General features: G+C 37.2%; 1 protein-coding gene across 1 annotated transcript; it reads right to left on the reverse strand.

Annotated features, from left to right (window-relative positions):
• Nucleotides 1-28,196: 28,196 nt before the first annotated feature.
• LOC120768839 (discoidin domain-containing receptor 2-like) lies at nt 28,197-52,740 on the reverse strand. Its single transcript, XM_040095591.1, has 4 exons — nt 52,679-52,740; nt 50,734-50,896; nt 31,033-31,182; nt 28,197-29,576 (listed from the first exon to the last, which is right to left on the reverse strand). The coding sequence occupies exons 1-4, from the start codon at nt 52,738-52,740 to the stop codon at nt 29,415-29,417; spliced, it is 537 nt and encodes a 178-aa protein (XP_039951525.1). The 3' UTR covers nt 28,197-29,414.
• Nucleotides 52,741-72,089: the final 19,349 nt, after the last annotated feature.

Raw genomic sequence — 72,089 nt, forward strand, 5'->3', positions numbered from 1 at the left:
TAATGAGCAAAAAAGTGTCATAAAAGTGTCGTAAATGAATAAAAACCAACAAAGGCAACAACTAAATAGACAACAGACACAAAGGAAATCAAAAAGTGAAGCATGTTTGCCAAACACAAAGTAAATGGGAGAAAAAAGGAGTTGCATGTCAATATAAAAATTCGTAGACAGCATTAAGGGATGCATAACACAAAAACAGTTGCAACAACAACCACAATAAACATAGACTATTATAAATAATTAGTATCCGTACTAGCAATAGCGGCAAGGAAAAAAGTACATTTATTAATTGAAGAGTTTGCTGTATTTTTATACCCTCAACAGAGTATATTAAGTTCGCCACGAAGTTTGTGGCACCAAGAAGGAAATCTCGAAGATCCTATAAAGTAAATATGTAAGTGGGTAAAGTAACTATCTGACAACACATCTAGGCCGTCAAAAAGCTTATTTTGCAATCACCGAGACCAAAGTCCTCTCACTCTATTGTCTCTTCCCTGAACCACTTCGTGATCAGCACAAAAAGTTTTATCTCTGTAACCTACCTTTACAGTCGCACAGAAGATGTTATCTTCTCTTCTTTTAAGTTCTGATAGGTTCTACAGTAGTCGTTATATGGCGTTCCTAGCCCACTTACGAGTCTGCCAATAAGACTGTGATGTGTTAACACTTCTACTTGAGTCCTTAAGTCATACCTTTTGAAATAGCCGGCAAGTGCGGCCCATACTCTATTCATGTCACTTTTGTCTGCTTGTGAGCGAGTTAGGGATTGACTCCGAGATGAGACTCAGTTATATTTGTAATGTTCTCATCGATAAGATATTTACAAGTAGTCAGAGGTGTACAAATTCCGTCTTTTACGGGCTCCAATTATAGGGCAGTGCCCGCTCTGGCTAGTTCATCTACTTAAAAGTTACCACTAACGTCACTATTTCCTGGAACACATCGCAGTGTTATCGTAAAATTAGATGTTAGATCCACTAAGAAATGAAAGCATTCTTGTACTATCTTTGACGAAACTCTATGAGACTTCAGTGATTTCAACGTCGCATGACTATCCAATATATTGTTGTGGGTACGCTCCTTGTCAGAACAAGAAGGCTTTCTTTAACTGCTGGGATCTGGGAACGTGCTTTTTGTATCTAATTTTGTTGAACGGACGATATCTCCCGTTCGGTTATCAACCTCGCACGTGTGATTTGCTCCAAAGCCTGAATCGAAGTGGGGTTGTCCACATAGATGTGTTCTCTTAATAAATCTATTGATTGATCAGATGTGTGGAAAGTGGTGCCGTCTTGTTGAAACCAAATGTTGCTAACATCACAAGCTTTAATTTCAGGCATCGTCGGTTATCATGGCGCGATAATGGTCGCCATTTACGTTCACACCAGCATCATTTCTGAAGAAATATGGACCGACGACTCCACTGGCCCAGAAGAAATGACAGCTATTGAATCCCTTCAGCTTGTTTTGCGTCTCAAATGTGGGAATTTTGCTTGTTTACCAAATGTCACCAAGAAAACGAGCTTCAATTTCAGGCATCAAATATTCGGTTGTTGTATCCTACAAAGAATGATAGGTCTCATGATGGCTCATGGTGTTGAGAATGTGGTAGCGGAAACACATTATTTACAGAAAGTGAATTTTCGCAATAAAGTTGAACGATTAGTAAAAAAGGCCATTAAAAAAGTACCTCTACCCCAGTTATATACCCGAACTACGCCCTCAGCTCTTTAAAATTTCCATTTGTAAATATTCCTCCGTTCATTTTTCACCAAAAAACTGCTAATTTCTTGGAACTGCAGATATTGGACCAATGTAATAGTTGTCATATAAAAAAAAAATGAATGAATTTTTCGAACTTTTCTGTGAATGGTATTATAGCTTCGCTGCCAGCGAAGTTAAGGTTTTTTCTTGTTTTTGATTGTATTAGACAAACATTAAGCAGCAAAAAATTAAAATACATGCAACCAAGAACAACAACAACAACAACAATTGTGGATTTAGCGTGCTAGTGTATGACAACGCGTGCCGCACGCAAGATGTCCCCGAGGAGCGGCTTTGGCGCATCGTTAAATCCTTAAACAGCTGTGTACAAAGCGCAATGAGCAGTGCGCCACTGTCCGAGTCGGTACTTATGGGTATTTAACGCTCAGTGCTACCCGTACCAACGCCATTATCATACAACCAACTATTGGGTGAATGCCACCCACTGTCGTCATTTGCGTCTGATGCGTTTTGTATGTCAATTTGTTGCTACTCTCACGTCACGCCACGCCATGTCACGCCTCATACCACGCTGGTGTTGCGCGCTTTACGCTTAATCCCAACGGAAATTCCACATTTGCTGTCACAGCCCCATAGACTGACTGTGCGTTGCCTGCCAAATGCCGCTGCCAACTACCAAGTACCAACTACCGCCGCTGTCTCCGTCTACAGCCAGCCAAGCGACCAGTCAGCTGGCTCCCCAGACAGCTCAGCAACTTTGCTCCAGCTCCAGCTCCAGCTGCTGAGGTTGTTGCTGCAGCTATCTACTTGCAAGTAAATAGTTGTACTGAGTACTTGGGCGTTGGCATTAACGAAGGCAGGCATTGTGTTGGCGTCCAACTGTGCTGGGCGCTCACATTTCTTGCGAAGATGCGTAATTATGGTGCGGTTAGTGTCATTCACTTGCTAAATGTGTTCCGAGCATTAGAATTGTGAATTGATGCTAATTGAAAAAAAGCAACAACTGCAATAACATTCAACCGGATGTTGAGTAGAAAGATGGCAACAAAAAAAAAATGGAAAAAGAGAAATGGTAGACACAAAAGAGTAGCTGTGGTAGCTGTTCTACAACAATCCGAATTGCTACAATTTACGAGCCCAACCGGATCAGTGTAACAATGTACTGTGGGATTTGTAAAAGTCACTGAAGACTGCAATTTGTGCATACCGAATTTGTTTTGTTGGCTTGAATTTTGTAATTCACCTAATTTGATAGGATTTTTATTTGCTAAGCTACACTTTGTTCCCATAGTTATTTATGTATGAAATATGGGTTATTGTGGTTAGTAAATTTGTTACAGAGTTAATGCTGCTTGTGCTGGTAGAGCACCATTTATTATTGAGTAAAACATTTAATGATATAATATTATATATTATCTATTTTGATCCAATACCTTCTGCAATCTTTCGGGCAAGATATTGATTCCTTTTTTTCTGTTTGGCGTACACACCGCTATAGCCGAGTTAACAACAGCGCGCCAGTCGTTTCTTCTTTTCGCAATGTGGCGCGAATTGGAGATTCCAAGCGAATCCAGGTCTTTTTCCACCTGGTTTTTACAACGGAGTGGAGGCCTTCCTTTTCCGCTGCTTTCGACACTGCTTCGGACGACATGATCTAACCAGCGTAGCCGCTGTCTTTTAATTCACTGAACTATGTCAATGTCGTCGTACATCTCATACTGCGCATCGTTCCATCGAATGTGATATTCGCTGTGGCCAAAGCGCAAAGGACCATAAATCTTTTGCTGCAGCTTTCTCTCGAGAATTCGCAACGTCGACTCATCAGTTGTTGTCATCGTCCATGCCTCTGCACCATATAGCACGACTTGTAGAATTTGGGTTTTATTCGTCGAGAGAGGGCTTTTCTTCTCGATTCTCTACTCAGACCGAAGTAGTACCTGTTGGCAAGAGTTATCCTGCGTTGGATTTCGAAGCTGACATTGTTATTGCTGTTAATACCGGGTCCAAGATAAACGAAATTACCTACGATATGCCTGTCAACAGTGACGTGGGAGCTTTGTCGCGAGTGCAACGACTGTTTGTTTGATGACAGGAGTTATTTCATCTTGCCCTCGTTCACTACCAAACCCATTTGTTTCGCTTCTTAATGCATTCTGGAGAAAGCAGAACTAATGGCGTGGTAGTTGAGCCCTATGATATCATTGGCGTACGCCAGCAGCTGTACACTCTTATATGTAGAAGATGGTTACTTCTCTATTTAGGTCTACAGCTCGAATTATTTTCTCCAAGAGTAGATTGAAGAAGTCGCATAAAAGGAAGTCGCCTTTCCTGAAACCTCGTTTGGTAACGAACGGCTCGGAGAGGTCCTTCCCGATTCTGTCGGAGCTTTTGGTATTGCTCAACGTCAGTTTACACTGCCGTATTAGTTTTGCGGGGTCACCAAACTCAGCTTTAGGAACTTCTTTATGGTCGGTCACTAGAATGTTTGTGAGTGATTTAGACACTACAAAAACTAAAAGAAAAAAATGTAAACAAAAAGATGAATCTTGGAGCTCCCTCTACAGACCGACGACCCAAATAATGCGCTGACCAACAAACTTATTGTTTTGTGGATGTATGGCATGTTATGCCGCTTTGTTGGAACCAATGGTCGTCCACATCAATATCCTCCAATTCAGGCTCGAGTGATTAATCATGGTTCAATAGCGTTCCCCATTAACCATGGGCGGTTTAATTTTTGCAGAAATATGAATCAATGATTCCCACTGCCCATAGACCACACTAAATTTCACGTCAAAATATTCATTAATATTTGAGATACGCGTTGTTTTGTGAGGCTCTGAATTCTTCGATTTTTACTATGTCTGAATTTATTGAACAAAAAAGTGCGATAATGCACCATCTCATACTGCATTGGGTATTCGTGATCATTTCACCGCATTCGCCTGATTTATCTTCGTGTAACTTCTGGCTATTCAGCAAATTTACATGACCACTCCGAGGACACCGTTTTGACTCAACTGAGGATATAAAAGCTGAATCGAAGAAGGCTCCGATAGCCATCATGGCGGAGGATTTTTCCAAGTGCTATGATGATGCCTCTAAAATTCGTTGGCAGAAGTGTATTGCAACGAGAGGGTATTACCATGAAAGAAATGAAATGGACAACATTCACCTTTCAATTTGATTGACGAGTAACTATTATTCATGAAGCCTTAACTTGGCAACTTCAGTCAAGAGATATGTTGGTACTTATTTTTAATGCAGCCGGTCCGGAATCGGTGCACTATACCGGTATCACTACGGCTGATTCTAATCTTAGGTTACTTTCAATCTACCGGTAAAAAGCGGTTAAGTCGAAAATGAGCTGGCAGATGACCCAGCTCGTTCAACAACAAAAGTTCAGACGAGGCCGGCGGCCACTATTATTACATCGGATTGGAAACAAGTTGGGTCTTCGTTGTCCTCTTGCGCTTTAGCGTTGGATCTCTGGACTACGTTTGAGCTTAGTAGGCACTGGTCAACAATTAGTTACTTTGCGACTGCGAGATACCTTTAGTCTAAGTGCAACGCATGAGAATCACTGAGTTACTTGTACACAATAAGGTTTAGCTTGCCGAAATCGTTTGACCTCTTAATGGTTTTTACGAAATAGTGGTGCATAAGTGAAAACTTTTTCGGACGTTAACTGTCAAAGCTGTATGGAGGAAGATGAGGTGAAAACGTCTAAATGTCTTCTTTTATATTGTCCAGTTTATGTTAAAGTGGGGTTGAAACATTTCGGCGAACCTGACGCAATAACCGAACTTGTAGCCAATATTTAGGACAATTTAGATGTAAGGTGAAAACATCTAGGCACTTTCTGCTCCATTGTCTCAATCGCCTCACCAAATTTGTGGCAGGCTCAAAACACTTTTAAGTTTTTGAGAGTCTTTTCAATCAATACTTTGGAGTGTTTAGGTATCACATTGGATCGGTGTTCTCAGCTGTTCAAGGGAGATCCTGTTTTGGATCGACCGTCTTCAACATGGAGAAAAAACATCGGAAAATCCGTTTCTTTACTTTGTAGCACTAAATAGAAAGAGCAGTGAAATCCTCGGATACCTAATCTTAGCGAATAGTTAATTGTTTTTCTGGACGCTGTCACAATAGAGCAATAAATCACAAGTCGAAGTCTTATTATTATATTCCTGAACAGAATATATTAAGTTTTCAACTAAGTTGGTGGTACCCAGAAGGAAACATCGCAGACTCCGCAGAACATGGATCCATCACAAAAATAACCTTGCGATGTTTTTTGGCTGTAATTTTTTAAAAAAATGAAAAACTTTGATTCTGCTTGTGGATTATTTTTATTTGGTCTTTTAAATTTTTTTACATCAAGTCGAGAATATGATATCATGTAAATGGCCGCCGCCACAGTTGATTGTGTTTGAGTCCTTTTTATGGTATTTTCCATCACTTTAACCAGAACTTCCGGCGATAGGTCCTCACATTCTTGACGGATATTTCCTTTGAGAGCTTCAAGAGTCTGAGGCTTGTTGACATAAACCCGCGACTTCAAAAAGCCCCACAAAAAGAAGTGTGGAGCGGTCAAATCAGGCGATCTTGCTGGCCAGTGCAAATCGCCAAAACGGGAGATTAGGCGCCCGGAAAATGCATTCTTGAGCATATCGATTGTGGCATGTCTAGTGTGTGCCGTTGCACCGTTCTGTTGGAACCATATGTGTTCCAATCCCAATTCATCAAGTTGCGGCAAAAAGAACTCGTTGATCATTGCTCTGTAGCGCCCAGCACTCACAGTAACCGTTTGGCCTGCGACGTCTTCGAAGAAAAAAGGCCCGATGACTCATCCAGCGAAAACAGCACACCATACAGTGACTTTGAGCGGGTGAAATGACTCTTCGCGGATTTTCAGTGTCCCAGAAGCGTACATTTTGCTTATTTACGTACCCGCTAAGATGGAAATGGGCCTCATCACTCATGATTATTTTTAATGAAAAATCATCTTCGTCTTGGTGGTGATTAAGGATGGTTTGAGCGTATGTTAGACGCGATTGACGGTCATTAGTTAACAACTAATGTACCGATGGATTTTGTACGGAAACATCTTCAATTCTTGTACCAAAATTCGCTGTAAACACCGTCAACAGCGCTTCCATGACATCCTCGGCAACAGTAGCAATATTCTCTGCAGAACGGCTACTGCGGGGTCTGCCACGCTTGGCAGCATCTCGTGTTGTGCCAGTCTTTTCGATCTGCGACGAAATTCACGTTGTGTCAAAGTCACCGACCGATTATTGGTCAAATAAAAAGTTACCCGTAACCTGCGTACCATTGTTTATTTACGTGTATTTCGCATGTGTTTACTACACAAATGTCAAAACAGAACTGACATTAGAGGTCAATTGCAAAATTTATAGCATCTTCTGATAGGAGGATTACTTTTGCGCCATATGCGTAATATTAAATGTATAAATAATCAGCGGGACGAGTTGAACCGATGTATTCATGTTCGTCTATATATCCGCTTGTCTGTCTGTATATACGCAAATTAGTCTATCAGTTTTTGAGATATCGCTAAGCAGGTGTGTCATTTCTCCTCAAGAAGCTGTTTATTTGTCAAAACCACCGATATTGGACTACTATGGAATATATTTGTCATACAAACTAACCGATCAAAATCAAGTCCTTGTATAAGAAACTTTTTTCTTGACGAGTTATCATCACGAAATTTGTCATGGCTTATTTTCTTAAGCAACGGTATAACCTCCGACGAAATTTTATAGTTCGTAACACTATAACATAAGCTGCCATACAAACTGCACGAAAGGTATTAAGTGCTTGTATGGAAAACTTTTTTGTATGACGAGATATCTTCACCAAATTTAGCTGGGATTTATTTTCCGAAACGACAATACAACCCTAAAAGAAATTGTTCAGATCGGACCACTATAGCAAAAAGCTGCAATACAAACTTAACGAAAGGAATGAAGTTCTTGTATGGAATTCTTTCGATGCACTCGATTCTTCTTTTTAAATAATTTTCAATTACAATATTAAAGGTATGTAGGTAGGTAGGTAGGAGTGCAGCCCTATCGGGCTCAATTAGCACTTGATGTGCCATTTTGATAAAGGTATGTAGTATTCAACAGATTTTAATTTCTGTTTCTGTTCCTGTTCCTGCTGTCAAAAGCTTTAATTTCATTTTCTCAGTCAGCCATATATGTTGGTGTTTCCGTTTTGCAATGGTTCACTTTCATTTCAATACAAATGTCTTTCCATTGCTTTAAAATTGCATGAAATAAATTGTTTTCACGCCGTGGGGGAAAACTGGGTAAATTAAATTCAATTTCTCAGAATTTTAAAACGCATCACGAGAAAGTAATCGTGAACTCGAAATGCTTGGCAACAATTCAAATATGCAACAGTTCTCAGGCAACACCCCATGCTAAAAACTTTCCAGCGAAACAGCAAACCGGAGATTACATAAGCATGTATGCGTATTGTTGCTGGCATGCAGCAGATTTTTGCTACACTTGTGTGCGTCCTTCCCTTATCAAACAGCTGGGTACGCGCTACTTAGAGAACGAAGCCATAAGGGGGAGTGCGATGTGGTGCGATGCGAAGTGGTGGCTGCGTGCGAATGGTAAATGCCAAGCAATTGGAGCTTGCGCTAACACACCAAAATGAGTATTTGATCCTTTTTATATCCGCAATGTTTGTCAAAACAGATGAGGTTCACTTTGCTGCCGGCTGCCGGCTGCCGGCTTGGTTGTGGATATGCTTGCGTTGTGCGCCTTAATGTATGCTACAAAAACGTAATGTATAATAGTCTGACACTGTCACTGTGTGGCTTGAGACTGTTGCTTTATGTGTGTGTATAAGTGTTTATACGTGTACGTAAATGTGTAAGAGTGTGAGTAAATTTATATTTGTTTGCGTAAATGTGTATGTGTGTGTAGAAATATATGTGTTTTTGTACCTCTGTAGTGGTAAAGTGCTGCTGTGGTAGCTGCTTTGTGTTTTTTCAAGCGTAATATGCTTGTGCATGCGTCTGTGTGTGTGTGTGTGCGAGATTACTCTTCTTTTTCTCGAGTGCGTCGTCTGCTGCGGAAATGCCGCCCGGCACCTGCTACTGTTGCATGTGCGAACGACAGCTTTTATTTTTACCTCTGTGCATACATTGCTCCTCCGGTGTTGTATTCTCGTTTTGCGTGCCTGCGTCGTTTTGCATTCATCTGCCATATACCATATTGTATCGTAGCGTGCGTGTATTTGTTTGTGCGAATGAGTCTCATTATTATTTCTAAATTACTTACATTTCATTTCGCTCATTTGACGTTGGTTTTATTGCGACTGCACCTACTCGCATACATAATTACATAAGTACAATTGTACTTTTACGGCAAAAACATCAACCGTAGTCTTATTGAGGAACCAACGCACCAGCTGCCACACAGTGTGACGTTTTTAAGGAAAAAGTTATATGGAGGAAAGAAAGATCTTTGTACAGGCTTACCGTAAATTACGGTACCCAGTAGGTAAATCTGGGTTCAGTCTTATGCCTAAGTAATTCATAGATTTTTGTGTCCTAAGAACGACTAAGAATAGTCGTTTGCATGCTTATTACGAGAGCTTGTTCGTCCACAGTAGCAGCTGTTTTTTCTGTAGCGAGCCATAGGGTATGTGAGTCAAGCCATATTTGCGTCCGAATCATGATCTGATTCAGCTTTCTTCGGACTTCCGCTGTAACTCTGGCTGTGATTACTGCTGCTACGTCGTCCGCGTAGCCTGACATTTGAAGTTTTAGTATTCCGTCATAGAAAATGTTACACAGGTCTGTACCTAAAATGGACCCTTTTGTAGTTCCTGATGTAACTTCTATTTGCCGTGATATCCTCTAGTCTGGTACAACAGTTTTCTGTTGCTAAGATAGCCCCTCTTCACAGCAATGAGCTAATCGGGAATTCTAAAATATTTTTCTACAGCGTCGAACATGTTCGCCCAACTCGCGTTATTGAAGGGGTCTCGAACGTCTATAGTCGCAAACGTAACTATTCACTTGTATTTGGGCATCTACGCTGTGCGACTTTTACACTTTCAATGATGCTTCGGATAGCGTCTAAAGTTGACTTTCCGGTTCTAAAACCGTGCTGTTTGGGAAAGAGTCCGCCAGCTTCATTGATAGCCGCTTCCAATCTAAATTTAAATAGTCTTTCATATATCTTTCTCGCTGTATTGAGCATGCATAGTGGGCGGTATGCTAATGGCAAGTTGGGATCCCTTTTTCCCTTGCTGCTTAGGACAAGTGGGAGTTTTCTACAAATTTCAGGAAATATTCTATCTTCGAGGCAAGCGTTGTACATGTTTAAGAGTACTGAGGATTGTTCTGCGGCGATCGTGGGATAGTATCCCTTCCGGGCCGGAAGATTTGTCAATTTCGAGCTTGCCAGCGGCCGGTTGCAGTTGCAGGATGAATTGAGGGATTTCCGAAAATATTATAGCCTGTTCTTGGTCATTGATTCTTTTCTCGTGCGTGAAAAAGAGTGCATTAAAGATATCATCCATTTTAGCAGCGTTTAAGTCAGGTGGCTTGTTTCGAGCTACGAGTTTCTTCATAACTATTTTATACCCGACCCCCAGGGATTGTTGTTAACATCCTCGTGTAGTTGCTTTCATTTTTTCTTTTTGATTGCCTCGATGGCAAGCCATTTGATCACACTGTTAACTGTTACTTTATAATCTTAATAAATGAACTTTTTCGAAAAGAGTGCCTGGAACACTTTCAAAAGAACTTGTGACAAAAAAGTACCAGGAAATTGACGCAACTTATTTAATTTTTCATCAATATTTATTTTGTTCCATTCAAAGTAATCCCTACCAGATGTAATACACTACCTCGAAACACTTTTCATGAGCACTTTTTGAGATGGCCTTCAGCTCCTTCAGCGGATTTTTTATCTCTTCGATCGACTGAAAACGGGTTCCATTCCGCTGCTAAATGATTTGTTTCGGCAGTTATAATGTTCTTCATGAATGTGAAATCGGAATTCGCACGATCAAGTATGTCCAAAGCGACCTGTTTACGGTACTATTTTTGAAAAAAATCAGCTTAATCGGGACGAATCGTGCAAGAACGTGTTCCATACCCAAAATATCCACCAAAATTATTCGAACGAACTCGAGATGTCGAGGTCTCTTGCCATATTCTTCACTTTTTTTTAATATTTTCATAAGTTAAAGAGGTCGAAGGTCGTACGAAACGAAACATGTCGTCCGATCTCTCGATGGGGTTTGAAGACTTTGTATCACTCGCAGGCTTGTGTTTTGCATAAAAATGAAGCACCTTCTTCGATATCGCAAGCATTCCGCCCACGAATGATATTTTTAACAATTGTAAAAATCACAGCGCACTACTGAGATGTATATGAGTAGCTGCTCATATAAACTGGCTTGACAGATCGCGCTCATTTTTGGCACAGTAATTAAGGATGTATGTATCAACGTAGCAATTTACTAAGCTAGGTGCATTTCCAAAAATATGGTGCGTTGCAGCAGTAAAACTAAATAAACCTGCATTGTAGGAGAAAAATGAAGGGGAACGTTTAAGTTTTTTTGTTGAAACCATCATTGTGCGGTGAAAATGGAACTGTATCGGGTCCATAAACTGCACAAATTTTATTGGCGGCTTGAGATGCATTTTTGCCTTTATCGTAGTAGTACTGTAAAATATGCCGTATTTTCTCTTTATTTTGCTCCATGTTTGTGACGCTATAACTCACGAACGACTTAAAAGACGCAAAAATCAATCAAACACATGTTAGCGCGTGAAATGAGCTTTCCAAAAAGGTATAGCATGACCCGGTGCGATGAATAAAACTAGAACTACGCGCTTTCAGCGCCAACTAGCGAAAATACCGCAAGACTTTTTTGACAACCTATTATGTAGGATCCTCTGCTACGTTGTCAATTATCTTTTTTTCTATCTTTCAAACGACCTGAAAGATAGAGTGTACGAGTGTTGCATTGACACGCCTCATAACCAAAACGATAACCAACATACTTGTATATTGAGTCGATCCCTAATAGATGTTGAGATCGTCTGCCATTTCTCTGATGCTACCATGAGATTGTATTCAAGCAGTATTTCTTTAAAATCAAACTTCAGAAGAATACAAAAAAAGGTTGTATCAATCTAGGAAAACAATATTTTGCGATTTCGTGTTAATTGAAAATGGGTGAGTCTGAGTCAAATTTGATCAGTTGGTAGAATGATTTATGTAACAAAGAGAGATTTTTTTCTTTTTCTCTCTTTTTTCAAACTGAAACTTTCAATAGCGTGTTTCTAAAATAAAAGCAAAATAAGTATAGCTTAGCTTAGAGAGTGATAGATAGAAAGAGAGAGGGAATATGCATATATACATATTAAGTGTAAATTTAGACTGTGGTAAAACTCTTCATTAATATTACGACTTCACGATATTCTGAATAACAGTTTCCAAAGAAAATATTCTTAATACTCTATTAAACATTACTTGCTATTGCATCACCGTATGCTCTTCATAAACCTCCGCCGCTGCACTTAGAACTAACCCACAAAATTTAAGAGACGCACCTGATTCCTTTGGCAGGGCGTTTGCCCTACAGTAGCACAACAATTGCAATGCTACACAGGGATCTTGCTCGAGAATTTAAGTCTGCTTTAAGCACTATGTCAGGCAGATGTGTACCTCGAGTGCGTTGCCACGGTTCTTGTAAATTATGCCATTGTTATTGCCATTACTGCTTGGTTTGTAGCGCTGATATTATTGTTGTTGCAGCAGTTCTTGGTTATGTTGTTGTTGCTACTGTTGTTGTTGTCGCAAGGCATATTTTGTGAATGCGAGGGATTTGAAAATTAATCAAATGATGCCCAGCTGCGCTTGGTGGTGGCAATGGTGGCGGAGTTGGCGTTGGAAATTGCAGCCGAGGCAACACGCCAAGATAAGTCTGCCGGCTACTGCCTGCCATCTCTCTTGTTGTTGCCAATAGGTGCGTGTGTACGCGTTGTTATGACTCTCTGCATTTTCATTCATTTGCCATTTCACGCGCTATCTGCGTTGGTCTCATCTTTTGCCTGCTTTGTGTATGACATATTTTCCCTCACCTGTGTACCGAACGTATTTTCCATTTTCCATTTTCCCTTCTTCATTTCGCCATTGTTTGCGCTCCTTTGCTTGGCTTACCAACACACACACACACAGCGCTGGTGTGTAACGAAATTAGAATTTACTAAACATAACTACCTTTGAGCGTACATACATACATACACACAAATTACCTGCAACATTGTCCCACTCACGCCACACGCCATTGTACTCATCACGCAGTCTCTCTGTGGCTCCGTTAGCCACCATAAAACTCAGCTCCTTAATTCGTATGCACTTTTTTCTCATTTATTCTCTGGTAAAATTGTGAATTTTTCATTTGTTTGTTTTTGAATTGGAAAATTTTATGATGCCGGTCGTAAGAGCGGGCTTTCCATAATGAATTATGTAATGAATTGGATATAAAATGCATATTTCATTCCGGTTTGGATTTTCTTTTATGAACTGCATAATGTAAATATGGTCAGCAGTATTGTGGATGTTGCGGTGGTGGCGGTGGCGGGAAAAGTTGAAATAAAATTAGTTTCAAAATATTTACATTTGTCAAAGTAGTTCAACGAGTCGTTTTTATGGCTATAAAAGAGGGTCAATCAGGACCACGGCCCAGCTGGTGGCTTAAATTATTACTCAATGCTGAGCTTGTACTTAAATGTGCGTAATTACATTTTAGGCATTTAATATCTCTTTGCTCAACTTAAATACAAATGGAATATTTAATGAAATAGCGGAGTTCAACGTTTTTTTGGTAAGCTTTTTTGTAAATAATTAACTTTAACTTTATTTAATTGAGCTTTTTTCTTTATATCTGAAGCACACTTCAAGACTTGACGTTGTTTATCAGGATCTGAGCATTTTTATACATTGAACAGGGGTTTTTAAGTTTGCCACAAAGTTTGTAACACCCAGAAGGAAACATCAGAGAAAAAGCAGGCCCAAGGGTAAAAAACTGAGACACTTACCTCACAGAAATATTTTTAATAAGTTATAAATTCTTTTAAATATCTTCCCACTTACTAAAGGGTGATCCATTACGAGGTTCCCTACTCTTTTAAAGAAAAATCACAGAAACTTCAAATTTAATGGGAATATTTATCATTCGGAAGAACATTCTGTCCCATTTATTTTTGAAGTTTACCTCTTTCGCCCGTTGCCCGCGGCTCAGATCCGTTGGGTCCTACAAATGGACTTGTTCGAGCTTTTCAACTGGTAACTGGCGAATGATACGCGTGATGTTTTGCTCCAAGGCCTGCATTGAAGCGGAATTGTTCGCATAGACTTTAGACTTTACATAGCCTCACAGGAAAAAGTCTACCGGTATGATATCACACGATCTTGGTAGCCGACTGGCACAAAACGTTAAGTTATCTGTTCATCGAAAATAATCTCTCAATAAATCCACTGATTGATGCGATGTGTGGAAAGTAATGCCGTCTTGTTGAAACCAAATGTCACCGAGATCACGTGTCTCAATTTCAGGCATCAAATAGTCGGTTATCGTGGGGCGATAACGGTCGCCATATACGGTTACTTTCTTAGTAGCATCATTTTTGAAAAAATTTGGACAGATGATTCCATCGGCCCACCAACCACATAAAACCGTTGTTTTTTCTGGATGAAATGTCAGCTCTTGAATATCTTCAGGTTGCTTTTCGTCTCAGCTACATATGATTGTTTACATACTAATTGAGTTAGAAAATGACCTCACCACTGAACAAAATTTGATTCGAAAACGTTTGATCTGTTTGGAAGCGATGTCATTTGGGAAGGTTGAGCGGCTTCAGTTCTTGCACATTCTGTATTTTGTACGCTTTTAAGATTTTTACGTCGCTTAAGTCGTTCCATACGTTATTTCGAGTTGCTGGGAACGACGCCGAATGGACTCTCCACACACACTTGATTTACCAAACGCAGAACAATCAAGAACGAAGTGTTAAGATATTTCAACCTGGTCTTCTTACATACAACTTCTGCACCTGGCGACTGGTAAAATTCTTAACTTTAGAGCATGTGCGCCGATAGGGCAATGACCTGTTAGAACCCCACAGCTAGGGAGAGAGGCGCATTAGAACTCGATCTTGGGCCAAAAGTATTTTGCGATAGCGCTTGTACCGATGGTAGCACATCGCTGACCAAGCTCTCGCGAAACCCAGCCATCTGGTAATAGAACCGGCGATGAGACAGGAGCACCGACCCGTAAATTGGGTAATTTATTGAAGTAGTCGTATGTAAAATATACTGCGATTTTTTTTACATTATATTATAGCTTATGCTACCTAGTAATAATGTACCCTCATAAAGCGGCAAAGCGTTTGAGTTTAAATCTCAGTTTATTAGACAAAAGAAGATAAAGTGTTTGGATGTTTCTCACCTTTCTCTACACAACTTCAACAAATTGTTTTCAATAAGATATTTAACCCTTAATGCTTATTGGATAATGCTCAGTAAAATCTCTAACGATGAATCTTGCTCGGAGTGCTAGAATTCAGAAGGACAATGGCACTCAGTTCATTCCTACTCTAATGTAAGTGGGATGAGGGTGGCGCCTTTTGCTAGGTTATGAACCTTGTAGTTTCTGGCGATTCCGCTATAACCAAGCACCCACACGAGTCTGATAATGAAGTAGCTTAACACTTTTCATAGTGAGGCTAGAAAATTTTTGACTAACTCTGAGTCCAAATTTGCGAGCTCAATGTTATTTGCAGCTCTGCTGTGCTTAATGGTACCCACCTCTACTTTAAAACGCTACAGTCCGGTTGCCTAAAACTATGCTTAACTGCGTCTTTTCTGTAGCGACTGTTCCCCGTACACATAACCCTTTCCGGCGTATCTGAGGTTGACACATATTGTAAAATATGTTATAGCAGCTTCGGAACATTGAGAGCACTGTCTGATACTTACATAAATCTGGAACTTTGGTTCCAAAGACATACATATATGATGTGAAATCGCAATTACTTGGATAATTAGTTTCAATCCATAACTATGAGCAAAAAATAGTAAGACTTTGTTCATAATTTTAAAATTCTTAATTTATTCTTCAAAATCTATATGTCATCCACCTCGAAATAGTCCGCCAATAAACTTGTGCCAACGTTGTTATAATTATCAAAACAGTTGTTAAAGACAATTTTCAGCATGAGCGTAGCGATCTCTTTTTCTTAGCGGCCTCTTTTTACGAAGAAAACTGTCAACATAACCTTGATTTTCAAACCGGTTTGTCGTGGTTTTCTTGGCTTCGGCTCAGCTTTACCACAATATATTTGACTGATCGTCTGTAATAAAACGTTTCATGACATCCTAGCAGTCGGAAAGCATGGTTTCACAGATGTTAACGCGACGCTGTTTTCTCGAAAAAATTGAGTGATTTGGGAACTACTTTTAAATGATCTTTCAAAATGGTTTTCACTCATCTTTCCGATTATTCTAACGATGTCAGTAAAGTTCGTCGTCAACGTATTCGCGACCCTCTATGAATAATTTGTACCAATCAAAAACACATGCTAGTGACAAACAATTTTCACCGAAGGCTTTTCTAACGTTCTGAGTACTTATTTTGGCACCAGATATTTGATTCCGCCGACAAAATTTCACAACTGTGATCCGTGTAGTTTGTTGCTTTGATCTTCGCTACAGCATACTCTCCATCACTCTTTGCTCATATCGTTTATCGTCGTTTTGTTAAATGCTTCACTACGTTCTTAGCCTACAGGTAAGTGAGAGAATGAAGACTTTTTGTATTCTTATGGGGAAAACGTAGTATATAATTTTTTAATGGGACTTTATAATTTCAGTTCTTATTAAATTATTAAGTCGTTAAGAGATATATTTGAAAGAGTAATTCCATTCGATTTCTAGTAAATTGGTGTAATATTATTGAAATCAGACGCACTGTCATTTAATTATTAGTTGAATTGTGTGTTTCTTTATTTAATATATATATATATAGTATATAAGTTTTACTCACAATTTTTTATATAATTTTGTTTTTCTTTTTTCATTTCTTAATGTCAATTCATAGTTTTCGTAATTCACCTGCATCTCCAAAGTGTTCTATGTACTTACTTATAGCTATGCTTTGCTCAATACAATCTAATGTGTGTCAATTTATATTATCTTTGAATTCTTTACTCATTAAATTATTTGCTTTCATTTGCATTTAGTTAATAAGTAGTGTTTACTTCTTCGTTTATAACTTGTTTATAGTATTTACTGTACTTGTTGTCGATTGAAACATGATTGTGCTCAACATTTTTGTATTTCAGTTGCCTTCACATTTTCGTTTTTCAGTTTTTTTCGTTTGTGTTTTTTCATATACTCGGGTTGTGTAGTAACGTGTTTTGTGATCTCAAGTGTGGGTTTACTTCATGCTCAATATTTGCTGCATTTTTTAGCTCTGTAGTGTATTGTAAGCTTGTTTTCTTGGCGAAAAAAATGTGGTTGATTTTTTTTTTTATTATTTTTATGGCGAAATATGACAATATATTTATGAAATGTGTTTTTTGTTGCATTGAATTGTTTATTTTAACATATTTATGCAAAAAATATTATACAAATTAATTTTTTATTTTTATTTTTATTTAATTAATTGAAATATTTCGTGAAATTAATTAATTTTTTATTTCGAAAAAAATTTTTAAATTCGATTAATTAATTAAAATCACAAAAAAATAATAATTTATTTTATGGCCACGAATTAAAATATTTTTATAAATTGTGTTTTTTATGTGTGGAATTATTTATTAAAAAGATTTACATAAAATTATTTTTTTGTAATATTAGATATAAATTAAATAATTACATTTTTTAAATTAAAAGTAAATTTAATTTTACCAAAAAAATAATATATTCTATTTTAAATAATATTAAAATTAAAAAACATAAAATTTTAATTAATTAATATTTTCTTAATTACAACGTGATCTCAGAAATTTAGTTAAAATTATTAATTTTATTTTATTTAAAAATATATTATATGTTTGTTTATTAATTTAATTATTTAATCGATTAATTTAATTTTTTTAAACTAATTTACAATCATTACATTATATGTTTAAAAAAATTTACATATGAATTGTTTAATTTAAATGTCTTTTTTTAATTAACAATTTAACACTTTACTGTACATGTTAATTCATTAATTTAATTAAGATCAATTAATTTCGTTTGAAAATTGTTTAATAATTAAAAAAATATTTAATTAAAAGACTTAAGCTAACTAATCTTTTTACTTATTAACACATATATATATTTTACTTTTTTATTTGTTAATTTAAATTGTTTTAAGTAATTTACAATTATTCAATTATTCAATGCCGTTTGATAATTGTTAAATAAGTAAATTAATAATAAAAAAATGAGATAATATTTTAATTATGTTATTTAAATATATAAAATACATAAATAATTTTTTAAATTAATTAATACTTTACGCAATGTTTATTTTGTAATTAATTAATATAATTCATTTAAATAAATTTTTAAATTAGTTAACACTTTACACAATTTTAGTATTTTAATTTATTTATACACTTTACTTTAATTATCAAACTAAATAAATTAATTTTAGTTATTTAATATCGTTTGATAATTTTTAAATTTTTTTTAAATTATTTTTTATTTTAATTCTTCAATTCCGTTTGAAAATAGTTTTAATTAAGTAACATTTATCAAACTAATTAATTAAAAAATTAATGTTAAATTTACTAAGTTTTAAATCATTTAATTTTTGAATAAAATTTACATTAAAAAAGAAATTTATCGAATAGAAAATTAGATAAATTAACTAACTTATTTAATTTTTTAATTAATAAATTAAAACTAAAATAAATTTTTATTTGTTTTTATTAATTGAAATTTTTAGTAAATCCATTTATTCTTCGTATAATAAAAAACTAATTTATTGATTAACCAATTAGATAAATAAATAAATAAATTTATTTTAATTATCCAACTAAATTCAATGCCATTCGAAAATTGTTTTAATTATGTACTAATTTTCAAATTAATTAATTAAAGAAATTAAATAAAATTTTATTTTTTTTTTTTAATTAAATTAATTAACAAACAACCATCAAGTTTTTAATCACTTAAGTTTTAAATCAAATTTGAAGTGTTTAATTAAAAACTAATTTGTTCATTAACGAATTTGATAAATAATTCACCTAATATAATTTTTTAATTAGTTAATTTTAGCAAATAAAATTTAAATTATTCATTTGAAAAAAAAAATTAATTAACTATTTTATTAAAACATAAATTAATTAAATAAATACATTTTTAATACGCATTTTATTTAATTTTTTTAAATTAATTTAATTTTTTCAGTTATTTAATAGTTACCAAGTGAAACTAATTAATTGTAATTTTTAATAAACCCATTTAATATTAATTCAACAAAAATTTAAGTTTTTTAGTTAAAAAATGAATTTATTGGTTAACCAACTATAATTAATTTTTTAATTAATCAGTTTTTAAATTAAAGATCGGAAGAGAAATTCATTTTAAATTATTTTATTAAAACATAAATTAATTAAATAATTAGCACTTTTAATACGCATTTAATTTAATTTTTTTAAATTAATTTAATTTTTTTAATTAGTTAAAAGTTATCAAGCGAAATTAATTAATTATAATTTTTAATAAATCCATTTAATATTCATATTTGCACACTTAAATGTCCTAAAAAATTGTGAAAAATATTTATTCGCTTTAATTTAAAAGATGTGTGCTTACTAAATTTTCACACTGATTGCATTTATATCTATACATAATTAATTTTTTTTAATTTAATTGAGTTTTCTTCACATATTCCTTAGCTCTATGTATTACAGTATTACACTTCAGCTACATTCACATGCTTTTGCGTTTATTCGTTGTTAGCGAAACAATAACATTTCATGTCTTTTACTTATAATTATTATTTTTTAAATAAATAATTAAGGTTTTTTTTGAATTCTTTAATAATTAAGCATTTGAAGTTGCAAAAAAGTGGTTGTGCCATTAAAAAATTAATTACACATACATAATTACAACAAAATATGGCTTCAACACCGTTTTTAGTCAATTGTATACACGAGTTTTGCATGTGTGTGTGTGTTTTACATATATTTATACACATATATGGCTTGAGCGGAAATTAAGTACAATATTCAATTATTAAAATTTACTTAGTTCTCTTTCAATTCATTTATTTACTTTACCAATTCCTTGAAATACACAATAAATGCAATTTTTTTCTTCAAAAACCTCTAATTAAATTTATAATATTTAATTTTATTATTTTATTTTTTTTACTTTTTTCTTAATTTCTTCCATTAAATGCGCACAATATTTCAGCAAATAAGTGTTTTTTGCGTGTTGCTCATCAAAAATGTTCGCGCAAGCTTTATTTAAAAAAACACACATACAAACATACATACGCTATGAATTCATTGTTGCATATATAAATAGTTAATTACACACATACATACATATCAAGTTTGCTTTCTACTTCATTGAAGCGTATTTGGTAGTTACACATTTACGTAATTTAGTACAATAGCTTTTTGTTTTCATTAATTCATAATCGCCATTTTACATTATTATTGAAGTTTCACTTAATTAAAACTACATTTATAATTCCGTGACATACATATATGCTTATATAATACATGCTTATTATTAAAAAATTGCACAAATCATGATTATTTTTCTTTGAATACTTGTAATTTGTAGCGAAACCTTTTATTTTTTAATATTTAAAGCTTTTTGGAAGCAACAGAAGATACGCACTACAGTGGGAAGAAGAAGCTCGATGGATTAAGTGTGGAAAATAGTTGTCTAATATGTACAATAGTGGAAGAAAATAGATAGTATTAAAATGAATTAAGAAATTATAATGCAAATAAATACATGAAATATACACTTGTTTGGGGTGTTAAATATTAGCTCGGCTTTTGTACGAGTATCATAGCTTTTTGATCAAAGAAGTTTTTTGTTAAATCCAGCTTTTTCTAACCACGATATGAGTTGTATATGAGTTCCAAAGCTCGAAATATTTTATGAAGCTATATGGATACATATTAATGTATCGTGTACATTCACTTTAGTTTAAGGTAAAGTCTCGTTTGTAAGCTAACCTCAAATCTCTGAAATTTTCCATGCCTTTAAACGAGTGCTATTTCAACTAGATATCATAGAGTTGAAACCAGAAATTTACATTTATTTCGACCATTAAGCAGTTATTAATCGTCTGACTCGGTCTGGTCTCTAGAAACGGTACGCTCAGACCGAATCTAAAAATCGTTTTCCTAGATTGATATAACTTTTTTAATTTTCGTGTGAAGTTTGATCTCCATGAGGAGAGTAGTGCGTGTTTGGCAGCTGTTTGTTTACGACTCCAAAAGTTTGTCTAGCGATTTTTAAAAGGAATGAAAGATGTCTTTAGAATTTTAATGAAATGCCGAGATAGTAAAGTCGGTCTAAGGAAAGGTCCTTTTTTCAATATCTTTTTTGGAGATCACGTGAGAGTCGTGTCAATCTGTCATATTATTTCAGTTCAGTATTGTTTGGCATTTCATCATGAAAAGACTTACGAACGTTTACTATCGGTCAACTTTGTTACGAAAATTCACGTTCTGTAAATAATTCACGCGCTTCGCCCACTTATGGTCAACATAATCGGCCTACTGAGCTTATTATTCGCAACACCATCACCCATCTTGAGATCCAGCATTCATTATTGAATAATATTCGACCGAATACAAGTAGATCACGTCCAGCACGCAGTGAAGAAAATGTAGCAGTCATGAGTACACGAAGACCGTGGAGATTCAGCGCCGTTCGCAGCCACTCGGACTGACGTATGGAACGACTTGGCGCATTTTACGTCGAAATTTTAAATTGCAAGCGTACAAAATATAGCTTATGCAAGAACTGAAGCCGCTTGATCCTCCCAAGCGATATTACTTTGTTCTATGAGCTCTTGAAAAGTTCCAAGAAAATCCGACGTTTTCGAGCTAAATTTTGTTCAGCGATGAGGCTCTTTTCTGGCTCAATGAGTATGTAAACACACAAAATTACCGCATTTGGGACGAAAAGCCACCTGAAGATATTCAAGAGCTGCCATTTCATACCGAAAAAATAACGGTTTGGTGTAATTTATAGACTGGTGGAATCAGCGGTTCGTATTTCTTCAAGAATGAAGCCGATGAGAACGTAACTGTCAATTGCGACCACTATCGTGTAATGGTAACCGACTATTTGTTACCTGAAACTGAAATTCGTGATTTCGGCGACATTTGGTTTTAACAAGACGACTCCACTTCGGACACATTGCATCAATAAATGGATTTACTGAGAGAACACTTCAGTGAGCAGATAATTCCTTGTTTTGTGCCGGTCGATTGGCCACCAAGTTTGTGTGATACGAGTATCACACTCTTATAGCATTGACAGACGGCAGCGTTAAACCAGATTAATTGCATTTTTCGGTATTAATTCAGGAGTTACCACAGCTAACTCCGTTGCTGAATCCAAAAATAACTCTCAAAATTTTAGGGAGTTTGTGAGATTTTGTTGGCAACATTGTTAAAAATGGCCAATTTTCATCTATTGTGAATGAAATACAAGCAACCCTGACAGCTGTTTATCAAATTCTCAATATAATATCAATAAAACTTCTATGTTATGATGCAGTTTTAAAAATAATGTGTTGATATGCTTTTGTAATAAAAAATGGTTTGGTAAAAATTGGTCGGCTAACAACCGTAATGTTTATCTTCTATCAATTTTCATTGAAAATATTATAAAAAGGACAATGAGCTGTTTATGAGAGTTTCAAACTCGCATAGCTGCCGTCTGTCACCTACAAATTTGGATCTGATTAAGTGCGCAGTTAATCCGGATTAACGCTGCCGTCTGTCAAGGCTATTAGACTTTTACTTGTGGGGATATGTAAATTCTAAAGTCTGTGCAAACATTTCCGCTTCAAATTAGGCCTTGCCGCAAAATATCACGCGTGCCATTTGCCAGTTACCATTCAAAAAATAAATTCCTAAGAATGTTCTTTAGAATTATAAAACATTCCCCATTGGATTTGAAGTTTCTGTGTTGTTTCTTTAGAAAAATGGGGAACCTCGAAATGGATCATCTTTTATAATGAAAATATAAATTAACACCGAGTTTGCTTAAAATTTTGTGCCTCCAAAGGATGTATAGCTAAGTAACGTTGAAAATGTTCCTTCATCAAACTCTGTTAAAGAACTTAAACTCTTAAAACTCGTTGCCTTGGCTTCACGAAGTTATGACAGATAATCTGAACACTTCTTATGGATCAACTCAACAATTTTCGGTTAATGTTTTAGGTATGGCGCGTGTCAATGCTAGACTGATACCAAAGAAAGCCTGAAACTTTTGTAAAAACGATGTCGTGTAAAGAGGTGCTTGATAACGTAGTTGACATTACCAAAAGTTGGTCAAAACTGAATATCACAAAATTTACTGTACGCACTGTAGGCACTGTAGTCATCCCAACAGAGGCTTACAACAATTATATAGTATTGGGTTGGTACGCTTGTACTGGTTTAGGATATTATTTTGAAGCCGAGAAGACAACCTTACGTTGCAGCTCTGTGCTAACTTGCCCTCTGATTAATTTATTTCAAATCTAAGTTTTGGTTTTGGTTAAAACATCGACCCTAATAGGTTGGACACAACGGATTGGCTGTTGTGTTACTTGGACTTCTATATATTGAATCATAATGACCCTCAAAAATAGCCGATCACAAATTTGCTGAGGCAGTTTTAGCTATGTCTCCTGGTTCGCGGAAGGCATGACAGCCAAAATGTGTTAATCTCATTCTTGCAAAATCTGGACAGTGAAGAACAAAGCGCCTGGATGTTTCCATCTTAACTCTTTTCATACAATTTTGGTATATTTACGTTTACTCTCTTGCACTAGTTCAACTAGATAACTTTGTTGTAGCTTTTACATGGAATGGACAAGGGAGTAGCGCAAATGGATAGCGAGTTGAGAAATGGCGAAACGAAGACACTTAACAGGTATAATAAATTATGTATACATTCGTCGAATTGGAACTCATTTCGTCAATTTAAGCATTCGATATGGATAACTAGTAAACGTCCTGGTTTAATCAGATTACGTATACTTTCGGCCTGCAAATGGTATATTTCGTTGGTAAAAAAAATAAATAAAATATAAATTTGAAATATGAAAGTAAAAAGTTATAGCAAGAGAAGGCACAAGGGAAATTTTATGTGTATGATTTCTAGTTTCTTTCTGCTTGAGATAGACTTGTTCTAGAAATATATTTCCAATAGTTTTTCATATACATATACATATATACATACATATGGTAAATATGTGTGGTTATGCAGCAAAATATTTTCAAAAGTGATACACGAATTATAAATGATATTGATTTAGAGTGTTAAGATATCATATTTATAAATTCTAAGCTCAGCTAATGTTTTGGGAAGACAACTCAAAGTCGGAAAGTAGTTGTAAATGTTTAATTGATATGCAATTAATTGACACAAAATCTCTATAATTCTAATAATTTCTCAAAATTCAAATATTTTATAGTATAAAATATAAACATTTCTATAAATAAAATATCTTTAAAAAAATGTAAATTTTTAACTATAAAAAAAATTATAAATAATAAAATTTGTTTTGCCATTTTATATAATTTTTTTAAATACTTTTAATTATAAAATTTTTAAAAATAATAATTAAAAATGTATGCTACAAAAAAATATTTCTGTAAAAAGAAAAAAAATATGTTAATTTTTACACATGTATGTATATACGTATATTTCAATAAATAAAATATCTTTAAATAAAAAATATAAATTTTAACAATAAAAAATTATCAATAATAATAAAATAGTTTTATTTAATTTTTTTTTAATAAAAATTAAATTTTTAGTCTATAATATAATCAATTCTGTAAATAAAAAAATAGTAAATTTTTTTAATTTAGTATTTTTTAAATAGTAAAAACAAAATATAATATATAACTATTTCCGTGAATAAAAAAAATTAGTAAATTTTTGTTAAATAATAAGAAAAATAAAATAATATACGTTTATTTCTATAAATAAGTTTTCTATAAATAAATATGTAAATTAAAAAAATTTGTAAAAAATATAAAAAAATATGTACGATTTTATGTATATTTTTTTTAATAATAATTTTTTGTTGAAAATAATTGTATACGTTTTTTTATTTATAGAAATGCTTATAGCCAAAACAAAAACAACCTTATTTTTTTTAATTATATCTGTAATTTGTTAATTTCATAAAAAAAAATCAAAAATTTTGCAAAAATAATATAAATAAAATTTATTGAACTTATTTGTCTTAGCTTTCAAATTGCTAATAAACCGTTAAATATTTTATAAACTGTTTTGTTTTTTCTTATTGTCAAAACCATTTACATATCTGCAGGTTCTACATAGTTTTTTAACATACTGTTACTTTATTTTTTCAGTAATTATATTTTTCTCCATAATTAACAGTATTTTTTATTTTGTATTAATATAGAATTTCGCATTGAAAACAAGTGTTTTATACGCCGTGTTTGCTCTGCTGAATGTATATTGTATGTATAGTTTTGGTAACCAGTGTACATGCATAAAAGATATAGTGTTGGTGTCTACTATACATATGTAGTTAATATTATTATTTTTTCAGTTAAATAGTTTTCTCGTATTTCATAGAAGCATTTAGAGTATTTCGTATTTGTTTTGCTGAGAATTGGATTCTTTGTAGACAGGTCAGGCGGCGGAGATAGGTACACATACGTCTAACTTATTTCTTATTGCATTTCAATGCTTTAATTTGTATGTTTTTTTGTATTTGTGAGCTTAGAATTTAGTTAGCTTATTACTAGATATGCAGATTTTTCCATAATAAAAAATATTTATTCATAAGCAAACAGAGAAAAGATAAAAATCGGTATTAAAATGAAAAAAAGAGTTTTTTTATGAAAAAAATTATTATTTTGTTTCAAGAAAAATTACTCAAAAATATTTAAATGAAACATTTTTTTTTTTGAAAAATTGTTATGAAAGTTTTTTTTGTTCAAAGTTTTTATAAAAAAAAATATGAAAAAAAATTTTGTGAATAAAATTTTTGTTTAAGTATTTTTGAATAATTTTTCCTCTGACAAAAATTTTATTAAATAAATTTTTATGAAAAAAAACTATTTTTTTAAAACAAATTGCTTACATAAAAATTTTTGTACGCTATTTTTAGAAGAAAAATTACTCAAAAATATTTTGACAAAAATTTTATGAAAAAGGAAAAATATTATTAAAAACACTATTATGAATAAAATTTTATTTAAATATTTTATGGTAACTTTTCTCTAAAAAATATTTTTATTAAATAAATTTTTATAAAAAAAAATAATTAATTTTTTTAAGAAAAAATAGTCAAAAATATGTAAACTCCAATTTTGTCTACTTAAAAAATCAATATCTGTACTTCTAATAATTTTTAGCAGCTTACAAATTGTTTGAACTAAAGCCTTCGTAAAAAATATGTCTTATTTTCCATATACATACCTACGTACAGAAATTCCAACTTACAGCTAAGATTACATTGCTTTCGTATTAGTTTTCGGTATATACATAAACACTCTAGTACTAATTAGTATTAATCTTAGCCCCTAAAACTATATGCTAGAAATGCTAGTGATGTGTATTCGCTTTGAGGCCTCAAAATGGCCATTTGAGAGAAATTTACAAGTTCCTAACTCTATTTTCATTTAAGATTACTTGCAGATATTGGCTTACACCTATCAACTTGCCAACCAACATATTATATATTAAGGTTTTTTACGCTAAAACTAATATTCATCGAACCAACGAAAATAATATTCCATCCCATATTTAGGTAATACTATACAATTCTATGGAATAATAACATAATCGTAAATAAAAATTAATTTTTTACTGACCCACTAAAAATATCATAAAATTTTCTATAAATTAAATAAAAGAAAAATAATAAAAGAACTATAGACCCATTACTCAATGGTTCGGAAATGTGTGAAAAACTAATATTCAGCGACTGGACGAACATCGATTTACTGCTACATTGGCGTAGGCACTGCTTATGCGATTCTAGCCGAACCAATAATAGCGCGCAATTTCTTTGTTCTTTCGTCAGTTGGAAACACCACGTGGCTCTCCATCTGATATTTCCAACGGAGTGAAGGCTTTATCCTTCCTATGCTTCCACCAGCGGTTACCGCATCGAACATCTTCAAAACTAGAGTGCTTTCGTCCATTTGGATGACATGGCCTTGCCGCTGTCTTTTTATTCGCTGAAGTTTGTCAATGTCATCGTAAAATTCGTACAGCTCATCGTTCCATCGTCTGCGGTATCTGACATTCCATATGTTCAAAGGAGAGGCTAGCCGTAATGAGGGCAAAAAGATCACAAGATCTCTTGCAATGGATCTTGGGCCAAAAGGTTTTTGTGACAGAGCATATACCGATGGTGGTCCAGCGCTGGCCAAGCTTCCGCGCAGCTCAGCTATCTAATAGTAGAACCCTAGGGGATACGGGAGCACCACTGTTAATGAGTTGAAGGCTAGTATCGCTTTGCTATCTGAGTGGATGGTCACTTTTCTGAAGGAGGCTGCATTCCGGAGCTGTAACTTAACTGCTACCTTAATGGTTGTAACCTCGCCCTGGAAGACACTGCAATGGTCAGGAAGTCTGAAATTGGAGTTGATAGAGAGCTCCTGATACTAAACCCCTCCACCAACCTTTCCTCCAAGCTTTGACCCATCCGTAGAGAGCTCACTGCCCCTCTCCTCCAATGGCTTCTTCTTATCCACAACTCCCTCGCCGGAATATAGGTAGAGTAGGAGCCGCCAGAGTTCGGTTTGGTGATTCCATGATTCAAGTTATTCGGTTGGAAGTCAAAGTGTATGAGAATTTCCGAGTGTTCAAGCATGTGTTCAATTAGATACCCAAATTCTTTGAGTCTGACAGCAACTTTCACAGTCATACACCTTCCGGCGATATCCACGAACAATATGTGCAATATGGCGTTAAGTGTCATGGCTGGAGTGAACCTTAGTGCACCATACATGCTGATGAGTGCCGCCGGTTGAACGCTCTCATGTTTGTTTGCAAATGTGATCTTTTATAGAGCCTCCACTACATAAAGATTCCATAGAACATAATGGGCTTGACTATGGTGTCGTAGAGCCAGAGGACAACTTTTGGTGAGAGACCCCACCTTTTGCCAATGGCTCCTCTACAGTAGTACAAGGCAATCGATTTAATTTTTGCTCTCTCTTCGATATTCGGCTTCCATGAAAGCTTCCTATCCAGGGTCAGCCCAAGATATTTCATTGTATCCTCTGGTTGCAGACGGATGTCTCCCATTTCCGGCAACGGTAATGCCGGTATCTTGTATCTTTTAGTGAAAAAACCCATCTTCGTTTCATTTGGGTTGCTGGCGAGATCGTATATATAGGCAATCATCCTGCAGCTACGATTTTTAAGTTTTTTAGACAAGTCGTTAACAACCAAGATCCAAAGAAGAGGAGAGAGAACTCCGCCTATTCACATTTCGTCGAGCACGTGCGTTTCCTCCTTCGTTTCAATCACTCTGTCATACAGAAGACTGAAAATGTGTGGATTCAACCCGAAGATCCTCCAGAGCAAGCTTTACCTATATCAAAGAAGGTCCCAACAGCGAATTCCTTAACCTTAATGGCTTCCTCAAAACATGACACGATAGTGTGCGCGGCAGTATCTACTGACTTGCCTCTGCAATAAGCATGTTGCGCTCTCGATAAATGGTCCTTCGGAATGCGCCCCCTTATTATCGATGAAAACTAGTTTGATTTACTTTTGGATAGAAGCCTAGTAGATTGTGAAATTTGTTTTTTTTTTTTAATTTTTTTTACTCAAACGTATAGCTTTTTAGATTGAAGTAAATATTTATTCCAGAGCCAAATCAAGTTTCATTGAATCCTCATGAAAATATGGCACACATTTTAGTTTTCTGCAAGTAAGTGTAAACCTTTTTCAGACAAAAACCAATTTCATAAAAAAAAAAATAAAAGAAAACTTTACATAACCTCGTAATCGTTATTCGTCTCTTCAATGAATATCAGCTGCTGAGCGTAAAATAATTAATTACATATCTATAAATACAAGTTTGTTTATAAATTATATATATATTATTATATATAAATTATGCACCTACTTATTTAGTTACTTATCTAGTGATTAAACAAAAGGTTTGCGTTTTTTTCACACACACTGTAGCTCTTGCTACATACTACTATGCCTTTAAGTGTTAAATTCGCCGAGTTTTGCTTTACTTATAAATTAAATTTATAATCTTTAATTCAAATACTAAGTATTCACGGCCATGCAGGCGGCGCCAATCATTGTGATTTTATGCAGACAATTCTTTACATGTTTTTTTCGTTTTTACTTTAGAAAGTTCACTAGCAGTTTTATAAATCGTTGGTTTTTTGTTTTTTTGAACACAACACCACTTTAGTAATGCATTGTGTTGTTGGGCTTGAAGCCCAAATTTTTACGCTGTAGAAATAGATGAATCTCACGGAAATTCGGTCGACTCGATTCGTTGCGCTGCCAGCACTCGCACATTAAATCGTAAATTTCACGCGGACAATTTAGTGGCATCGGCAGTAGTTCCTGGTGGTGTGAGAGCAAATAATTGAAATATACTTAATATAGAAGTATAAGTATGTGAATATATGGAATTGTATGTATAGTTTCAAAGCGATAAATTTAGTTATTGATAATCACGGTCCGGCACTCGAAGTGTAACCAACTTCAGACTGTTCGCGCAGCTGTCGCACTGGAATCAGCTGTTTATAAATTTGCTGAATGATAGTTCGGAGTATTGTTCACAAGTGTACAAAAGCGTTTTGCCAAAGTGAACGCAAAAAAAGTGATCAGCGATGGAATTCAAACGTAATAGTGTGATTGCTTTATATTTAGCTGGAAAATCATAGCCAAAAATTGTTCGTGAGCTCAAACACCTTAATGTGAATAAAGTTTTTGTTTATCGCACCATCACTCGTTACAATCATACTGGTAGCATCGCAAAACGCCATGGAGGTGGTCATCAAAAGACTGCAACGTCACGTGAGGTGGTTCGGAAAGTGAAGAAGCGACTTGAGCGAAATCCACGACGAAGTGCCAATCAAATGGCTAAAGAACTGAAAATAGCCGACCATAGCATCCGACGCATATCGAAAAATGAGCTCAAAGTCAAGCCTTACAAGATCCAAAGGCCTATGATCTCACACCGAAGCAGCAACAAGTAAGACTTGAGAGAGCGAAGCAGTTGCTTCGCTTGGCCGGAAGCAGTCAAATTCCGGACATTGTGTTTTCTGACGAAAAAATTTTTCCAATTGAGCAATTCATAAACTCTCAAAACGATAGGGTTTACTTGACCGACCGTTCATACGAGAATCTAAGTCATCGGTTGGCCACCAGAAGGCAGCATCCACCACAAATAATGGTTTGGGCCACAGTCACCGCAGATGGGCGCTCTCCAATTGTTTTCATCAAGCCTGGCGTCATATTAAATACGACATATTATCGGGAAAGTGTTCTGGAGGCTGCTTTGAAGCCGTGGGCAAACAAACACTTCGGTCGCAAACCATGGACGTTTCAACAAGAGTCAGCACCGTCTCACAAAGCGCGAGTGAGCCAAGAATGGCTGAAAAACAACGTTCCGAGCTTTATTACGACCACACTTTGGCTCTCGAATTCACCAGATGCGAATCCAATGGATTATTCTCTCTAAGCCATTTTTGAGAGCAAGGTCCGAAGTAAAAAATACACCAGTCTCGAGGTGCTGAAGAAAGCCATTGTCCGTGAGTAAGCCAAAAAGCCGGCAAGTCACATTCGGGGATCTAGCGATTCGTTTTTTGACCGTCTCAAGGCCATAGTTAAGGCAAAAGGTGGTCATATCGAGCAAAAGTGAATTGGTACTGAATTTATGATTATTTTCACACATTTTGAACTTTAAAATAAATAAAAATAATTTTCCATACCGAATTTATGGCTTTTTTAATTGGTTACACTTCGAGACCCTATATAATATAAATATAATAATTGTTAGTTGTTAATGACTCACATGCAACTTATCATCCGCATAGATATGTCCGATATTCTCAATCACCTTCTCATCCGATAAATGTTCGTAGGGTTGTTCGCGTGCAAAAGTTAATATCTCCCAAAGCGTTACTGCAAAGGACCAAACATCCGATTTCGATGTGAATTTGCCCTGAAAATAGATAAAATGAAGAAAATATTAATAATCGGTTTGAAAATCGATTACAAGTTTAATAAAATTAATTATTTCGAGGTGCCCATTTTTTTTTTAATGAAAAACACAGAAACCTTAAATTTAATGGGGAACGTTTATTATCATTCGAAAGACCATTTTTTAGCTCTTATATTTTGAAGATTATCTCTTTCAAATGTTGGTCGCAAATATGTACGTCTCAGATGATCCATCCGTTGAGTCCAATTATCGATGACTTGTTCGAGTATTTCGACTGGTAACTAGCGAATGTCACGCGTGATGTTATCCACCTGAATCGAAGCGGGATTGTCCACAGAGATCTTAGACTTTACATATCTTCACAGGAAAGAGTCTAATGGTGTGATATCACATGATATTAGTGGCCAAGCGACTTGCTCAAAACAAGTAATTGTCTGCTCATCGAACTGTTCTCTTACTGAAGCCATTGATCGATGGATGCGATGTGTGGGATAGGCGCCGTCTTGTTGAAACCAAATGTCGCAAAGTTCATGAGCATCAAATAGTCGGTGCGATAACGGTCGCCAATGATGGTTACCTTTTCTGTGGCATCATTTCTGAAGAAATATGGACCGGTAATTTCACCAAACAATTGAAATGGCAGCTCTTTAAGCTCTTAAGGTTGCTCTTCGACCCAAATGCGGCAATTTGGCTTGTTAATATACCCATTGAGTCAGAAATGGTCCTCATCGCTGAACAAAATTTGGCTTGAAAACGCCGAACCATCTTGGAACTTTTCAAGTGCCCACTGAGCAAAGCGATGTCGCTTGGGAAGGTCGAGCAGCTTCAGTTCTTGGACAAGATTTATTTTGTACGCTTTCAATTTAAGATCTCAACGTAAAATGCGCTAAGTCGTTTCATACGTCAGTCTGAGTTGCTGCGAACGGCGCCGAGTCGACTTTCCATGGTCTTCGTGTTAATTCTCAGCTACGGCTGCTATTATTTCTTCATTGAATGCTGGGTCCCAAGTTGGGTGATGGTGTTGCGAATAATACGCTCAGTAGGCCGATTATATGGACCATGAGTTGAGCGAACCGTGCGAAATACATTTTTTACAGAACATGAATTTTCTTAATAAAGTTGAATGATTTGTAAACGTGGTTCAAGCGTGAATCTTTTCATGATGAAATGCTAAACAGTGATCTGTCAAAAAAAGTACCTCTACTACTTCTATAAAAAGAAATATTATCGATTATGAAAACTATTCAATGTGTTAATAAATATTTTAAGCAAATTTTCTCAATGAAAAAAATTTTTCATTTAATATAATTTCATTAACAACCACAACATCTGCAATTTCACTTAAACGCACGAATGCACAATTTTTCGCACAGCTGCGTTTCGTATTGACTTGACACTTGTCAATGACAAATCACACAGGTCTGCTCAAGATTTCACTAGGGGAGAGTTTGGTGAAAGTTGTTGCTGAAAAGTATTGTTTTCATTTTATTGCTGAGTGTTTTGTTGAAATCATATTCACTTATTCTTTATAGAAATAATTTATAGAAAGTAATTTCAGAACACTATAGGTGCTTAGTATATTTTAAAGAATAATTTTGATGCTTATAAGGCATGAGTTGCGGAACATTTTGATGTTAAGCGTTAAAAACTGTTCATGAATAAAGAAGATTTTTAACTCGTTTTGTACTTAAATCAAGTGTTTATAAAGACATGACACCATTTAGATATGCAATTTTGCTGTACTATTACAAATTTCAATGGTAAAGTGGTTGTTAGTATCATGAGGGGCCTATTCTGGATAAAAAGATTCGAATCATCGATGATTTCGATTCCATGGACCGCGTTGATTGGAAAGGAGTCAATAAAAACATTAATAGCTCCATTGTGACTGGCGTTCCATACACGTTTGATGTTTGTCACGTCCGAAATTACGTCAGTATATGGCTGTAGTTCGTTGATATACTACTTTGGGAAAAAAATAGAAAGACTTTTAAATGTAAATTTCGCGTAAAATATCGCTCGTCGAACTTTATTCTAGGTTGGTATGACTCTCAGTTCAGAATGTTGGAAAAGGCCTTGGTTGGTGATAATTGTTTGTCGATTGGTACAAATTATTCAAAGAGGGTCGAGAACGCGTTGACGACGAACCACGTCCAGGACGGCCATCAACGTCTACCGCTGATCGCAAAATAAAGGAATTGGAGTTGGGAATCGACGATTAACAGTCAAGGATAGTACTGGCATCGTTAGAATATCGGAAGGATCAGTGAAAACCACTTTGAAATATCATTTTGGCCTTAGAGAAGTGAAAGCATGGTTGATTCCAAAATCATTAAATTTTTTTCGAAAAACAGCATCGCGTTAACATCTGTGAAACAATGCTTTTCGATTACTGGGATGTCATGGAACGTATTATAACTGGCGATGAATCTAGAATCTATGTTTACGACCCGAAAACAGACGATCCGTCGGGCGAATATCGTGCCAAAGGTGAGCCGAAGACGAAAATACCACGTCAAAGCAGGTTAAAAATCAAGCTTATGCTAACAGACTTTGATTAACGAAGTGTTGTGCACAACGAATTCTTTACGCTCGGCCAAACTGTCAACAAGGAATACTATTTGAGTGTCATGCGAGGTTTGCGCGTAGCAGTTCGTAAAAAGAGACCAGAATTATGAGGTGAAGACTCTTGGTTTTTGCTCTTCAATACTGCACCGTCACATACTGCATTGATTCTTCGTGAGTTTTTCACCCAATTTTCTAGCAATATCATGCCGCAATCACCGTATTCGCCTGTTTTAGCTCCGTGGGGCTTTTGACTGTCCAGCAAACTCATACGACCGCACCGGGGAAACGGTTTTGAATCAATTAAAGACATTAAACGTGCATTGAAAACTATTCCGAAAATTCTCCGAACAACTGTTTCGAGGATTGGAAAAAACGTTGGCACAAGTGTATTGGGGGGGATAATACTTTGACGGGTTATGAAGAATAAATTAAGAATTAAAAAATCATGGACAAAGTCTTACTATTTTGTTCCCATAGTAGTATTGTAACAACGTTCTCTTGATGTGCTAAGGGGCCGTTTCGCTCCAAGCATATGACAAAAAGGGTGTTTTCGAAAGCACCCTAGCAGAAACTGTTTCAACAGGAGAGCGTGATGTTTCTTAACCGAAAGAAGAATGCGGTTCTCACTATGCAGAAGATCGACAGTCGACATAAAGACATAATTTAGTAGTCCGGAATACGGTGTTCCGACTTTAACTGCGTCCTTGCACCAGGTGCTACTGAAAGGCTAGCCACTTGAGGTATCCTGTTAAAGATCAAACGTAACACTCAACATTTTTGAGTTTTTGTTTGTAGTATGTCGATCCAGTTACGTATAGTAAATATATAGCAGGATGGAACGTATCTTATGACAGCATTTTAGGATAGCTAAGTCCGTTGGTGTAAATCTCTTTTAGGGGTTGTTTCAATAGAGATCATGAAACAATCTGCTGGCGCATGAAATAAGGTTACGATGATGCACGCACCTTCTACAAAAGTTATTAAGAATGATAAGGGACGGAAAATCTGCTTAGACTATTGGGGGTGTGTAAGCGTCCTAAGATCCAGTTTGCTCTGCCCTCTTGCACACGAACTCACATATGTAGGTGCAATAATCTGATGAATTCCAGGATTTTGTTGTGCACCAATGAGGAAATGTATTTTCTATTCGTATGTATATACATATATATATTTAACGGCTAGACGCAGGATCTGTAGATCCTTCAGAATAGGTGCCATTTGCACAAGAGAGGTGCTTCTTGAGACTGTAGGTCATGTCGTCCGAATGGATTGAACTACTACAGCTCTGTGAGTATTCGACGCAGTATCCGCCGTTGTAAACTCGGCTATAACCACGGAAGCGGTATCTATGCCAATAAAGAAGAAGAAGGACCTAATCTATACCTTTCTTTATATTCAGATTTGTTCCATTTAACATCTTGCTATCTCTATTATAAAATCGAGTGCACAATTAATTCATATAAATTCGTAAAAGGCAGCTAAATCAAGGCTGAATATTTAAGCCATAATTTATTTATTCACATAATTAATTACACTACCCACTCAATCAAAATATTCATAGTTTAAAGCGTTCGCTTGGCTTGGGGTGGCGGCCGAAAATAATTTGAATACTTTGCCTGCCATTAAGGATTCATTTCAATGACTCTCTACAGACTTACAACATGCCATTTTAATTTTCGGATTTCTAAACTAAACTTCAGAGTCATTTCATTGCCATTTGGTGAGTTTGGTTATGTGTGTGTGTTTGTGGCAACTTAATCCAACCGACGCTTTCGGCCAGACTCATACAGTCATGCCATTTATTTAGACATTCATTCATGCGCCCATTCACGCAGTCATTGCTTTCCATTCATTTCAGTCATTGCTCCCATGCTTTTTTGGCTTACCGCCTTTTTTGATTGTTTTTGTTTTTGTCTATTTTGTCTTCTACTATTTTAGTTTGCGCCACACAATCAGTTTGCTATACGAAAGAGATATGAGTGTTTGCTGTCAGCCACAGTATACGCTAGGCTACCCCCACCGCGACGGCGCTACAGCTGCACTAAAGCTCATCAAAAGGAGTAAAAAGTTAAAAAGGAACAAATATTTGCCAGAGAAATGGAATATAATAAAAAAGTGAGCAGGCGAGTGGCAAAAAACTGTGGCCCCTAAACCGCACTTTTACGGCCAATTTGTACTTTTCACAGAAAATTATTATCAAAAAAACGGCGACGCGCAGACAGCCACATAAAGGCGCTGACACACAAACCTGTATGAGGACGGTTCGATAAGTACTTGGAACGACCAGCCGAAGGCGGCATTAACGCAAGAGAATTTCTCTATCGTGTAGTAGATGATTCCCGTAAATGGTTTTTGTTAAAATTTCAGTCCAATCAGACTCAAGGTCTTATCAGCTTTTGGTAGTGGGATTGCAGAGGAATCGAATAAAAGGAGCATCGGTCGATGATTCGAATCTGTGACTTGGACGATGTATAACAAAAGTCCTCAATCTATTCATGATACACCAAAAATTGAAGTTGTAGAGGTGAGATAGTAGACATCTCGAAATACAGCATGGTTCATGATTTACATAAAATACTATATGTGACCTGGTCTACGAAAAGGGCGGCTAACGTGCAAAAACTATTTTTCTGGGAAAAGCTGTTAAAAATAATCGTCAGTTTCTCGTTATCTCATTAATTGTTCTCCTTTTTTTGACACCTAAGCCCCCTTTTCGTAGACCAGGTCACATATATATATAGGGGAATTTTATGAAGTCCGAAAGATATTCTCTTTTATTTTGTAACCATCGCTATATGAGATCCAAGCAGCAGTGGAAACTGTAGACTTCATACGGTAAACCTGCTCCGGTGAAAGGATACATTGTCACACCAAACCGGAAGGGTGATGTACTCACTTTTGCTAGGATTCACGAGGTGTGAACTTCCACCGAAAGGGTGGATGGCCATATTCTGGAGCTCACAAGGTGTGATTATGATTAAAGATGCGCAACCGTGAGACCACTTCGCAGCAGCGTTTCATGCAAATAGAAGCAGGTTCTGCTTTGGTTTGTAATCAACGCCTCATCAAAGACCAAGAAACAGACGAAAAAGTGGATTCCATCCGGCTAACTTAATCCCTAGATGAAGAGGAGCATCGTATCAGTTGGGACGGTGATGGCCACCCTTATATTGGAATTCACAATGTGGGATCTTCATCAAAGCTGAGAAACCAAGAAATCCCATTGGAGGCAAAGAATGATGGTTACCATTATTTTGGGATTCATAAAGTGGGATCTTCATCAAAGATGCGCAGCCGAGATGTCATCCATTTCATGTAGTCACTTTGGAAGCAAGGATATTCAAAATAGTGGACTTCATCCGACGTAGAAGAAAAGACCGTCTGAGCAGCCGAAAAGTTGAGGGCCATCAGTTTCTCGATTTTCTCGACTCACAAAGTAAATTGACTTGCAATGGAGCAAAATGGCCGGGGGCTTTTATGCCGAATTACAGAAAAATTGCGATATTTGGTGAAGCAAACAAGCAGTTCCATCACGACAATGAACCACCATTTGGCTACTCTTTTTCTAGAAGTTACAAACTATGCTTTTGATTAGGGGTTTCCTCTTTCCGTGAGCTCTTAAAAAGTTTCAAGAAGAACCGACGTTTTCGAGTAAAATTTTGTTCAGCGATGAGACCCATTCCTGGCTCAATGGGTATGTAAACAAACAAAACTACTGTCTTTGAGACTAAGAGCAACTTGAAGAGATTTAACAACTGCCATTTCATCAAGAAAAACAACGCTTATTTCTTCAAAAATGATGCCAGTGAGAACCATCAATGTTGACCGTTATTCTGCCATGATAAATGCCTTTATTGAAGTTCGTGATCTCGGCGAAATTTGGTTTCAACAAGTTGGCGACACTTTCCACACGTCGCAGCAATCAATGGATTGAAATCCAAGATCGTGTGATATCACACTGTAATATTTTTTTTTGAGGGGATATGTAAAGTTTAAAGTCTATGCAAACAATCCCGTCTCGACTCAGGGCTTGGAGCAAAACATCACGCGTGTTATTCGCCAGTCAACAGTCGAAATGGTCGAACGAGTCATCGAAAATTGGACTCAACGGAAAGACCATTTGATACGTAGCCACGGCCAACATTTGAAAGAGGTAAACTTCAAAATATAAATGCCAAATAATCTTCTTTTGAATGAAAATAAATATTCACCATTAAATTTGAAATTTCTGTGTTTTTTCTTTAAAAAAGAGGGGAACCTCGAAATGTATTTTTCAGACGAACACACCATGGATCAACTTAAAATGAACTGTGTCGAGAAATAATTGGACATTTTTTCCAAAATCTACATTTTCTTTTCTGCACTAAGTACTTATTGGACCGCCTTCGTACATACGCTGGCACAGCGTCACTGTTCGTAAGGCAGCTGCAAATTAAATGCCAACAGAATTGACTGGAAAAAGTACTTAAAAGCTTCACACAAAACTAACTGAAAATTTGCGCACAAAAGTATGGGAGAAATTAAAATGATAGTTGGCGGCAACAAAACCCAAAAAATAAAAGCTAAAAAAAATAATATAAAAAAACTACAAATAAGACATCTGCAAAATTTTTACTGCACATAAAAAACGCTTGCAACACCAAAAAAATATACCGTCTGAGTGCAACACCGAAAATTTTCTAAATCCCATCCGTACGATTTCGTGTGGAAAATACGCGCTAAATGAAAATTTATACGCCTGGTGCGCGGATTACGCGCAAATGTGAAAATACGAGCTAGTGCGACTACATCGCTTGCCAATCCCCCACACTAACCGCGCGCTCAAGGTGGCCAGAGCGCTCACACTTGCACTCAACGATACATACGTCTGTTGTTGTTTCTGTTGCGGTGGCGGTAAATTCACGCTAAAGTAATTCTCCTTAGCGCGGGTGGCTTACAGCAAGCTCTGCTCAACTCATTGCCACTCAGCCCGGCATAGCTCAGCTCAGCTCTGTGGCTGCTGTTCGGCTAGTTATTTGCACTTTTTATTCATTCGCGCTCATCTGCCTTTGGGCAAACATTTTATATAAGCGCAGCTTTCGCAAAAAAAAAAGAAAGAAAGAAAGAGAAAAAGCAGTAAAAACACATTTATCTGTCATTTTATTTGCTTTAGTTATTTCGTATACTTTATTTCGTGCTTTTGTTGTGCGGCATTGTGCGCCAACGCTCATAATGCTCGTATTCATAGTAGTTTTGCTTGTTATTAAAATTGGCGAAAAGGGTTAAGGCTTTAAGTGCTGTTGGCCTGGAGGCGTTTTGTGCTAGCGCACGAGCATTACTTGCATTATAAATGTGAGTTGGTAGTTAATTGCGTAGCTTTTTATGCTTTGCCAACCGAGGTGAAAAGCTTTTCGAAAGTCACATTGCAGTGAGTAGTCGTAATCTTGGGGAGATTTGTGCATAATTGTTAAATTTTCTGCGAACAGATGAGTAGAGTTGAGAAACATTTTTTGTTTGAAGAAATAACTTCTCATAGTAATAGTAAATACCCAGATATTTGGTTTTCAAGAAGAAATAAAATGTATATAATTGATCGTTATGACCAGGATAAGGATTTACCATTATGTTTCAAAAATGATTTTGGGAAAGTCGCGGCGGTGACTGGTTCGAAAAAATTTCAGCCAAGGTACTCAATTTTCGGTCGCTTTTGCAGCAATCGGCGTCATACAAGGAGCGTTCCAAAGTAAACACGACTTTTTGAATCTAGCGTCCCCTGGTGGCGCCATCTGTATGTCGATTGTTGCGTTAGAATCTGCTATCTTTATCGATTGTCCAGTGAAAATTCATGACATTTCATAGATTGAAAGTGCAGTTATTGCGTTTTAAGTGTCAGTATGTTTGTGTTATCGGTGCGAAAATGAGCTTCGAACAAAGAGCCAACATTAAATTTTGTTTTAAAATTGGTAAAACCTTTACCGAAACGTTTCAATTGATGAAACAAGTTTATGGCGATGATTATCTATCTCTCAGCAGAGTGCACGAATGGTTTCAACGTTTCCAAAGTGGTCGTGAGGACATAGATCGATCAACATTTTGGCCAATCAAAATCTGTGATCACCGGAAATTCCATCGAATCTGTGCGTGAATTCATCAAAAATCAACCGAAATCATCATTGAAATTCATGGAAATGGAATTAAACATCTCCAAAACATCGATTTCTCGCATTTTGACCGAACATTTGGGCTTACGAAAGGTGTGTGCCTGGTTTGTTCCGCACAAATTGACTGACGACCAAAAATTGCTCAGAATCTAACATTCGATCGGGTTTTGTGACCGACCATTTGACCAAAAATCACATTTTAACCAATAACCACTCCCCGTATTCACCTGATATGGCACCGTGCGACTTCCTTCTTTTCGGAAAAATGCATTTGCCAATCAAAGGAAAGCGTTAGGCAGACGTAGAGGCCAATCAAAAGGCTTGCACCGGCATATTGGCGGCCACACCGGCCAACGAGCTAAAACACTCGTTCGACATGCTTTCGGACCGTGCAAAAAGCTTTATTGAAGCAGAAGGAGACTATTTGAATAAAATAAATTTATTTTGCTGAAAAAACTATTTATTCTGATTTTTTTAAGTCCTGTTTACTTTGGAACGCACCTTGTATTAGCAATAACGCAAACGTAACCTATTCAACCAAAAGTGAGCTTCATCGCTGGCCCTCGCGTCTTTGGCCCATTTACCGGAGGTGCGACACGCTTTACTGTCGTTCGACTTCAATTCTTGCACAAGTTGCATTTTTTAAGCCCTCATTTCTGAAAATTTTACATAAAGCAAAGGGGTGCAGCATCAATTATTGAGTGGCATGCTGAATTGCTTTATTCGGGTCTCTTTCGATATTTTGCTCTACAGCAGCAATAGCTTGCTTCTTGGTGCTTTGGTGCGCTGTGTATAGCGCATTATCCACTATAGTGTTAAACGTGGTGCAAAACCGACTTTGCTGGGTGATTATGTCGACCGAATGTTGGACATAGCGAGCCAAACCATTATTTTGAACTGAATCACTATTTTGGTAAGTAGGTTGAGGTAGTTATAGATTTAGTTGTCAATCGATTTACTTCATATTTGGTTCACAAATTAATTTTCTGTAATAAATTATTCGGACTCAAAAGATATATCTTGGCCGCCAGTATGCCGGTGCAAGCCCTTTGAATGACCTCTACGTCTGCATAACTCTTTCCTTTCATGGGCAAATGCATTTTTCCGAAAAGGAAGAAGTCTCACGGTGCCATATCAGGTGAATACGGGGAGTGATTAATGGTTAAAATGTGATTTTTGGTCATAATAATCGTTCACAAGCGTCGATAGAATGTTGGATTCTGAGCAATTTTTGGTCGTCAGTCAATTTGTGCGGAACTAACCGTTCACACACCTTTCGTAAGCCCAAATGTTCGGTCGAAATACGATAAATCGATGTTTGCCTTACAAACCGCACGATCGGAATCAAGGGCTTATATGGAAATCTTTTGCATTTGGCGTGGTATATTCACGAAATTTGACTGCTTAAGATAATAACAAAATCTCCGAAAAAATTATTCAGATCGGATTACTATACCACAATTCTTCCATACAAACTGGACACATAGTTACCAAAAGAAATGCACCTGTGAAAGGTTTATTAGCTTCGGTGTAGCCGAAGTTAACATTTTTTCTTGTTTAATTTTTAGAAAGGTTTGTCAAATTAAATCGCGGTAATTTCAAAAACAGAGGCGGTAAGGTTTGCGTGGCCACGTGTGTATATAAATAATCAAGATGTCCGTCCGTCCGGGCAATCGAAAACTTGATCAAAAAGTAAGATATCTTCTGAAAATTGGTACATGTGATCCATACCTCTTTCGAAATGTGGGTATTGTAGATGACAAACTCGAGCGTTGCCAACTCTTCCTACAGTGCGAAAATGGGCGAAATCGGATGATAACCACGCACACTCCTCTTATGACGATTATGTTTAAAAAACCTAAAAGTCCGATAACTCACAAAATCAATACGAAAGAAGCATTAAATAGTAAAATTTGGACAATGGGCCGACTTTTATCTCGAGATCTACTCGAGCGGAAAAGCAACGACACTCATCGCAGCCGTGTGTAAATTTTAATTTATAATTGGAATTTTTTGTCTGATCCGGCGAAGGTATTAAATATGGTAGATACGCTGCTTGTAATGTTCCAAAATCGAGGACAAAAAGCTGAGGAACATTTTTGTTTCATTTATTTAGACACGAAAAAAATGGCGCAGAACTGAAGTTGACACAGAAAAACCAAGAATCTGCGCCGACGAACAAAACGCGAAAAATTCTGCGTGAGGACTTGCGAAGAATAGTACAGGGTCTGAGTGTACATTCTTCTGTCGGATACAATCGGCGAAGATTTGAAGATGCGCTTTTCTAGAAAAGTATTGAATGGATTTCAACTGAGTTTGCTGCTTCCAGAAAAAGTATGTGCTTTGAAAACCAAAGATATGGAAAATCTTATTGACTGCTTGATAGGTAGATTCAAAGGTCTTTTAGATAATGACTACGTCGTGCGACGTTTGAAGCTCAAAGGTGAACATGAGCACTGGTAGTGCCATTGGGGGCAGAAGCAAAAGTCAAAAGACGACAAGTCATGGACTACTACAATGGCACCGTTGAAGAACTGCGCTGTAGACCTATACCCCATAATTCATAGATTTCTTCGCATATTATGCACACTTCTTGTGGCCAAAGCGAGATCTGAATGCTCTTTTTTTACACTTCGCCGCATAAAAACATGGCTGAGGAAGAACATGCTTCAAGATAGATTGATCGTCCTGGCATTGCTGCACACGCATCATGACATTGAAGTCATCGCAGAAGAAGTTCACGAAATATTCTCAAAACTTGGTGTACATGGTATATGGTTTTGTGTATTTTATATTGCAATAAAATATGTATGTCTCTGTCATTTTAGTAGAATTGGATATTAGAAGGTCAATTTGAAATTTTTCCACCATTATATTTAATATAATAATGTTCATGTTTCAAGTAAAAGTTTATTTCCCCCTCTAAAAACAATCTCTCGATCCACTCCTGGCTTACGACTTTAAAAAAATCGATTTTTTTTATTGTTTTATTCAATTCTATAACACCTCTAGCTAGTCTAAGTGTGCCATCTTTAAATATGCTCTCGAAACTGTGTTTTTGAAGTCGGTTGGCAAGACTTCACGAGAACTACTCAACCATTCTTCATTAAATTTTACACAGATCTTTGAGATACAATTCCTAAGGGCTTGCACGAAGGATTTTTCTCCGATTACAACTATTTGAAGAAAAAAAAATGTCGCGAAATTTTCACTGAAATTTCCATGTTTTTGTAAAAATATCTGCCAAATATGCAATTTTCAGTTTATTTTTCCTTCGTCCAAGTTCTAAGTTAAGGTTTTAACTAAAACACGTATTTTTTCACTTTGGCTGATCCTGTAGGGAGTTATCCGGCCAATGTGCGCATAATTTTTTCAGAGGGGTCACCGGAAATGGCACTATTTGTAACGATAAAATATTCTAATAAAAAATTTCATTTTTTATATGAAAAAAAAAATTGTTGAAAAAAGGCTGTTTTTACCCGAGGAAAAACCCCTTAAGCACATCTAAATATTAGGTTGGAAAATGTCTCCCTTCCGCCTTTTTGTCTTTTGAATTTCGCGGCTATGTATAAAGCGCTACAGAGCTCGTATCTGGCAATACTAGTAATCATGGAAAACAACGGCATGTAGCATCTCGTGACATCACCTAGAAGATGGTAGTTAGTCACCAAACCATTTTAAACCATGTGACTGGATACTGGCTGGATACACAAAAAAGCTGGATGACTTGATGCAACAAAACCTTCTGGACCGAATCAACGTCTGCGATATGCTGCTGAAACGGAACGAACTCGGCCTATATTTTTAAGCGGATGGTGACTAGCGATGAAAAATGGATCACATACGACAATATCAAGTGAAAACGGTCGTTGTCGAAGGCCGGTGAATCGTCCCAAACAGTGGCCAAGCCGGGATTGACGGCCAGGAAGATTTTGCTGCGTGTTTGGTTTGCTTGAGAGGGAATCATCCACTATGAGCTGCTTCCATATGGCCAGACGCTTAATTCTACCATCTACTGCGAACAACTGGACTGCTTGAAGCGATCGATCATAAGCGTCCAAAATTGGCCAACAGGAAGGATGTAGTGTTCCACAGGACAACACTTCGTTGATGACTCGTCAGAAGCTACGGAAGCTCGGATGGGAGGTTTTATCGCATCCACCATATAGCCCGGACATAGCGCCAAGTGATTACCACCTGTTTCAGTTCATGGCGAACGCCCTTGTTGGTGTAAAGTTGAACTCAAAAGAGGCTTGTGAAAAGTGGCTGTCCCAGTTCTTCGCAAATAAGGAGGGGGCTTCTACGAGGGGGGAATTCTGAAGTTGCCGTCTAGATGGAAACAGATTATCGAACGAAACGGCGCATATTTGAACTAAATCCGATCACTGTAACACTTTTTATAAAGCATTGAATAAAGAGCTAAAAAGCGGAATGCAGATATTTTTCAACCGAATACTAGTAACACTAAAAATTTTGTATTTTTAAAGTTTCATTAAATTGTATGTTAAATAAATTCGAAATTGGAAATTATAAATCATATTTGGGTAATTCACAATGTATCGGTTCTATAATATTTCGAAAGCATTCGAACTAGCAAACAACTATCACTACACTGACTCGGATCCCTACAACGATTACACTAAATTTTTCAAACTATTAGCAAGAGCAGCGCATAAATTTCAATTTAAAAATTAAAACTTTTACTAAAACTAGCTTGCAACATTTTCATTATTCGCTTAAAATTTATTTTTTAATGTAAAAGTTATGTGCTTTTTTAATCCCATGAAATTTATCGATATAAAATGTACGTAATGGAAAGTAATTAAAAACATTAGCTTCACTGCTGTTGTTGCTGCTGTAAGTGTAGTTATGTGGCAGCACAGCAGTGTCGCTGCTATCTTTCGCACTTGCTACAGTACGCACACGCATACACAAACCATACATATAATATATGTATATATGCACAGCAATGTATATAGGTACGAAGGAACTTCAGCAAAGTGCTGTCATTACGAGCCAGCGATGGCAGAGATAGCTGAGTGCTGAGCGTATGCCACCACAACAACAACATCATAGTCATGGCAGTGTTGCGTTGTACTTATAGTGCAACACCGTCGCATATTGACAATTTCCTTCCTGCAGCCATAGCTGTGGCAGCCAATTATTTTTGTCCCAGTTTCGACAATTATAAATTTCTTCATTAATTTTTAATTATGAACGAAATGAAAGTATGAAACTTTTTCACGTTTACGTTGTTGTCACAGCGCACGGAAGTGAGCTGCTAAGGAGCAGCGTGCCGTTATTCGCAGTGCGGGCATGTAATGCTTGGTAAGACGTCGGAGAGTCGGTGTTTGAACCAAAATTTAAAATTATTTTTTATTTTTGTGTGACACTCACGAAGCGTCGTTTTGACGGAGGATTTTCGTTGGTTAAAAGGCATTAGGAATTTCGATGTTTGTTATCAAGTATTAATTGGAAAAATATTGTCAAAAGGATTAGCAAGTATAACGAAGGAGTTTGATAACGTTAGCGATTCTCTTAGGCACTACAATTATTGAGACTGTGATTGGAACGCACTAGGCATTTGCTAAATGCGTGGCTGAAGTTCTCCTTCCTTAGTGAATTTTGCTTTGAGGTAATTGCAAGGACTTATACGATTCACACGAAACACGTTCGGAAATGTGACAGTTGAAACTAAAGAAAGACACAGAAACTTAAAATTTAATGGGAAATGTTTATCATCATTCAAAACAACATTTTTTGGCATTTATTTTTTGACGATTATCTGTTTCAAATGTTGGTCGCGGCTAAGTTTAGAAGGCCTATATGTTGAGTGCAATCTTCAATGACTCGTTCCAGCATTTCGAACGGTAACACTGGTAAACACTGTTTTTGTCACACGAACTTTGTTATGATTTGGTACATGTTGGTGTACCCTCATTAAAAATATATAATAGTTTTGTTTCTATCACATCCAGTTATCTTGTGACAGCTACATATTCATTTCTGACCTTATATTCGTTTCTTTGTTTACATAACTGCATTTAGTCGACTGCGTAACTATAATGTTTGCTAAATTACATTTTATTTACATTAGTTAGATCGTAAATATGCCATGAAAGTGTTTGAACAACCCGGACAATTTTTGTTATGTGTGTGGAGAATTAACTTTTAGATCTCAGCGTCGAAATTTCACATCACTAATTCAACAGTGCTATTTAGACTATTTTGGTTTTCCTGTGAGGAATCAAGACAAATCCTGGGTTCCACATAAATGTTGTGTAACGTGTGTGAGGCTCCTTTTAGGTTGGGCTAAACAAGAACCTAGACATTTGTCATTTGCTATACCAATGATTTGGACGGAACCAAAGGATTTTGTAAATAATTGTTATTTTTGTTTGACTCAAACAAAAGGTATTCCTACCAAATCCAAACACACAATCCAGTATCCAAACTTGTCTTCGGCCAAGTGACCCATCCTACATAGTGCCGAACTGCCTGTGCCGATTCCTCTAAATCGATCAAAAAGTGAGAATTCCAGTCCGGAATTTGTTCTCAGTCAGCATAATAAGGTATCTGAAGGTAGTGACTCAAGTTATGAACCATCAACTTTAAAAGAACCGCACTTATTGACACAACGTGATTTAAATCTGTCTAAAAAACAGGCTGAACTTTTGGGGTCTAGATTAAACGACTGGAATTTTCTTTTTCGTGGTACAAAGATTTCTTATTTTCGAAGTCGTGACGATGAAATAAAACCTTACTTTTCTGAAGGAGATGATTTAGTCTATTGTAATAACGTTCCTATTGTGATGAATTTATTAAATTTCGAATATGATCCAAGTCACTGGCGACTGTTTATTGACTCTTCAAAAACTAGTTTGAAAGCAGTGTTACTGCATAATGGAAACAAACTTCCTACAGTGCCGATTGCTCATGGTTCTAATATGAAAGAGACTTACGAAAATATGAGATTTATACTTGAAAAAATTGAATACAGTAAACATCAGGGTGCACCTTAGCTATACGGGAGAAAAAAAAATATAGCGTACAGGGCATCACACCCCCCCAAATGTTACATTAGAGTATAATATTATGTTATGAACTGAATCTAAACCCCAAAAGTTCAGCCTGTTTTTTAGACAGATTTAAATCACGTACTTAATCGTTTAAATCACGTTGTGTCAATAAGTGCGGTTCTTTTAAAGTTGATGGTTCATAACTTGAGTCACTACCTTCAGATACCTTATTATGCTGACTGAGAACAAATTCCGGACTGGAATTCTCACTTTTTGATCGATTTGGAGGAATCGGCACAGGCAGTTCGGCATAATATTATACTCTAATGTAACTTTTGGGGGGTTGTGATGCCCTGTACGCTATATTTTTTTTTTCTCCCGTATAGCTAAGGTGCACCCTAGTAAACACGCTTGGAAAATTTGTGGTGATTTTAAAGTCATTGCACTTTTACTTGGACTACAGCTTGGTTATACGAAATTTAGCTGTTTTATTTGTGAATGGGACAGTAGAGACAGAAAAAGTCACTATACAAAGAAAGTGTGGCCTAAACGTGAATCACTAACTCCAGCCCAAAAAAATGTTAAAAATGATCTTCTAGTGAACCCTGATGACATACTTTTACCACTGTTGCACATAAAGCTTGGCCTGATAAAAAATTGTGTAAAAGCTATGCCTAAAGATGGAGATGGATTTTTATATCCCAACTCAGCGAGGCGAAAATCAAAGAGGTAATATTTGTAGGCCCACAAATACGGCAATTGATGAAGGATAAGAGCTTTGAAGAAAAACTGAATGTTCAGGAAAAATTCGCCTGTGAATGTTGTTCAAAATTTTCTAGGAAACCATAAAGCGGAAAATTACAAAGATTTAATAAATGAACTTATGATATGATTTAAAGCTTTGAGGTGTAATATGTCCTTGAAAATGCATATGTTGGACTCTCATCTGGATTTCTTTCTGGCAAATTTGGGTGCTGTGAGTGACGAACAAGGAGAGATGTTCCATCAAGACATTTCCTTAATGGAGAAGCGTTATCAAGGGAAATGGAGTCCAGGAATGCTAGCAGACTATTGTTGGAGACTTAAAAGGGACCTACCGGAAGCCAAATATTCAAGAAAATCATAAGTATCTATTAGATATTAGGAAATAATTCTGTAAGTGTGGCTGAATTTTGTACTTTTTGCGGAAATATATGTTCCGATGTCACAAGAAAACATGATGTGTACATTTTTATTCACTGATATATTATAATTTGCTGGCCCTAGTATATTCAAAATTTGATAAAAATTTTCATGTGACAAAAAAGATTTCAAATTTGTTGAAATCTGTGTAGTTGGCGAATGACGCGCGTAAACACACGCAAAACATCAAATTATCTGCTTATCTGCTTATCAAAATGTTCTCTCTATAAATCCATTGATTGATGCGTTTTGTTGGAATTGGCGTCATCCTATTGAAATCAAATGTCGCCGATATCACTACCTTCAATTTCAGGCATCGAATAGTCAGTTGTCATAGCATGATAGAGGTCGCCATTGACGGTTTCGTTCTCACCGGCGTAATTTTTGAAGAAATAGATCCATGACACAAACCACACCAAAACGTTGACTTTTTTAAATGAAATAGCAGATCTTGAGTCTCTTCCGGTTTCTCTTCGTCCCAAATGCGGCAATTTTGCTTGTTTACATTTATGGCTTTCGCTGAACAAAATTTGGCTTTCTTGGAACTTTTCAAGAACCTATAAAGCGAAGCGATGTCGCTTGGGAAGGTAGAGCGGCTTTAGTTCTTGCATAAGCAGTATTAACTCTCAGCTACGGCTGCTATATTTTCTTCACTGCTTGTTGGACGTCGTCTATTCGGTCGAGTGTTATCCAGTAATTAAATATATTCAGTTCTCGATTGCGTCGAAACGATTTGAATAAAACCCTCCTTTTCTCAGATGAAATCCATCGGTCTTTTGGACCGATACACTTGTCCCAGCGATGTCCCAACTCCATTAACTTCGTCCGGAAATACTTCCAGTGGAGTTCTGAAAATTAGACAACCGCGGTTATAACTACTTCATTCGACTCAAATTTCTATCTGTCAAGTGACTTTTACAAGCTTAAAAAAAGAGAAGCAGCAACGGTGTAGCAATATTAGTCCAATTTGGCCATAGCGATGAGAGCCGGTGCGTAATCATGCTGTAAGAGCTTTATTTCCAAATCTGCAAAGCATTGTTGCAGAGCACCCGGCTACCTGAGATCTCCGAATTAGAGAGGAACTTCACTTGATCATCCTCGCCTTTCTCTTTTTCTGGGATATAGTATAGCTCATATCTTTTCCAAATAGACAATGTCCAATGTTTTGGTTGTCCCTCGATCTCTGGGATATAACACTGCATCCAAGTCTCGTCACTAATACAAACCCACGCAGAAACTCTGCTGTGATGTGGTTTCACGACAATCATGTTAATGAAAACTTTTTTATGACCACTATTTCATGGAGTATATAACTACCGTACTTTTTTCAACGCAAGGATTTCTCAACATAGTCTCCTTTCAGCTGGATACACTTAACCAAGTGGAGTCAAAACTTCTTAATTCCGCCTATGCTTTGTAGAGGTCTGCAAGTTAGGTCTCCTTTGTTGCGATAACCATATCATTCGACTCGAATTTCTGCCTGGCGATTAGCTTTTGCAAATTTGAAAACAAAAAATATCCGAATCTGGGCCCAATTCAACAGTTTCTTGGCCTCTGGTGTGCAGCACGTAATCCAAGTCTTGTTAACTAATACAAACTTGCTTTTAAACACAGTTAAACACCGGTGGATTCACGGTTGTACTTATAGTCTGGAGTGAACAAATGTAGTGAGGTCAAATCACCGACAACTTTCTCATCACAAATATTTCTCGAAGTATGTAATGCACGTATGTATGTTTTTGAGCTGTCGACAGTCTCATCTATTTCGAACCTTCGATCGGTACAATAAATATTAGATCGTAGATTTTTTGTAGACGTTTTCCTTCGTCGCTGTATTTTTCGGGGCACCAGCTTTAGGTTGACTTTGCGATTTTGCCCCTAAAATGATAATCGAATGACCGATTGGTATTGTTTTTGTTTTTAAATCAGCGATTTTCTCGGAGTATGTAACTCACGTGGTTTTTTGAGCTGCTATAGTGTCATCTACATATTTCGCGAACCTTCAACGGGCGGTCTTTAAATATGAAGTCGTGGATTGCTTTCCCCTTCACAGAATATTTGGATGAAGTTTGTTGTGCGATTTTCTTTCCAAAAAACAAGAATCGAGTCCCTGATCGGTATAGTTTTTGTCATATTTTTAAGTCGTGCTCCCATAAACATACATGTCCGGTTCGGCTGAAATTTCAATAGTAGATGTCTACGAGAATAGACTACACTGTTAGAACATAGTTTTTTTGAAAGTGGCGCACTGAGCGCTGAGGTCATGTACCTATAATTTTATCCTCGTACAGCACCCCCATTTCACATCTTCAGTGTTCTCGTATATAATAGGTCTATTAAGAACTCCTCGGCCTACCATATTGAAACACACTTTTATGGCAAAACTGGTATCCTTTATACAAAATAACTCCCTTCAAGGTTGATGCGCTGATAATATCGACTTTCCAACTTTTCGATACGACTTTTGCAATACGATTTGACCTTTGCTAAAAAATAGGCTTCATTTTCGACGATCACCTCTTCAATCGATGAAAATTTCTTTTCAGCGTGCATTATTAGCAAACGAAGGGTTTTAAAAACAGACTTGTATCGTATACAAATATCACAAATTTCTATATAAAATACATATTTGGTAGACTCACCAGCAGTACACTCTCCCAGGCCATCCAACGTATGGGCATCGGTTGTGTTTGACGTCCGGAAGTACCCTCCAGCTGACAGTAGTCGGCCGCGTAAGCGATGCGATTTATCACAGTGCCAATGGAGCAGACTTTTATTGTCAATTCCGGGCCAATAATGCAACTTCTGTAAATAAACAGAGCAAAGGAAAACAAATTGTAAATGAATATGCATGGCACTCAAAACCGCACTCGAAAAATTGAAAATTCAATTAAAAATTGACGATGAACGCCACAAACAACGTGAAACAACAAACATTTATAATACAATTGAAAATAAAAGAATTATCAAAATCGAAAAATTAAGTAAACAATTAAACAACAAACGTCAAACAGCTGAGCGAAAGTGGTGGTTTACCGTTTGCTGCACTGACACATGCCTGCCTCAAGGCAATCAACGTTTTTAACCCTCATTTGGTATGTCTGTCAGCTCACCGCCCTCCCACATACACACAAGTTTTGCGTACAACATGTTCAGGAAGTTTCGCAGTTATGCCGGCAGTGATGTTGGTATTAGCACATCAAAGCATCGACTGTTCGTTGCAGCAGCCGGCTTTGTGGGTGACAGCGACGGACAGTTGACAGACGTCGAGTTGAAGTGATGAAATAAGAAAACAACTCTGAGCAATCAACGCAAACATTTCAACAAACAGGCGCTTTATTACCATTGAACTCGTTGCATTCGGTTGTTTGTCCCGGTCTCGTCAAACACGCACACAGCCAAGTGGTCAGCGGGGTCGTTCGTTTGCACTGGGGAATGATTGTAAATATACAATATATTCCCCATACAACACACAGAAATTTGCTTCCTGCATACATACTACTTATCTGCTTATTAACCCTCGGGCAATGTAGTAGCAAACCGAGAAATGGAAGCATTAAATCCTCCATGCAATCAACAACTCGCAAATCAAACCAGTGAAGAGTAAATAAACGAAAGTGGTGGGGTTGATGGCGTGTGCTGTGGACCGTTGGGTTGAGTTTGACATGTGCTGCCAAAGTGTTGAGTGGGTGGGAGACGCAACGATTTTTGGGGTGGGGGAGCGGTCTTTTAAGTTCGGTTTGTCTTGGAGTTGTCGGAAATTGGAAATGACTTTTAAAGTGTTTCCAAAAAACTTAATAATTGATACGTGGCATTTAAAGGAAATTTAAATTTCAGAAAAGGTATGTGGAAAGATAATAAAACATTGAGTTGTTTTAAAAGGGCAATTTCTTATTTTGAATAATTGGTTTGTGGTCAGGATATTAAGTGCACATAGGTTCTTCTTCACCTCATCTCCCCAACGGAATGGAGATTTTGCTCTTCCTCTGCTTCCACCGATGGGTACTGAATCGGAATCCTTTAAAGCTGGATTGTTCTCTTCCGTCCGAACAACATGACCTAGTCAGCGCAACCGCCGTCTCTTGATTCGTTGAACTACGTCAATGTCGCCGTATATCTCGCACTGCTCATCGTTCCATCGATTGCGGAACTCGCCGTTGTCAATGAACAAAGGGCCATAAATCGTTCGCAAAACTTTTCTCTAGAGCACTCCTAACCCAGTCTCATCAGATGATGTCATTGTCTATGCCTCCGCGCTATATAGCATGGACGGGAATGATGAGGAGCTTGTAGAGTTTGGTCTTTATTCGTCGGGAGAGGAATTTACTTTGCCTACTCAGTCCAAAGTAGCACTTGTTGACAAAAGTGATATTGTTGTTGGTGTTGATGCTGATTCCAAGATAGACGAAATTATCTACGACTTCAAAGTTATGACTGTCAACACTGACATGCAAGCCAGGTCACGAATGCGATCAATCTCAACCTATTTGGAGAGGTTTTGCCATGGAGGCTGAATTTTCCGACTATTGTACCAAATATGCCTTCTTTGCCCACCCTGGAGATAAAATCGCCAAGTACAATTTTCACATCATGACGGGGTCGTTGTCATAAGAGCGCTCCAGGCACACGTAAAAGGTATCTTTGGTCATATCGTCCTTCTCTTCAGTCGGGGCGTAGCGCAAAACAATGTTATGTTCAAAAATTTTGCTCTGATGGAGATTGTGGCTAGACGATCATTTACCTATGACTGACCAGGGTTCGATGACTGAGTCTCTCTTCCATCACGAATCCCACACCACTCCTTAATATGGTCACTGTGTAATATGTCACAAAGACCTACTCGTTTTTGTCCTTGTCCCGTCCATCGCATTTTTTGGACGACGGTGATGTCAGCCTTTATTTTTTACGAGGACATCAATCAGCTAGGCATCGGCACCTTTCCAATATAGAGATCGGATATTCCAGGTAAATATCCTTAAATCATATTCCTTATTACGTTTGCTATGGTCGTCATCAAAAGAGGGGTATTTTATACAAGGCTGTTGTTTCCTTTTCATTTCAACATCGCTAGGCGAGTAGTAAAAGCTTTATACACATTTATATAGCGTGCCGCTTGTTTCACGACTGACGCCCGCTGGTATTCGCATCTCTGGTGACCAGACGCTGTAATTAGACTTCAGCGAACCCTTAAACCGAATATATCAGAGTGGTTCCGATGAAGCTTTCTCTCTATTAGCCGTAACCGCAGGCTCCACACGACCTAGGACTAAAAGCTATCATTCCTCGATAGCAGTATATTATGGTAAAAAAACGCCACCTAGGTAAAAACCATACATTTTGAATGGTTTCCACCCGGTTTTCAAAGTTGCTAAGTAAATATTGGGCATTAGGTCCTACCGTATTACCTTAATCTATAATACTCTGTTTTCAAATTTCAAAGTGAAGTTTTTGCATTTGAGGTAGTTTGTTTCTATTTCAAAATATGTCGATCTAAAGACAGTTCTACGTTACGTCTTGCAAATGTTTCCGAAGCTGAAATGAGCTCAAGCATATTCTAAAATCGAACTGATCGAGGCTCAGGTTAATAGCTCTTTCACTTTTAAAAAAAACTTTTGGAATAGTTTTGTTTTAAGCTGAATTTATTTGTAATAAAAGAACTTAGTGAATACGTCTCTTAATCCTTGAGCAACAAAAGCTTCAGTATAAACCTCTGCCAAATTTTGGAACCAACTTTCCAAATATAATATTTGAATTGAAATTCAGAAAAGCGCAAAGTCCTGCTTAGTTCGTTTTATGGCAATTAATCGCAGTGCGTTTGCTACCTTTGTTTTCGAAAACAGATAAGAGATTTTAGAAAAACCTGCAATAAACATTCAAAATCGGCCCGTTGGATTTTGGATTTTCTTCTATAAGTGATAGCTCTTAATCCGCAAACCTTTCCCACAAAAAAGACAAAAACCTTTATACCCTATCTTTAAGGGGTAAGATTATCTAGAGCTCAACTTCAGAAAGCGCAAAGTGGGCCTCGCTTGTAGCCAAAAAATCTATTAACTTTCTTGAAGACAGCTGAAAGGCAGCCAATGGCGGCAACACGAAGTCTCATTGTGTAAGATTATGTAAGAAGGTAATAATGTGACTTTCACTGAAAAACTCGGTGATCATCGCCTGGGTACCCAATCATAAAGGAATAGAAAGAAATCGGCATAAAGCAGTTCATCGGCCGAGGATTAGGAAATGCTCGAACAGTGAACCTCTGTGAATGCCTAGCCTTCTGCCCGTTCAGACGGGGTTTCTTCCACGGATTCTAATATTCCAACTAAAGGGATATTGGGCAGTTAGGGTGGAAAACTCAAACATTTTATCAAACCCAGAGTAGTTGAACAGGGCTTAAATTGTTACGATATATGAGCGCAATGGGCATAAAGATGGCTTCAAAGCGGCTATCTGTGGTCAGGCGCTCCTGCGCCGCCCTTTTCAACCAACTAACCAAGAGATAATTCTCAAAAATTCACAGAACGAGGCATGTGTGGAACGGAACCTGGTTCTATAGGGGTTCTATGTCGATAGCATAGCTTTTAATGTCTTCTTTAACGAATTTACACCTACAAACATAAGCTTATTAACAACTTTCTTCAGAGCAAACTGTATATCAGTTGGTAAAGCATATGTGGATTGGTTATTGAAGCCCTTAGATTCTCTAGTAACATATTATTTAGTAAACTAAAAGCAATCCGAAGGCACGCTTCTTAAAATACTTAATAAAAATGTGGGTTTCACCATTTTAATACTCTACTTTGGTATGGTTAGTTTAAGAACACTTAAACGCTCTCAATTTCCTACAGGTTGTGCATTGCTTCTCTGTTCGTCTGACAAATACTGCAAATACACAACTTTTCAATATTTACGAGTGCTCGAGTGCCAAATTTCTGCGCATTTAATATTTTTCGCTTTCTCTGACAAGCATTGACAATGGCGCTGGCACGTGTCTTTTATAATATATCACGGGCGTATCCCCCAAAAATATGTGTAAGGTGATATGTGCGAGCGCATTTTCACTTTCACTAGAATCTTTGAATGGTTAAAGTGAGTGTGCTTTATATTTTTGACATCGCAATTTTCGCACATACATACTTTATGAAACCTTTTACCAAAAATATCAAGTATAAAGTATATGAGTGTGGTGATTAAGTCGGCAGTGTGATTTGACATTCCCCTGTAATGGAGAATCATTGGCTTCACTTGAAATGGATTAACAACACTAAAGTAATTCGGCTGACAGACAGCACCACACTTGACATTACGATTATTGCCATATTTATTGATTTCTTTTATACACTCAGAGCCATTGCGGCTTTAAGCCAATTGCTGTGAACAGCGGGTTATCCGATACGGTCGGGTGGCAAGCATTTAAGCTGCTCAAATTTAATGCTTTGCTGTTTGAAGGCCAATGACTGAGATTGGAAATGTCTCACAGAGGGTTAATATATATAAAGCTTTGTTCGACTTTAATGAATTAATTTAAGAAAAGGAAAGAGATTTTTCTATCAGAAATCTCTTTCAGTATATAAGTATTATTATTAATTTTAAATTTTGATATTATATTATTATAAAAAAGTTAACTTCGATTCCAACAGTACCCCTCCCAATAAAATAAATATGCATTTCAAATTGATATCTCACGAACTGATGGACTAGTTCGCGTATATACAGACAGATCCTTTTCAGGGTATAAAAATCATGGTGATTCAATAAACTCAAAGCGAGTAGTACTCCCTGTAGGATGGAAGTTAACGTAAGTGAGGAAAATTCACTTGGGAGTGGCCATAAACGATTATTTTACATATGTATGGCTAAAAGAGGTCACGACTTCGGGTCTCAGACCAAATATTCTCTGGGTAGCCAAAAAACATCTGTTTGAAGACGAATCATCCCTCCCCAGGGTTGTGTACGGAACCCTTCACGTAAAAAACACTGCCAATGAAAAGGACACAACAGCCTCCGACGAGGTACCCCCTTTTTTATGACGATCACTGTAAATATATTAAGGATTACGATTTAAGGGAATGCGCCTAGAATGTCCGGTCCCTTAAGTTTGAAGGTACTCCAGCCTGCTGAATGGTAGTAAAGGCATAACATCAGGAGATGGCAAACCCAATTCCCCAATTGATGACGATAGAACAGACATTGCATTGGCCGACCATGAAGAAGTTCGAATAGCAGTTATCCACCTGAAGATCAACAAAGCGGCGGGGGCTGATGGATTGTCAGCCGAGCTATTCAAATACGGATAAGAAGCATGCATCAGGTTCTTTGTAGAATATGGTCAGACGAAAGCATGCCCGACCATTGGAATTAAAGTGTGCTTTGCTCAATCCACAAAAAGGGGGATCCAACGGTTCGGAAGAACCTCTCCGAGCCGTTCGATCACCACAAAGTTACAGATAAGTCGACGCTCTTCGAGTCGAGTGCGACTTCTTCATTCCACTCCTGGAGAAAATAATTGGAGCTACAGAGCTGATTAGAAAAGGTATAACTTCTACACGAGTGTACAAATGCTGGGGTACCCCGATGACGTTTATATCATTTGCCACAATAATCGCGCCGTTAGTTCTGTTCCCTCCAGATTGGACAAAGAAACGAAGCACATGGGTCTAGGAGTGAATGAAGGCAAGACGAGATATCTCCTATCATCAAAAAACAGTCGTCGTTCTCGTGACTTGGCTCCCACGCAACTGTTGACAGTCATAATTTCGAAGTCTTAGATAATTTCGCCTATCTTGGAACCAGTATTAACAGCAACAATAATGTCAGCCTCGAAATGCAAGGCAGAATAACTCTTGCCAACAGGTGCTACTTCGGCCTGAACAGGAAATGGAGAAGTAAAGTCCTCTCTCAAGCAAAAACCAAATTCTACAAGTCACTCATTATTCCCATCCTGTTTTATGGTGCAGAGACATGGATGATGACAACATCTGATGAGTCGACGTTACAACATTTTCAGAGAAACGTTCTGCGGAAGATTTATAATCCTTAGCGCATTAGCAACGGCGAATACCGCAGTCGATGGAACGTTAAGCTATATGAGTTACACGACGATGTAGAAATACTTCTGCGGATTAAATGACAGCAGCTACGATGGCTAGTCCGAATGGACGAAAACACTCCAGTTTTTCGTTATTCAAAGCAGTACCCCCCGGGAAGAAGCAGAGGAAGAGGAAGACCTCCACTCTATTGGAGAGATCAGGTGGAGAAGGGATTGTTTAAACTTGGTATCTTGAATTGACGCCAAATTACGAAAAGAAGAAACGACTGGTACGCTGTTGTAAACTCGGCTATTACTGCCCAAACAGCATATTTTTGACAGCTGAGATATTACCAGTGTAGATCAACGCTATCAAAAAAGCTTATCCCAGTAGAGCGTTTTTTTTTGCTAGTCGCTTGTATTAAATAATGTATATTTTAAATATTAGAAGTAATTTATTGACATTTTCCTCTGAAATTTCCTCGCTATTTGTTTAAAAGCTGCTGTCCTTGTGGCATCCCACATTTCATTACATTTTCCCACTAACTACATCAGTTTTATTGCACACAATTATGAGTGTATTAACGTTATTTAAATACATGCGCTGGCAGTAATACACATTCTTACCTATTTGTTATAACCCTTCTTACATATACACAATGGTATCAAACACGTGAAGACATAAAGCATATATCCTTAGCTAATAACAAAAGCGAAAGTCCTTGTACTTGTTTAACATTCTTACATTTCCCACATTTTCAGTTATTATGTAGACTCTAGTGCAATGTGTGTATACACATATATTTATATTAGGGTGGGTCACAAAAAATTGAATTATGGGTTAAAACTACCCTAGATACAGAGAAAAATTATTCCTGCATGGTAGGATCTTCAGCTTAATTTTAAAGGATGCCAGTTAGCATTCAAAGAAATAATAATTTTTATATTTGTTGCCTTTCAAATCCTTTTAATTTTCCTTTGATTTGATTTAAAAAAATAGCTCGAGGAAATTTTTTATACCTCAGGGAATTTTTTTAATTTTTGAGTAAATTTTTTTTTAATTTTTTCAAGGTTATAAGGTATAAAAATTATTGAGTTGAGAAAAATCGCCAGAGGTAATTTTTTTGTAGGTAATTTCATCTTCTATATTCCCATATTTTCTTCTAGAGAATTTTCGATGTTAAAAATTTTTTTAAAGTTAAGGTATTTATAAATAAAACATATTTTTTACGTGTTTCAAATCCGAATGCTGACTTGTGGGGATGTTTCTGTATTTAGGTAAATTTTTCTTCAAAACTTTTAAGTTCATAACAATTTATGTTAAAAATCCTCATTTGGGGGATATTTTTGCCATGTGTATAAGGTAATTTTAATCCAAAATTTTTATGGCTCACCCTCATATATACATATGAATATTATATAGGTGCAAAATGCTGCCTCGTGGGGCTATTTATTTTGTGTTTAAGTTAATTTTTCCCCAAAAATTCAAAGTTAGTAAAAAAAATAAGTTAAAAATCCGGATGTATAGGGATATTTTTTTCCATATGTGTAAGTTAGTTTTAACCCACAAATTACTCGTCCTGATGTATACTTAATTATATAGGAAGAAAATCCTGCCTTGCATGGATATCTTTTCTGTATTTAGGTTAATTTCCCCCCTAATTTTCTAAACTTGTAAAAAAGTAAGTTAAAAATTTTAATTTGGGAGATATTTTTTTCAATGTGCATAATTTAATTTTAACACACATTCGAATTTAGATTTTAGGGCTCACCCTAATGCATGCATATATTATACATACTCAAAATCGTGCCATTTTTTGTGTAAAAGTTAATTTCAACCCATAAAACTTGATAATATTTTTCTTGTGCCCACCCTAATGTATATGTAAAATTTCTAAAATTTTTTTATAAATTAAGTAATCAAAAAATTCTTAAATATAATATAGGAAATAATTCTTTCAAGAAAATTGATTAATTTTATCTCTATATTCTTATTAGATTTATGATAACCCTAATATGTATATAGGTATATATTATACATTACATACATACATATACATAAGCACACAATCGTGCATTTTTTATGCGCGCCGTTTCTCTGTTTATTCTTAACCTCGCGTGCAAATACTGAGTTCTAACTAATTTCGCCATTTTATTATGTAAGAACATGACAGGCTTACACACACACACACACCAATACATTAACGAAATTAAATTTCTACATTTGTTTGCATTTTCATGCGCGAATACTAGCGTAAAAGCGAGAGCTTAAATAAAATGCTGTGCCAGTGCTGCTTTTAATTGGCGATAAGAAAGAGATTATTACGGGATTTGCAGAGAGCGTAGACTATGTGAAAAAGCTTAGTACTCATATGTCTGTATGCGTTAATTTTCCCAACGATTAAACACAAAGTGGCTTGAATTTTGCTGAAATTTATTGTGGGATATTTGATTTAAATTAATATGACAATTTGGTAAATATGTCTGGAGGTAGCTTAGTCGCATAATGAGCTGTTTTATAGCGCACTTAAAAAGAACAAAAACAAAAATATTAAGTAATACAAATAAATACACTAAAAGTTATGAGAAACCAACACGATGCAATTAGTCTCTTTTCATATACTTGCAGTACAGCATATACTGTATATGATAGATTTGATCTGGAACTAAAAGAACCAAGCAAAACCAAAAAGTTAACTTACAGATCGTTTTTGGGCTCAGCAACAGAGGAGAATAGTATCCGAGTCTGCTAAATTCCAAACAGACCCTTTGAGCACTGTAGACATTGAACGATCCGATCTCAACAATTTGTACGAAGTTGTCTTCGTTAATGATCCATGCCAAGTTATGAGAAGATATATGTAATATCAAATAAAAAAGTTTTTCAATAAAAATAACTTGATTCTGATTGTACAGTTTATATGGCAGCTACATGCTATAGTAATCTAATATTGTTTCGTGAGAAACGAACGTGTGCCAAATTAAAGAACGATATCGCAACTGAGCTAAAAGTTCCCAGACGAACCCCAAACGAACAAGCGAACTTGACTAAATCGACTCAGCTCTTTAGCATGACCATTTAGATGTATATGTATAGAAATTATAGGGATTTCGAGCCTTCTGAATCTTACAAATTGCGTGGCAAACTTAATAAGTATATCCTGTTTTGGGTATATTGATGGTAAAATAGTATGAAATCGGCTTTGAATTGCTTCCGCATTCACCAAATTCTCTGGATATGACTAACATACTCTTTCTCTGCAACTCGAAAAAATGCTCACTGGAAAGAAATTCGGCAACAACGTAGAAATAACCGTCGACAATGTCGTAAACTTTTTTGCCTGCCTGATATCTCAAGTATAAGAAGAACTTCTCCTTAAGTTAAAATTCTTAACTTAAATTCTCCAAATATTGTTTCTATTAGTATCGCTCAGCCGACATTCTTGTGATACAATTCCTGTCGATACCAATATTTCATGGACACACATAAAGCTTGATTACCACCATGTGAACAACCAGGGCTTTGGCCGTCCCTTAAATTCTCAATCATACATGAAGTTAGATGCGACTTCTTTTCGCTATTTGGCGCCAACTCAAGATACCAAGTGCAGCTAGGTCTTTCTCCACCTGGTACTGAATCGAAAACCTTCAAAACTGGAGTATTCTCTTCTATCCGGACAACATGACCTAGCCAGCCTAGGCGCTGTCTCTTTATTCGCTAAACTATGTAAATGTCTTTGCATATCTCGTACAGCTAGGAATGATGGTGGATTTGTAAAGCTTGGTCTATCTTCGTCGAGAGAGGATCTTACTTCTCAATTGCTTACTCAGTTCAAAGTGGCACCTGTTGGCAAGAGTGATTCTGCGTTGGACTTTTGATATCAATATCATCGGCGTACGCCAGCAGCTGTACACTCTTGTAGAAGATTGTATCTTCTCTATTTACCTCTCCTATTTTTTCCAGCAATACGTTGAAGAAGTCACACGATAGGGAGTCCCCTTGTTTGAAACCTCGCTTGTTACCGAACGGCTCCGAGAAGCTTTTCCCGATCATGGCGGAGCTTTGGGGATACCAAGTTCAGACATAGCGGCATAGAGTTAGTTCCTTTTCGTACAAGTCGTCTTTAAATTGGACAAGAGATGGTGCGTGCCGATCTTTCTTTCACGGGACTTTTCCAAGATTTGGCTTATGGTGACAATCTATTCGATAGCAGCAGATTTCCCAGGTCTAAAACCACACTGATAAGGTCCAATCAGTTCGTTGACGGTAGGCTTTAATCTTTCACATAATAAGCTCGTTAGAACCTCATATGTGATGTCGAGGAGGCTTATACCAGGCTAACTGACGCAGATTGTTGGCCCCCCTTGGATTGGAAAGAGCACACTTAGGTTCCAATTGTCGGGCATGCTTTCAGCCGACCATGTCTTGCAAAGAAGCTAATACATGCAACGTGTCAGTTCTTTGTCGCCGTATTTGAATAGCTCAGCCAGTAATCCATCGGTCCCCGCTTTGCTATTCTTATTGGAATATTGGCTAAGGAGATTTAGTCGGGCAATGGAACAGCTATTCCATCGTTATCGACTGCGGAATCAGGTTCGCCATCTCCAGATGTTACACTTTCACTGCCGTTCAGCAGGCTATAGAAATGTTTCCCTTCATAACTTCAGTACGCTCTGATGCATCAGCAACTAGATCACCACTTTGGGTGCTATAAGAGTAAGCCAATAGTCTCTATATACATATGACTGCAATTGCCAATAAAATTACACCATCTCTGAAAAACTTTCATTTTTAACTACCGTTAGCAGCCAGCGTTGCATTTGGGATAATGCACGCTGGCTCTCCATAAATTTGAATATCGCACCCACCTATCGTTTTTTACTGTTCTCAATTGCTTCGTCGTTAATTTATGTGCATTTTACTTTTGAATTTATTTTTTTTTACTAGCTTCAACACACTTTCGCTGTTTTCTATTGCTGTTACCGTTCCCTTCTGGTTTTTTTTTGCAGTTCGTAACATAAGAAAGCTATTGCACTACATAATATGAGGGTGGTACTTAAAAAAATTAAAAAGAGATTTTGCCATGGTTCTGGCGGCAAAAAACGGGCATTTGGTTCTGCTTGGAGATTGTTCAATCTTCTTCAGCGGCGCTCAAAATTCAGGTTACCCTCCAAAAGCCTAAAACGTATTATATTCATATTTTCTGATACGCAAAATATATTCGATCAGATCATTCTTTTATATGTATCTATAAAGCGTGGACGGGTCCTCAGCCGCACTTTTCTTGGAATTAAAAAAGAAAAGCAAAATTTCCGGCAAATGTCGAGAACTCGGCTCAAAAAGTGACATTTTCAGTTGAGAATAAGTTTGGAATGCAAACAGATCTCTACAAATATTTTGTTGGGTTAATGTTGACACAAATGTCCAAGATCGATATAAAATGATTTAATCTATTTAATCGACCAGTGCTTGACCCTAGAGACAACTATTGGAAAACGGCGGAAGCAAAGTTGTAGACCTAATATATATGTATATATGTATATGTATATTACCATATATAGATAACATTGGTAGTACCGACATAACCATTCGGTTTATCTTATGCAAAACGTTTCATGGTATATTTTAGTGCCACTCTATTAATTAAGTAGAGGGTTGATAGCTCCATAAAACATACGATTTCTTCAATAATGCTAGTACCGTTTAATGATTGGGTTGATGCAATGCAAAATATTTCTTTCCACATTTTATTACCACCCTAGTGTTGATATTTACATATTTACTATTCCAATATACTTTCGTGCATTCATGCAATGGTAGTTCTGGGTTGTCCAGTGAAAGCGAGCGAATTCGCGTTAAATTGCGCATTTAAATGACTTTCACTTTTTTCATATCCGGCTCTGGACATGCACAAATACTTGCATACATACAGAGATTTCCAAGGACGCCCTGGGTTCACGACGTGAATAGTTATATGTTATATGTATGTTGTTAGTCAGTCAGTCTTAAATATATTTGTTATACGGTAGTATACCGCAAGCTGTCGACTTACGGTGCTGTTAACTTCTTTAGCGCTTATGAATTTGCAATTAAAAATGACTAAAAAGTTATAGCTTACAGTTTTGTACGATTTTTTTGAAGTTCATGATAGCGCTAAGGACTATAACTAGCGGCTAGAGGATCAACCCCGTTTATTCATCTCTGTCAGGTACCTGTTCAAGCTTCTTCTCAAATAGTCTGTATTTTAATATTTTCAGAAACATGGTTTTCGTGCAATCCACTGATCGGAAGAAATATCGAATCTGGACAGTTTGGAGCGGGGATTCTGCCACTATGCTATAGCAGCCGCTTAACAGGTCTTAAAAATTGTCTCTAATGGTACATACATATGTATTGTTGATAAAATATCTCGGGATACCTAAGCGAGGGTTGCTTTAGGTAGGATTTCTCTAAAGTTAGTGATATAACTTGTAGACTTAGATGCCGGGATAATGACAGATTTTAAAATATTTCTGACTTTTGGAACGCGAATTTATGACTATCTTCTCCTGAGGAACATCCAAATGACCTATCAACGAGATACTCAGATAAGTTCAAACGACATGTCTACTAAGCTATTGGCTGATTTGATATCTAATGCGATAAAAACTTTTATAATAGAGTAAGCGTTTGAATGGATTAAGTATTGGTAATGGTAATCAAGTCTTCGAAGAGGACTTATGAGTAAAAGGGGTATCTACATGCGCTATTACACCGAATCTACAGAAATTTTTTAACATTCCTAAATTCCGTTTAGTTTCCGAAGGAATGCTGGGATGCTGGGTTCTTATGTTTTTATAAACGTTTGTTATTAACACATCTTGAGCTCAAGAGATCGATCACTTTATACCATAACTGATCTACAGTATGACCTTCGCAAAAAGTTTCCGCGGTGCTCTGCTCAAAATTATCTGAAATCCAAAAACCATACGTAAATATTATTACAGTGATTCAGTTTTATCAAAAACACGTGCCTACGAGTGGTACAAATCCCTCAAAGACGGTCGAGTGATCATTGAAGACATGCCTCGCTCTGGACGACGTTTGACCTCTGCAACTGATGAGAATAATAAAAAAGTGAAGGAAATGGTGCTTGAAAATCATCAGGCAAGTGTTAAAGAGATGGCAAGGCACATTGCTGGCGAGTCCGTTCGTATCGGCTCGTCCCGATAAAGCTGATTTTTTATTCAAAAGGAGTACCGTTAATACGTCTCTTTGGACCCCGATCCCATATTCATGAAAAACATTATAACTGCCGTTGAGACATGGGTTTGTGAGTTTGACATGTAAGCAAGTCAATTATCGAAATGGAGCGAAAAAAACGAGCCGAAACCCAGAAACCACAGCAACGTCACTCAAAACTCAAGGTGATGCTCATTGCTTTTTCAATATTCGTAGCTTGATGCATCATGAATTCGTTCCGGAGAGACAGACGGTCAATAAGGAGTTCTATTTGGCCGTATTGAAACGTTTGCGTGAGAGCATCCGTCGAAAACGGCCGGAATTGTAGAAGAACAATTCATGGATTTTATACGATAAAAATGCACCATCGCATCGAGCTACGATTGGGACCGAATTGGAAGCCAACACCCCAATGAATACCATCGATCAACCACCGTATTCACCTGAGTTGATTCAGTGTGATTTTTCATTTGTTTCCCTAACTAAAATTGCCGCTCCGTGGAACCTGTTTTCAGTCGATCAAAGAGATAAGACAAAATTCACTGAAGGAACTAAAGGCCACATAAAACGTGCTTATGAAAAGTGTTTCGAGGACTGGAAAACTCGTTGGCATAAGTGTATTACATCTGGTGGGAATTACTTTGAAGGCGACTAAATAAATATTGATGACTAATTAAATATTTTGCGTTTTATTTACAGTTTGCGGGTACTTTTCTGTATATAGACTATTGAATACTTGTATTTGTCCAGAAATTAACGGGAATTTTTAAATTTAAAGTTTCGCGGGTTTGGGAAGTCTTTACGAGTATACGAATTACCAGTAGTCCATAGATGTAACTAGAAATTTAAAGCTTACACTTCTCTTACATCGCTTTTATTGCAACTAATACTTTTTAGACAGTGTAGAAACCTGGATTTACGCAGTTGAGCAGATAGATGGCGCAATTCTTCCAAAACCTTTCACTAGTGATACAGAGGCCTTATAAATTATATATAGTAAATGATCAGCGTGGCGAGCTGAGTCAGTTTAGCCATATTCATTTATTTGTCTCCCTTATACTATTCTTTAAATTTTTGAGATATCAATATGAAATTTTCCGCACATATTGTTCAGATCGCACTACTATAGCATATAGCTGCCATACGAAAAGACCGGTCAAAGTCAAGACAAAGATCTTTTTAAGCTCTGTTATGTTTTCGGAAGTACTCCTGTGTAGTGGTGCATTGTTTATAAGACGAGCTCGTTAGGAGCATGACAAGGAAGTTCTAAGGAAGAGTTACAGAATTTTCTATATGGGTGCAAAACTAAAAGGTATTGTAGGAACATGACTGGGATACTCACGGGTACATAATGGTACGGACAGAGCGAGAAGACTGCAGGAAATGTCGAGGGCAAGGCACCAGGGAAACAATATAGCATTTTGTGCACTTGTCACAAATTGACAAGGCAATGCTTTAGCTTTTAGGGGCCCCATGGTAAGAGACACTGGAAGAGGTATCGTTAGTGGGGTCACAGAACCTGTTGAAATTCTGGTGACGAATCTTCATGGATTACGTAATACAAGGTGCGGTTGTAACGCTAAAGACCAAAACTGGTCTATATGTGGATCAACAGCTTTTTAGAGTAACCTAACTTGAGGTGAGTAAGACAACTGAGAGGTCAGTAAAGGCTCAATCTATCAGTGGTTAGAACCACCTTTAAGAACTAGAAACTCACTAAATTTTTAAAACTTGAGCTACCGTCAGCATTTCACCCAAAAAACTGCTAACGTAGTTGAGGACGTAATAAAATTTGAATATGCAAATAAGTTATTGCGCGCTATCCTTCGCATTCAAGTGGGTCGGGAAGCTGTGCAGACGCACACAAATGCACATAAAATGCTCAGGCGTGTGGTTAAATTAAATGCAAAATAGCATGAATTCTACGCAGAGCAAATAACTGTGAGTGCCAAAAAATAACGGTTACGAAATAAATTAATGGGCGTTAGCGGTTGGGCGGTCACATTAATTGCGCCGAGGCAGACAGCAGCCAGCAAGTTGCAAGCGGCAAGTGGCAAGTGTCTACGCGTATAATATCTTCGCGCCGCAGCAGCGAAAGAAAGTGAAAGAAAAGTGCAAGGAACTTACATAATGCGCCATTTTATCTTGCAACAAAAGGCGGAATTAAAAAGCTAAGAAAAAACGCTTGCAAAGTCAAATATTTAATTGAAATTAACAACGAAGTATGTGCTTAAGTGCACTAAAGTGCCAAATTATAGGGACGCTGAGTAAACTGGCATATTAAATTTGTGTGCCGTCGTAGCTCATTGCAACGGATCGTTGCAGTGGCTTCGTGCCACAGCCATTGCCGCTACTGCTGCCACTACTGCTGCTGCTGACATTTCCGTCCCGCCAGCAGCTAAAAGTCTCTTTGACCACTGCCATTAGTTCGATCTAATCGAATGTCAGCAGCAAATTCGATTGCTTCGCTGAGCAGACTCACACAGCGACACATTCGCGCGCTTATAATGCCCGTCCTTTGCAAGCTGGCTCCCTGCAGTACGCGATGTTCGGATGATGGCATCGCTGCCCAAACTGCGTACACTTTGATTCATTCATTATTGATCTCTTCATTGCATTTGTCTTGCTTGTTGCGCACGCCCCTGCCTTCATGTGGACATGTGTGTCCTTAGCCATTGTACTTTCAAGCCCGTTTGCTGTCATGTGCTTGCTCCAACTCCAACTTAATCGTTGTCATTGCGTGTGTGCAGTGTTGCCGTGTTGACACGAACTCCTGCTGTTAGCGGCCACGCTGTGCTTTGCTTTGTGCCGTTTTGGCCTTTTGTGGTCGGTCTTTTAATGTTAGAAAGCACGCTGTGCTGGACGCGCTCTGCTGTCATGTTGATTTGGCCAATGGTTATGTGTGTGCGGGCCAAGTGCGCCAGTGAAGGCTGTGCTGGTAGTGCGTCCTTAAAGGAAGTGCGGCGAGCTTTGCTGAAACATATTTAGATTTTCTGATTAGCTCAGACGTTGATATGAAAGAAAGGGTGAAGAAAGAGCATGGCTTAAAGGATTTTGAGTGGCTAGCGGATTTAAGCTATTTAACTAAAGTCGGTAGATAAAGGTCCTAAGCTTTATCCTTATTCTTGGGTTGTTCACTAAGTAATTTCGTTTTTTTAGTGCACTTTTAAGACGAATTTTAGTGGTGTAAAATGAGTTGAGGGTGATCGACTAGATTCCAGGATAGGAAAACTCATCAAGGTATTGTCTCCAGGTCGAAAAGCCACTAATCAAATCGATCATGTTGTGATAGACAGAATACACGTCTCCCGTGATTTGACTGCGCATACGCTCCGAGGTCCCAGCATTGACTTGGACCACTATCTTGTTGCGCTGTGCGGCAAAAAACGCACGTCAATGAACACAAGGAAGGTTTGACGTCGCGAAGCTGCAATCACAACATATAGCGGAGAAATATTCTTGCACACCTGTTCTCTGAGAGCACTCGTCAACAACTCGGTATAAGGGAAGAGTGGAACGGCATTTCAAGCTCCTTACGAACAGTTGCCAACGAAACCATTGATTTTTGGAAAATACAAAAGAACAGCTGGTACGATGGGGAGTGCCGTGTCGCAGTGAAGAGAAAGAGGACAACCTACCTCGCAACGTTTCAATTGACCTCAACACGTGCGGGATGGGATAAATATCGACCGCTTAAGACGGAGGTGAGACGTATATGCAGACAAACAAATACATAGGCCAAAATGCGTGAGTACAAAGAGCTGGACAAGCTGGACGACAGGGCTAATGTCCGAAAATTCGAATCTCAAGAGGTGATCTAGTGACTAATCTCCAGAACATGCTGAAATTATGGAGGGAACACTTCTCCAATCTGCTGAATGGCAGTTAAAGTATAACACCAGAAGATGGTGAATCCGATTCCCTAATCAATGACTATCGAGCGGACGTGCCTTTCCCGACCATGAAGAAGGAAATATACGCAGCGAAGAACTGATAAGGTGCATGCATCAGCTTCTTTGTAGAATACGGTAAGACGGAAACATGCTCGAGGATTGGAATTTACCATAAGCTCCGCCAGGATCGGTAAGAACCTATCTGAGCCGTTCGATACCAAAGGAGGTTTCAGGGAAGGCGACTCACTATCTTCAATCTACTCTTGGAGAAAATATTTTGAGCTGCAGAGCTGAATAGAGAAGATAAAATCTTCTACAAGAGTGTACAATTGCTGGCGTACGTCGATAACATCATCACTGCGTTAGTTCTTCTTTCTTCAGACTGGATAAGAAAGCGAAGCAAATGGGTCTGGTAGTGAACGAGGGTAACACGAAATATCTCCTGTTATCAAACAAACAGTCGTCTTACTCGCGACTAAGCTCGCACGTTACTGTTGACAGTCACAACTTCGAAGTCAGCCTCCAAATCCAACGCAGAATAACTCTTGCCAATAGTAAGAGAAGTAAATTCCTTTATCGGCGAACAAAGACCAAATTCGACGCAGTACCCTCCGGAGAAAGCAGAGGGAGAAGAAGACCTCCACTCCGTTAGAAAAACTAGGTGAAGAAGGACCTGGCTACACTTGGAGTCTCTAGTTGGCGCCAAACAACGAAAAGGAAGAACGACTGGCGCGCTGTTGTAAACTCGGTTATAACCGCGCAAACGGTTTCAATGCTAATAAAGCAGAAGAAGTTGCTTGGGCTCCAAACCTTTGGTTGACGTTTAGCACCTTGAGGTATTTCCTTGACTTTGATTGTTACAAATTCCAAGAGTATAAAATGTTCGTTTTCACCCGAATGTAGCCGTTCCTTACTTGTTGCTTAATCGAAGTGTGCTCGACTGCCGTTTATGAAAGGTTGTTAGGTGTTATGTTCGCTCATAATATGCTCCGCTCGTGGAAATTGTCGATAAATCTGGACATAAACTTACCAGAAGAAAACTATATCTTCCCGTCATCTGCAGAACCTTTCTAAATACTATACTTCTACGACTTCTATAAAGTCAAGTACAAATTGTTATCAATCGAATTGCGTTATTTTATTCTTCTTCTTAATTGGCGTAGACACCGCTTACGCGATTATAGCCGAGTTAACAACAGCGCGCCAATCGTTTCTTCTTTTCGCTACGTGGCGCCAATTGGATATTCCAAGCAAAGCCAGGTCCTTCTCCACTTGGTCCTTCCAACGGAGTGGAGGTCTTCCTCTTCCTCTGATTCCCCCGGCGGGTATTGCGTCGAATACTTTCAGAGCTGAAGTGTTTTCATCCATCCGGACAACATGACCTAGCCAGCGTAGCCGCTGTCTTTTAATTCGCTGAACTATGTCGATGTCTTCGTATATCTCGTACAGCTCATCGTTCCATCGAATGCGGTATTCGCCGTGGCCAACGCGCAAAGGACCATAAATCTTTCGCAGAACTTTTCTCTCGAAAACTCGCAACGTCGACTCATCCGTTGTTGACATCGTCCAAGACTCTGCACCATATAGCAGGACGGGAATTATGAGTGACTTATAGAGTTTGGTTTTTGTTTGTCGAGGGAGGACTTTGCTTCTCAATTGCCTACTCAGTCAGGAGGATGGAGTCATGTGTAGAAATTCACGCAAGTGAGGAAAGTTCTCTGATCGCCACTCACTTGGGAGTGGCCAGAAACGATTCTTTTACACATGGCTCAAGCAGCTCACTACTTCCGGTCTTTGACCAAGTATCCTCTGGGTAGCCTAAGAACATCCGTTTGAAGGCGAGCTAAAGTGAGAAGGCGAAACATCCCCTGCATAGGGTTGTGCGCTGGGTTTGGGACCCGCCACGTAAAAAAACCCCCCCCAGTGAATAGGTATAACCAGCTTCGGATGAGAGACTCCCTTTTTTTGATGCGCTATTTTATTAAAGATTACTAATTTTGGTTCATAGAAAAGGCTCTTACTTTTGGTTCGCTCTACCAAAATTTCTTACTTAATCCTTATTCGAAGATTTCAATTTTATTTCGTTTATTTTATACAATTTCTCCTTCACTTCTATTAAGATCCTCCATTTATTTTATGTAACACGCTGTAGAAAAACACATATGGCAATTGTAGCACCATCATTCTACGACATTTCTTTTACTACTTTGATCTATGAACGACAATTTCCCACCTTTGGTCCCTACACTGCAGGCCAAATAGTTCTATTAAGTTGTTAGCTTTTGATGACCGCTTGATGCAGCAGCAACATACCCAGACTACATTATGCAGGCATTTGCTCCGTTACTCCACTCACAGTGGCACACACAATTTGATACGAGTATAAAAAATATATATTAATTTTTATAACTTTGACAGCCTGACCGGCACTTCAAGTGACATTACATATTTACGCACACACACGCACATTGTTTGGCCATTCAAGTGCATATGTCCGTGCCCATAACATAAATAAATTCAACTGAGTGCCAAGGCAGTCAAAGGACACTCGGAGATATGCATCTACGACTATATTAGTATATTATGTCATTATATAAATTTGTATGCGTCCATTTTAGACACTTTGCCGCCAAACGACCAAAGCGAGTAGTGTGTACATATATGTAAGTTGATAAAAATAATAAAAATCATGACTATAAAAAACTACTGCCAATGGCCAAAAGGCGTGAACTACACACGTACTCTGTACACATGAGTGAATGTACATACATATATAGTTAGTACTCATGCGAGAGTGAGTGTAGAGTAGTGAGTGGATGAGTTTGCGAGCATATACATACACAATGTTGGCAAAAATAGTAGAAACAACAGCCACTCCTAAACTTAAAACCAAAAAAGTCGATAAAAATTATATCCATTAAACCGACATCACATAGAGCACTAATAACGGTACTTTTTATGTCAATTTTGCTTTTTATATCAACCATATTTCGTGATTTTATGTGTTACTAAATGAGCAAGCTGGACTAATTCTGTTAATATTGTGCATTGTTTTAGGATAGTTTCGTAAAAACGAGGTTAAGATCAAATACTTTCAAGTAAGTTTAGTAAGTTTAGGTAAAAGAGGATGTAGTCATGTGTGGAAGTTCGGCCTTAGACCAAATATCCGTTTGAAAGCGAGCTAAATTGAGAAGAATTCCCAGGGTTGTATGCTGGGTTTGGTACCCGCCACGTAAAAACGGCACCACCGCCGTTTAAGTAGTGCAATGAACGAGACAAGGACTGAGACGAGCAGGTCCTTGTGGCATTTACTACATTTACATATAAAAGAACGTAACGGTGTGGGATTCGTGGTGGAAGAGAAACTCTTTAGTAGTATTAGTAGTTCTTCAACACAACGCTGATTTGCGCCCATGCTCTGACGGAAGAGAAGGACAATGTGACCAAAGATGTCTTCTATAAGCGCTTGAAGCGCACCTATGAGAGCTGTCCCGCCACGATGTCAAAATCGTGCTTGGTGACTTTAACGCCATGGTGGGTAAGGAAGGTATCTTTGGCACAACGGTCGGTAAATTCAACCTCCATACTAAAATTGCTTGCGGCTGATCGACTTCACCGGTGTCTGGTGGTTATCTGCAGTACTAAATTCCAGCATAGGAAAATTCATCATGCTACTTGGCTGTTTCGGGATCGAAAAACCACCAATCAGATCAGCTTTTTTGAGAGGAAGCGATGTCTTCAAAATTTTAGATCGATATCTCAAACACTGAGGGACTATTTCACGTATACACAAACAGAGGGACGGACATGATTTAATCGGATCAGTTTGTCATGTGGATCATTTATAAATATGTATATGTC

Source organism: Bactrocera tryoni, chromosome 2, assembly GCF_016617805.1.
Source record: "Bactrocera tryoni isolate S06 chromosome 2, CSIRO_BtryS06_freeze2, whole genome shotgun sequence".
NCBI lineage: Eukaryota > Metazoa > Arthropoda > Insecta > Diptera > Tephritidae > Bactrocera > Bactrocera tryoni.

What these genes read in the sequence shown, in the direction of transcription:
- LOC120768839 (XM_040095591.1), bottom strand. Translation starts at nt 52,740, where the DNA reads ATGACCAAAGATACCTTTTACGTGTGCCTGGAGCGCTCTTATGACAAC. An exon ending in GACAACGACCCCGTCATGAT is followed by an intron (nt 50,897 to 52,678) that starts GTGAAAATTGTA and finishes GTTTATTTACAG; the next exon opens with AAGTTGCATTATTGGCCCGG. An exon ending in CCTGGGAGAGTGTACTGCTG is followed by an intron (nt 31,183 to 50,733) that starts GTGAGTCTACCA and finishes ATCTATTTTCAG; the next exon opens with GGCAAATTCACATCGAAATC.